The following is a 71,148-nucleotide window of genomic DNA, read 5'->3' as shown; positions in this document are numbered from 1 at the left end:
TAATGTTGTCCTTGATGAGATTCGAACCTGCAACCTTTGGGGTTATACGCCCACCGACTCACCCCGACCAACCACCCTCGTTTTTCCTAAAGGAAACTTCTGTCTTATGTAACTATACCAAATGTAACATATCATACTAATTTGAATGTCCTGGATTTACTTTTACCATGTTACGTCTATTCTATGAGACCAGGCTGGACCCTCTTATACCTATGTTATATCAGCTCTATTTTCCAAAGCATCTGTAGGCTAATTCCTGGTGATTTTATTAATCATTATATTATCCTTAATGTGTCAACAATGTTCTTGGACCGCATGAAGAAGTTGGTAGAGACTAAATTAAAATGTACTGAGCTCTCTAATTTGACTAATGGGACCTACAAAGACAGTGCAGTCTGAGCTTCTCCTTGTGAACTTGACAGGTTACGTGACGTTTACCTGTTCAAGAGCTTCATTTGATCCAACTGATTCGTGGGTGTGTACAGATACTTAATGTCAGGTACTGTACATGATAGATCAAGAGCAGCAAAGGGCTGAGATTCACTCCACCGGGACTGAGCACTGGGGCATCATGCAGAGGATGATCAGCTTCACTGTGCTCCTCATTACTGCTCTGTTCGCATTTTTTTCCAGTCTGGAGAAGGAATACATATATGTGAAACAAGAAATGAACTGGCAACAGGCTCAAAAGTACTGCAAAGAGCACTACACTGACCTGGCCTCCTTCAATAAGCTGTATGATAATGAGCTGAAAACCATAGGGGGCAAATATGGCACCTATACCTGGATTAGCATGTACAGAGATGACTTGACTACAGAGTGGAAGTTGTCTGGAGGGGAAAGCTTACTCTTTAAAATGTAGGCTCCTCAGCAACCAGATGGGAGCAAAAATAACTGTTGTAATGCAAAATTTGAAGGGTTATGTGAGAACTGTGCTGAAATACACCCTTTCTTCTAATATAAGGAGAAGAGTGACAGTGATCTGGTCCTGGTAAAGGAGAAGAAGACGTGGGAGGAGGCTCTGGAGTACTGCAGGCAGCACCACAGTAACCTCTCCAGCCTGCTCTCTAAGACAGAGCATCTCCAAACCCAACAGCAGATCTCAGAGGTCCTGGGGGACTCTGGCCAAAATGGGAGAGCACTGGGGAACCTGGGACTGTGAGGACAGGCTGAACTTCATCTGCTCCACGAAGAAAGAAGAAAAGACAGAGCCTTCTAGGCCTCCTATTGTCTATCATGATGACCAATGTTTCCTCTAAGCTGCACATGGGCACGCAATAGTCCCGAGACTGCCACGCAGCTCCCTCAGGATTGCCGCACAGAAGAAATATCAGCCAAAAGAGGGAGAGAAGCCCGAGATTGAACTTCACTGACATTTCTAGAGTTTTCGTTGTTACACTATCAACGTTTCTCTATACTGTGGCAATTGTGATCGAATCAACCGAATATTAGCCACTTTCAATGCAACATTCTCAAAAGATTCTCTCTACAGGTGGTTAAACCAAGGCCTCATACCTTTTAAAGGGTTAATACATTGTGTTATGATAAACTGTAAGGACTCCTCTCAGGAGACCTCTGTGTGTGTGTTAAAACCAGTTTTTTTAGTGTTGTGCCCTTCAGACACTATCAGAAGGCGGAAACCGCCTACGCTCATACTCCTCCTGTCTGGGCCCCACTATGGCTGTCTGAGGTTCTGAGAATACGACTGGTTTTCTGAGAACACAAGGCTTCCACAGGCCTGATGAAAACAGCCACCTATCAGAAGATGCTTAGATGGCTTGATATGGCAAGATGGCTTGTTATGACCATATACTTGTGATGAAAGGTCAAGTTTCGGGTCAAACCCACTTATGAGCTTTTAATTGCTGACAAGATGGTTGCTGCTGTCAGGGGAAGGTTAGATTTATTAAAATGTTGTTACCAGGGAAAATCACGCAAGGGGAACTGGGGAGGCTATCAGGATATCTTAGACACTTTGCAGAACCTGGGGAGAGCTATCATATACTGTACTCTGTACCAACTTCTGCCTACAATTCTATTACTAAAGGATAATTTTAATACTTAAACAAAGAGTCTGTGTTTCCTTTCTACTAGCAATATATATACGTTTGATAATTATATAGACCTGATCATCTGTTGAAGAAATTGACCAACATTAGCACAGCTGAAAACTGTCGTCCTGATTATTAAAGAATCAATAAAATTGGCCTTCTTTAGGCTAGTTGAGTATCTGGAGCATCAGCATTTGTGGGTTCGATTACAGCCTCAAAATGGCTAGAAACAAAGAACTTTATTCTGAAACTCGTCAGTCTATTCTTGTTCTGAGAAAAAAGGGCTATTCCATGAAAGATATTGCCAAGAAACTGAAGATCTCATATAACGCTGTGTACTACTCCCTTCAAAGAACAGCGCAAACTGTCTCTAACCAGAATAGAAAGAGGGGTGGGAGGCCCCGGTGCAGAACTGAGCTAGAGGACAAGAACATTAGTGTCAAGTTTGAGAAACAGACGCTTCACAGGTCCTCAAATTGTCCTCGAAATTAAATAGTACCCGCAAAACACCAGTCTCAATGTGTCACGACTTCCGCCGAAGTCGGCTCCTCTCCTTGTTCAGGCAGCATTCGGCGGTCGACGTCACCGGCTTTCTAACCATCGCCGCTCCATGTTCTCATTGTTCCATTTGTTTTGTCTTGTTCCCTGCACACCTGGTTTACATTCCCTAATCACACTGCATGTATTTATTCCTCTGTTCCCCCCCATGTCTTTGTGTGAAATTGTTTTGTTACGTGTTTAGTGTGATGAGCCAGACTGGTTTTTCCCCGGGTATCGTATTTTGACCCGTTGTATGTATTTGTCATACATGTGTATATTTGTGAGTGTTTTCGCGCTTATTGACTTTTACCTGTGGCTGGAGGATTTTTGACGCGGTTGCATCTGTCTTTTGTGCTTTTTCCAAATGTGTACCTGTGTGTTGTCCTGAGTTTTCCTCTCATTCCCAGCATAACTCGCTCGTCGATTCAGGCGCGGCTGGGAGTTTTATCGACAGAGCGTTCGCCCTTAGTTTAGGGATCCCCATTATTCCTGTGGTTAGACCTTTCCCGGTACACACCCTGGATAGTCGACCATTAGGGTCTGGGCTAATCAGGGAAGCCACCATCTCCCTGGTCATGGTGATGCAGGGGGGTCATGAGGAGAGAATTAGTCTCTTCCTCATTGACTCTCCTGCATTTCCTGTGGTACTAGGCCTTCCCAGGTTAGCTCATCATGACCCCACCATTTCATGGCAACAGAGGGCTCTCACAGGGTGGTCGCAAGAGTGCTCGGGGAGGTGTGTACGGGTTTCCGTTGGTGCTACCACGGTGGAAAGTCCAGACCGGGTCTCCACCGTGCGCATCCCCCCAGAATATGCCGATTTGGCTCTCACCTTCTGTAAGAAGAAGGCGACTCAATTACCACCCCATCGACGGGGGGATTGTGCGATAGATCTCCTGGTAGACGCTGCACTTACCAGGAGTCACGTGTATCCCCTGTCGCAAGCGGGAGCTGTTGGCTGTGGTTAAAGCGTTGAAAGCGTGGAGACATTGGCTTGAGGGGACGAAACACACTATTCTCATCTGGACTGACCACCGCAACCTGGAGGACAGCCGGGCAGCGAGGAGACTGAATCCTTATCAGGCAAGGTGGGCCATGTTCTTTACCTGTTTTGTGTTTACACTGTCCTACAGACCAGGTTCCCAGAATATGAAGGCAGACGCACTGTCCCGGATGTATGACACAGAGGAGCAGCCCCTGGATCAGACTCCCATACTCCCGGCCTCCTGCCTGGTAGCGCCGGTCGTGTGGGAGCTGGACGTGGACAATGAGCAGGCGTTGCGTACAGAGCCCGCTCCCCTCCAGTGTCCCGTCGAGCGTCTGTACATTCCGTCTGCTGTCCGTGACCATTTGATCTACTGGGCCCACACATCACCCTCCTCTGGTCATCCAGGGATCGGTCGGACGGTGCGCTGTCTGACTGGGAAGTACTGGTGGCCCACCTTGGCTAAGGATGTGAGGGTTTATGTTTCCTCCTGCTCGGTGTGCGCCCAGTGCAAGGCTCCTAGGCACCTGCCCAGAGGTAAACTACAACTCTTACCCGTTCCACAACGGCCGTGGTCGCACCTGTCGGTAGATTTCCTGACTGTTTTTCCTGACTGTTACAGGGTAACACTGCGATCCTGGTCGTTGTGGATCATTTTTCTAAGTCCTGTCATCTCCTCCCTTTGCCCGGTCTCCCTACGGCCCTACTGGCTGCGGAGGCCTTGTTTACACACGTCTTCCGGGACTACAGGGATCGGGGTCCCCAGTTCACATCGAGGCTCTGGAAGGCGTTCATGGAACGTCTGGGGTCTCGGTCAGCCTTACCTTCAGGTTTTCACACCGAGAGTAACGGGCAGGTGGAGAGAGTAAACCAGGATGTGGGTAGGTTTCTGAGGTCCTATTGCCAGGACCGGCCGGGGGAGTGGGCAGCGTTCGTGCCCTGGGCAAAGATGGCCCAGAACTCACTCCGCAACTCCTCCACTAACCTCACCCCCTTCCAGTGTGTATTGGGGTATCAGCGGGTTCTGGCTCCTTGGTATCAGAGTCAGACCGAGGCTCCTGTGGTGGTCGATTGGTACCGGAGTGTGGAGGAATCATTGGACGCCGCCCATGTCCACCTTCAGCGCGCCGTGCTGCGCCAGAAAGTTGGCGCAGACCACCACCGCAGTGAGGTCCCGGTGTTCGCACCGGGGGACCGGGTCTCGACCCGAAACCTGCCCCTCCGCCTGCCCTGCCGGAAGCTGGGCCCACGGTTTATGGGGCCATTCAAAGTCCTGAGGAGAGTAAACGAGGTGTGTTACAGGTTACAGCTTCCCCCCGATTACCGTATTAACCCCTCGTTCCATGTATCCCTCCTCAGGCCGGTGGCGGCTGGTCAGCTCCAGGAATCTGAGGTACGGGAGGTTCCTCCACCCCCTCTGGACATCGAGGGGGACCCGGCATGCTCTGTTCGTTCCACCCTGGATTCGAGGATTTGGGCTGGGGGCCTTCAGTACCTCATGGAGTGGGAGGGGTACGGTCCAGAGGAGAGGTGCTGGGTGCCAGGAGTTCCACCGTCGCCAGCCGGATCACCCTGCGCCTCACCGTCTGGGTCGTCCCCGAGGCCGGTGACGGTTGCTCCGCTGGAGCCGCGCATCAGGGGGGGTGTACTGTCACGACTTCCGCCGAAGTCGGCTGCTCTCCATGTTCGGGCGGCGTTCGGCGGTCGACGTCACCAGCTTTCTAGCCATCGCCGCTTTATGTTCTCATTGTTCCATTTGTTTTGTCTTGTTCCCTGCACACCTGGTGTACATTCCCTAATTATGGCTGTACGTTTTATTGCCAACCTTACTTTGCTACCTGACAACTTTACAGATTTTACTTTTTAATTACCGTTTATATTTTTGGTTTTTCCCTCACTCAACTTTTTTTTCATTCAACTATTTCACTCCGGACGCTTTATCTGGACATGTTTCGTCAGGACCTCCAACAGTCGAAGCTAAGTAGTAACATTAACATGATGCCTTCTAATTGCAGTCGCTGTACTCATAATTTACAGGAGAACGATCGCCTTCCCGCGAGGATAGCTGTGCTGCAAGCCCAGCTTCAGACGCAAGCGTTAGGCAAGGGTAATTTCAGTGTAGGAAAGGATGAAACAGCATCTGTGCCACCAGTAAGTACAGATAGTAACATTAGTATAAATCCCCTTGCACGGTCCCCTCAGCCGGACAACTTTCTCATGGCTTCTGGAGGGAAAGGCTGTAGGAATGCTCGCTCATTCAGCCGACAGAAACTTTCAACCGGTTTTCCCCATTAAGCAGCGAGTCGGAGTCTGAGGCCGAGCCTTCTCTTGTCTCTACTGCTCCCGTTACGGGGTCTGAGACGCTGAAGCTTCCTACCATTAGCTCTGACAAATTGAAAACCCTAGTCATTGGCGACTCCATTACCCGCAGTATTAGACTTAAAACGAATCATCCAGCGATCATACTCTGTTTATCAGGGGGCAGGGCTACCGACGTTAAGGCTAATCTGAAGATGGTGCTGTTTTGTTATCCACGTCGGCACGATGTTAGGATGAAACAGTCAGAGGTAAACAAGCGCAACATAGCTTCAGCGTGTAAATCAGCTAGAAAGATGTGTCTGCATCGAGTAATTATCTCTGGCCCCCTCCCAGTTAGGGGGAGTGATGAGCTCTCTCAGAGTGTCACAGCTCAATCACTGGTTGAAAACTGTTTTCTGCCCCTCCCAAAAGATATAATTTGTAGATAATTGGCCCTCTTTCTGGGACTCACCCACAAACAGGACCAAGCCTGGCCTGCTGTGGAGTGACGGACTCCATCCTAGCTGGAGGGGTGCTCTCATCTTATCTACCAACATAGACAGGGCTCTAACTCCTCTATCTCCACAATGAAATAGGGTGCAGGCCAGGCAGCAGGCTGTTATCCAGCCTGCCAGCTTAGTGAAGTCTGCCACAAGCACAGTGTAGTCAGCTCAGCTATCCCCATTGAGACGGTGTATGTGGCTCGACCAAGGTTGGGCAAAACTAAACATGGCGGTGTTCGCCTTAGCAATCTCACTCGAATAAAGACCTCCTCCATTCCTGCCATTATTGAAAGAGATCGTGATACCTCACATCTCAAAATAGGGCTACTTAATGTTAGTTACCTCACTTCAAAGGCAGTTATAGTCAATGAACTAATCACTGATCATAATCTTGATGTGATTGGCCTGACTGAAACATGGCTTAAGCCTGATGAATTTATTGTGTTAAATGAGGCCTCACCTCCTGGTTACACTAGTGACCATATCCCCCGTGCATCCCGCAAAGGTGGAGGTGTTGCTAACATTTACGATAGCAAATTTCAATTGACCAAAAAAATAGCTTCTAGTCATGAAATCTATGCAGCCTACTCAATCACTTTTTATAGCTACTGTTTACAGGCCTCCTGGGCCATATACAGCGTTCCTCACTGAGTTCCCTGAATTCCTATCGGACCTTGTAGTCATAACAGATAATATTCAAATTTTTTGTGGTTTTAATATTCACATGGAAAAGTCAACAGACCCACTCCAAAAGGCTTTCGGAGCCATCATCGACTCAGTGGGTTTTGTCCAACATATCTCTGGACCTACTCACTGTCACAGTCATACTCTGGACCTAGTTTTGTCCCTTAGAATAAATGTTGTGGATCTTAACGTTTTTCCTCATTATCGGACCACCATTTTATTACGTTTGCAATCACAACAAATAATCTGCTCAGACCCCAACCAAGGAGCATCAAAAGTCGTGCTATAAATTCTTAGACAACCCAAAGATTCCTTGATGCCCTTCCAGACTCCATTTTTTTTATTTTACCTTTATTTAACCAGGCAAGTCAGTTAAGAACAAATTCTTATTTTCAATGACGGCCTAGGAACAGTGGGTTAACTGCCTGTTCAAGGGCAGAACGACAGATTTTGTACCTTGTCAGCTCGGGGATTTGAACTTGCAACCTTTCGGTTACTAGTCCAATGCTCTAACCACTAGGCTACACTGCCTACCCAAGAACGTCAGAGGACAAAATCAGTTAACCACCTAACTGAGGAACTCAATTTTACCTTGCGCAATACCCTAGATGCAGTTACACCCCTAAAAACGAAAAACATTTGTCATAAGAAACTAGCTCCCTGGTATACAGAAAATACCCAAGCTCTGAAGCAAGCTTCCAGAAAATTGGAACGGAAATGGCGCCACATCAAACTGGAAGTCTATCGACTAGCTTGGAAAGACAGTACCGTGCAGTATCGAAGAGCCCTCACTGCTGCTCGATCATCCTATGTTTCCAACTTAATTGAGGAAAATTAGAACAATCCAAAATGTATTTTTGATACTGTCGCAAAGCTAATTAAAAAGCAGCATTCCCCAAGAGAGGATGGCTTTCACTTCAACAGTAATAAATTCATTAATTTCTTTGAGGAGAAAATCATGATCATTACAAAGCAAATTACAGACTCCTCATTAAATCTGCATATTCCTCCAAAGCTCAGTTGTCCTGAGTCTGCACAACTCTGCCAGGACCTAGGATCAAGAGAGACACTCAAGTGTTTTAGTACTATATCTCTTGACACAATAATGAAAATAATCATGGCCTCTAACCCTTCAAGCTACATACTGGACCCTATTCCAACTAAACTACTGAAAGAGCTGCTTCCTGTGCTTGGCCCTCCTATGTTGAACATAATAAATGGCTCTCTATCCACCGGATGTGTGCCAAACTCACTAAAAGTGGCAGTAATAAAACCTCTCTTGAAAAAGCCAAACCTTGACCAAGAAAATATAAAAAACTATTGGCCTATATCGAATCTTCCATTCCTCTCAAAAAAAAAAAAAGCTGTTGCACAGCAACTCACTGCCTTCCTGAAGACAAACAATGTATACGAAATGCTTCAGTCTGGTTTTAGACCCCATCATAGCACTGAGACTGCACTTGTGAAGGTGGTAAATGACCTTTTAATGGCTTCAGACCGAGGCTCTGCATCTGTCCTCGTGCTCCTAGACCTTAGTGCTGCTTTTGATACCATCGATCACCACATTCTTTTGGAGAGATTGGAAACCCAAATTGGTCTACACGGACAAGTTCTGGCCTGGTTGAGATCTTATCTGTCGGAAAGATATCAGTTTGTCTCTGTGAATGGTTTGTCCTCTGACAAATCAACTGTAAATTTCGGTGTTCCTCCAGGTTCCATTTTAGGACCACTATTGTTTTCACCCTATATTTTACCTCTTGGGGATGTCATTCAAAAACATAATGTTAACTTTCACTGCTATGCACATGACACACAGCTGTACATTTCAATGAAACATGGTGAAGCCCCAAAATTGCCCTCGCTAGAGTCCTGTGTTTCAGACATAAGGAAGTGGATGGCTGCAAATGTTCTACTTTTAAACTCTGAAAAACAGAGATGCTTGTTCTAGGTCCCAAGAAACAAAGAGATCTTCTGTTGAATCTGACAATTAATCCTGATGGTTGTACAGTCGTCTCAAAGGACGCTGATCTCTCTTTTGACAAACATATCAAGACTGTTTCAAGGACAGCTTTTTTCCATCTATGTAACATTGTGAAAATCAGAAACTTTCTGTCCAAAAATGATGCAGAAAAATGTATCCATGCTTTTGTTACTTCTAGGTTAGACTACTGCAATGCTCTAAAGCAAAAAATAAACTTCAGTTAGTGCTAAATACGGCAGCTAGAATCCTGACTAGAACCAAAAAGGGCTGATTTCAAGGTTTTACTGCTAACCTACAAAGCATTACATGGGCTTGCTCCTACCTATCTTTCCGATTTGGTCCTGCAGTACATACCTACACGTATGCTACGGTCACAATACGCAGGCCTCCTAATTGTCCCTAGAATTTCTAAGCAAACAGCTGGAGGCAGGGCTTTCTCCTGCAGAGCTCCATTTTTATGGAATGGTCTGCCTACCCATGTGAGAGACGCAGACTCGTTCTCAACCTTTAAGTCTTTACTGAAGACTCATCTCTTCAGTGGGTCATATGTTGAGTGTAGTCTGGCCCAGGAGTGTGAAGGTGAACGGAAAGGCTCTGGAGCAACAAATCGCCCTTGCTGTCTCTGCCTGGCCAGTTCCCCTCTCTCCACTGGGATTCTGTGCCTCTAACCCTATTACAGGGGCTGAGTCACTGGCTTACTGGTGCTCTTCCATGCTGTCCCTAGGAAGGGTGCGTCACTTGAGTGGATTGAGTCACTGACGTGACCTTCCTGTCTGAGTTGGCGCCCCCCCCCCCCCCCCCCCCCCCCTTGGGTTGTGCCGTGGCGGAGATCTTTGCGGGGTATACTCGGGCTTGTCTCAGGATGGTAAGTTGGTGGTTGAAGATATCCCTCTAGTGGTGTGGGGGCTGTGCTTTGGCAAAGTGGGTGGGGTTATGTCCTGCCTGTTTGGCCCTGTCCGGGGGTATCATCGGATTGGGCCACAGTGTCTCCTGACTCCTCCTGTCTCAGCCTCCAGTATTTGTGCAGTAGTTTGTGTGTCGGGGGGGCTAGGGTCAGTCTGTTATAGCTGGAGTACTTCTCCTGTCTTATCCGGTGTCCTGTGTGGATTTAAGTATGCTCTCTAATTCTCTCTTCCTCTCTTTCTTTCTCTCTCTCGGAAGACCTGAGCCCTAGGACCATGCCTCAGGACTACCTGGCATGATGACTCCTTGCTGTCCCCAGTCCACCTGGCCGTGCTGCTGCTCCAGTTTCAACTGTTCTGCCTGCAGCTATGGAATCCTGACCTCTTCACCGGACGTGCTACCTGTCCTAGACCTGCTGTTTTCAACTCTCTAGAGACAGAAGGAGTGGTAGAGATACTCTCAATGATCGGCTATGAAAAGCCAACTGACATTTACTCCTGAGGTGCTGACTTGACTTGCACCCTCAACAACTACTGTGATTATTATTATTTGACCATGCTGGTCATTTATGAACATTTGAACATCGTGGCCATGTTCTGTTATAATCTCCACCCGGCATAGCCAGAAGAGGACTGGCCACCCCTCATAGCCTGATTCCTCTCTAGGTTTCTTCCTAGGTTTTGTCCTTTTTAGGGAGTTTTTCCTAGCCACTGTGCTTCTACACCTGCATTGCTTGCTGTTTGGGGTTTTAGACTGGGTTTCTTTTACAGCACTTTGAGATATCAGCTGATGTAAGAAGGGCTATATAAATACATTTGATTGGAAATTTGATTTGAAATTTGATTAATCACACCACATGTATTTATTCCTCTGTTCCCCCCCATGTCTTTGTGTGAAATTGTTTTGTTACGTGTTTAGTGTGATGCGCCAGACTGGTTTTTCCCCGGGTAACGTATTTTGACCCGTTGTATGTATTTGTCATACATGTGTATATTTGTGAGTGTTTTTGCGCTTATTGACTTTTACCTGTGGCTGGAGGATTTTTGACACGGTTGCATCTGTCTTTTGTGGTTTTGCCAAGTAAAAGTGCGCCTGATCACAACTCACTGCTCTCCTGCACCTGACTTCGTACCAGTAGTGCACAACCTTGACACAATGTCAACAGTGAAGAGGCGACACTGGATGCTGACTTTCTGGACAGAGATGCAAAGAAAAAACATTATCTCACATTGGCTAATAAAAATAAAAGATTAAGAAGGGCTAAAGAATACAGACACTGGACAGTGAAGAAGCATCCTGGAGACGCCTCTTCACTGTTGACATTGGTGTTTTGCGGGTACTATTTAATGAAGCTGCCAGTTTAGGACTTGTGAGGCGTCTGTTTCTAAGTGGCCCAAAATGTTTAATGGTAGTGTACATAAGACAATGCATGGGCATGCATAACTGAGAGTACTTTTAGATGATTTATCCAATTGTTTTACACTACCAAGTTACCAAGAAACATACAATGTTACAAGTAATCCTCAATGTTTTACAAAATAAAATGCATTATTATTCCCATTAAATTATTACAGAGAATCAGGCAAATTATGCTACCCTCTGCCTATTAGCTACTTAGTTAATTCAATACTTGCTTTTCAAATATGTCAGGAAATGTACACATTTTGCGCTGTTTTAGGAAGCAATCACTCCTCTATTGCTGACTACAGATGATCTATTTCTGGGCTAATAACTCACTAACTAGCAAAGGATATGAGCAAAATGTGCACACTTGGCTACATGCAGCTCTCGCTTTGATCTCAAAACAACTCATGACCGCTCATGCTGTAAACACAGTCCAGCTCAAAGTAAATGGCACAGATCCATGTATGGCACTGGTCTATTTGCATTTAGGTCTGCTGCAGCTCTGAATTTCAAAATGGCGCCGGAGGAGATGGCCACCGTTTTATAGTCTCCTAACCAATTGTGCTATTATGCGGGGGGTTTTCGCGTAATTTGTCAATTATTTTGTACATAATGTTTCTGCAACCGTATCTACGGAGGAAAGGAGCTTCTGGATATCAGGACAGCGATCACTCACCTCGGATTAGACAAAGATTTCTTCAACAATAACAACAACAACAGCAGCAAGCAGGACTCACACGATATTCTCCAAACACCCCACAGGGCAGACATCCCAATTATTCGCAAAAGGAAGCGATGCAGAGGAAGTAGAGCCGGATACCTCATCTGGACCCGCAGAAGACAACTAGGAAAGCTGCCGTTACCGTCAATATTACTCGCCAACGTGCAATCATTGGACAGTAAACTAGACGAGGTAAGATCATGAATATCCTACCAACGGGACATCAAAAACTGTAATATCCTAAGCTTCACGGAATCGTGGCTGAATGACGACATGGATATTCAGCTAGCAGGATAAACGCTGCACCGGCAGGATAGAACAGCACACTCTGGTAAGACGGGGGGGGGGGGGGGGGGGGGGGGGGGGGTCGGACAGTGCATATTTGTAAACAACAGCTGGTGCACGAAATCTAAGGAAGTCTCTAGGTTTTGCTCGCCTGAAGTTTAGCATATTGTGATAAACTGCAGGCCCCACTACTTGCCTAGAGAGTTCTCAGCTATACTTTCCGTGGCTGTTTATTTACCACCACAGACAGATGCTGGCACTAAGACCACACTCAGTCAGCACTTGAGAAACAGGTGCGCGAAATGGCGGAGCACATTTACGACTTGAATAATCGAGGACGCAGATGCAATATTTGTGTTGTGGGACTCCCAGAAAATTCTGATGGGACACGTTCAGTAAAATTCTTTGAGGAATGGATCCCTGGCGACCTACAAATGGACACTAAGGCTGGTCGTGTGAAGCTGGAAAGAGCCCATCGCTCTCAAGCACCGATACCCGGTCCCAACCAGCGCCCACGGCCGGTGGTTATAAAGTTCCACAACTTCACCGACAAGCAGCGCGTCATGGATGCGGCTAGAAACATCGGCTCTGACGGTAGTCAACGTAAAGGTCCAAAGGTCTCATTCTTCAATGATTATTCCACAGCGGTTGTACAAAGACGCAAAGCGTTTGATGAGGCGAAGGCTCGACTCAAGAGAATGAAGATGGACTACACACTGCTGTACCCAGCCACATTGAAGATTATGGTCAACGGATCGCCTAAAAAACTCTACACACCTGAAGAGGCTGCTGCGTTTATTGACCCCCTCGGGTAAATAACTTTAAGCTGCACCTCTGCAGCATTGGATAACTTTGTTTATTTCTAGTTGAAACTGATCATGAAACAGTGGTGTGAGTTCTCATGTGCTCCGGTTCAGTAATATTCGTATCTTTATTATTTTCTAAAGTAATAGCCACTATAGCTCAGGCTGAGATATGTGTGAATCCATATTGGTGCCCAGGCTTGGTTTTAGGTGGAAGAGCCTCAATCTTCTTCTATTGATTTTAATTTCCATATACAGTGCATTGCGAAAGTATTCAGCCCCCTTGAACTTTGCGACCTTGCCACATTTCAGGCTTCAAACATAAAGATATAAAACTGTATTTTTTGGTGAAGAATCAACAACAAGTGGGACACAATCATGAAGTGGAACGACATTCATTGGATATTTCAAACTTTTTTAACAAATCTAAAATGGAAAAATTGGGCGTGCAAAATTATTCAGCCCCTTTACTTTCAGTGCAGCAAACTCTGTCCAGAAGTTCAGTGAGGATCTCTGAATGATCCAATGTTGACCTAAATGACTAATGATGATAAATACAATCCACCTGTGTGTAATCATGTCTCCGTATAAATGCACCTGCACTGTGATAGTCTCAGAGGTCCATTAAAAGCGCAGAGAGCATCATGAAGAACAAGAAACACACCAGGCAGGTCCGAGATACTGTTGTGAAGAAGTTTAAAGCCGGATCAGGATACAAAAAGATTTCCCAAGCTTTAAACATCCCAAGGAGCACTGTGCAAGTGATAATATTGAAATGGAAGGAGTATCAGACCACTGCAAATCTACCAAGACCTGGCCGTCCCTCTAAACTTTCAGCTAATACAAGGAGAAGACTGATCAGAGATGCAGCCAAGAGGCCCATGATCACTCTGGATGAACTGCAGAGATCTACAGCTGAGGTGGGAGACTCTGTCCATAGGACAACAATCAGTCGTATATTGCACAAATCTGGCCTTTATGGAAGAGTGGCAAGAAGAAAGCCATTTCTTAAAGATATCCATAAAAAGTGTTGTTTAAAGTTTGCCACAAGCCACCTGGGACACACACCAAACATGTGGAAGAAGGTGCTCTGGTCAGATGAAACCAAAATCGAACTTTTTGGCAACAATGCAAAACGTTATGTTTGGCGTAAAAGCAACACAGCTCATCACCCTGAATACACCATCCCCACTGTCAAACATGGTGGTGGCAGCATCATGGTTTGGGCCTGCTTTTCTTCAGCAGGGACAGGGAAGATGGTTAAAATTGATGGGAAGATGGATGGAGCCAAATACAGGACCATTCTGGAAGAAAACCTGATGGAGTCTGCAAAAGACCTGAGACTGGGACGGAGATTTGTCTTCCAACAAGACAATGATCCAAAACATAAAGCAAAATCTACAATGGAATGGTTCAAAAATAAACATATCCAGGTGTTAGAATGGCCAAGTCAAAGTCCAGACCTGAATCCAATCGAGAATCTGTGGAAAGAACTGAAAACTGCTGTTCACAAATGCTCTCCATCCAACCTCACTGAGCTCGAGCTGTTTTGCAAGGAGGAATGGGAAAAAAATTCAGTCTCTCGATGTGCAAAACTGATAGAGACATACCCCAAGCGACTTACAGCTGTAATCGCAGCAAAAGGTGGCGCTACAAAGTATTAACTTAAGGGGGCTGAATAATATTGCACGCCCAATTTTTCAGTTTTTGATTTGTTAAAAAAGTTTGAAATATCCAATAAATGTCGTTCCACTTCATGATTGTGTCCCACTTGTTGTTGATTCTTCACAAAAAAATACAGTTTTATATCTTTATGTTTGAAGCCTGAAATTTGGCAAAAGGTCGCAAAGTTCAAGGGGGCCGAATACTTTCGCAAGGCACTGTATATAAAGGATGAGGCTATTGACTTAAGAGTCTACATTGGAAAGTTGAAATCCCCTGCATGTTAGCTAGTGGGAAAACCCCCTTTTGGATCTTTACATGTTTAATTTTTGGGTTTAGTACAGTTCGAGTTCAGGGTTCATATCGTTTGTCTATGCTCGGTGAGATAGAAGAGAGTTCAAAACATGGAAAAAGGTACCACCCCACTTTTACAGTAGGATCCAGTCTGGATATTGAATGGTCAAGGCACAATGGCAGGTAACAGACTGCGTGTATGTACATGGAACGTTAGAGGGAGCCATAACCCCATTAAAAGGAAGAAGGTACTGTATTTTGAAAAAATTTAATATTGATATTGCCCTGTTGCAAGAAACTCATTTGAATGATAAGGAGCACCTGAAATTACAACAAGGGGGGTTTGGTCAAGTGTTTTTCTCATCATTTACATCCAGAAGTAGAAGTGTAGCAATTCTGGTGAAAAAGAACTTACCTGAATTGTGTGAAAGATACATTTGGTCGCTTTGTTATAATTAATGGTACTTTACAAGGGCAGAGCATTTCCATAATGAATATTTACTTCCCCCCTGCCCACCCCCCTGATTTTCTCACTAAGGTATTTCTAGACTTTTCAGGATTAAACTCGGACACTGCAGTGGTTGGAGGAGATTTGAATTGCTTGTTGAACCCCCTTATTGAACCCCCTTATTATTTCCCAGCGGTTTAGCTTCACTCTTTCCTCAAGCTAAGTCACTTAAAGCTATTTGTGATGATCTGGGGTATGCGGATGTCTGGAGAACTTTTCATCCCTCCAACAGAGAGTTCACTTTTTTCTCTGCACCTCATAGATGTCAGACTAGAATAGATTACTTTTTTATGCCCAGGATGTCGTTGCAGTCTGTTTTATCCGCTAGGATAGGAAGCATAGTCATATCTGATCATGCGGAGGGAATCCTGGACATAAAACTCAACGGGGCATTCAATCGGTCAAGACACTGGAGGTTGAACACAACCATTCTTAAAGACCATACATTCATATCATATTTTATTACAGAGTTTAAAGCATTTTTCTCTATTAACTCTCAATCAACAGATAACCCCTCACTCCTTTGGGAAACCTGTAAAGCGTACACCAGGGGTCTGATTATGTCATACACAGCCACTAAGAGACCTGTAAAGCGTACACTAGGGGTCTGATTATGTCATACACAGCCACTAAGAGACCTGTAAAGCGTACACTAGGGGTCTGATTATGTCATACACAGCCACTAAGAGACCTGTAAAGCGTACACTAGGGGTCTGATTATGTCATACACAGCCACTAAGAGACCTGTAATGCGTACACTAGGGGTCTGATTATGTCATACACAGCCACTAAGAGACCTGTAAAGCGTACACTAGGGGTCTGATTATGTCATACACAGCCACTAAGAGACAGAAAAAGCGTGAAAAGCAAAAAACATTAGAGGGTGAATTAGGAACTAAATAGAAGGACTACATTAAAGCTCCCACTCCTGCCCTATTAAAGGAAATATCAGTCCTTAGATCAACGTTGGACTCTCTCCTAACACAGGACGCTGAAAAGAAAATTAGATTTGTCAGGCAAAAGCTATATGAACATGGCGATAAGCCAGGAAAGTACTTGGCATACCTAGCTAAAAAGAGAGCTGACTCTCAGTCAATTGCAACTATTACTGATTCTGATGGCAATCATTTATATGAAAATAAATTGATAAATGACTCATTTAAGATATTTTATACAAACCTTTATGCCTCAGAACTGCCAAAGGATGCACCCAAATTAATGGAGAACTTATTTTGTAAGATTGAGCTCCCTACTATCTCCGAAGAACAGAGGTCTCTCCTTAATGCCCCTATTACCGAGGAAGAGATAATGTTCGCAATTAAGAATCTGCAAAATGGTAAGGCCCCAGGACCAGACGGGTTTTGTAGTGAGTTCTATAAAGAGTTCCATGGCCTGATCCTTGAGCCATTGCGTGATATGTTTAACCACTCATTTTCAAATGACCAGCTCCCTCAAACGCTGAGAGAAGCCAACATATCACTTATTCTCAAATAGGGAAAATGTCCAGAGTCTTGTTCCTCGTACAGACCAATTTCCCTTCTGAATGTGGATAGAAAATTGCTTTCTAAAATTCTAGCCACAAGATTAGAGGACTCACTGCCACTAATTGTGAAAGGAGACCAAACTGGCTTCATTAAGGGCCGTAAGTCAATCAACAATGTCAGGCGGCTTCTTAATGTAATTCAAGCCTACCAACAAAGTGCTATGGATGGTCTTGTGCTCTCCCTAGATGCTGAGAAAGCATTTGATCGTGTGGAGTGAACTTACCTATTATTTGCTCTAAATAAATTTGGTCTAGGGGACAACTTTATAAAATGGGTGAAAGTTTTATATGATGATCCTCAGGCTGCTGTCCTTACTAATGGGCTACGGTCAAATAGCTTCTCTATACACAGAGGTACCAGACAGGGCTGTCCTTTGTCCCCTCTCCTCTTTGCACTCGTTATGGAACCACTGGCCGAGGTTCCACCATAAAATAAGCTTGTATGCTGATGATGTCCTGATATTCATCTCTAGTCCCGAGACTTCAATTACATCTCTTATTAATATTATTGAATTATTCAGCGAATTCTCAGGCTACAAGATTAACCCAACTAAGTCAGAGGCTATGCCACTTGGTAGCCTACACTCTGTACCTAATACTTCTCTCCCCTTCCCTTTTAAATGGTCTCCCTCAGGTTTCATGTATCTGGGTATATTTGTAACTCCTAAATTCCAGCAAATGTACAAAGCCAATTTTGTTCCCTTGTTTGATACAATAAGACAGGATCTGGAGCACTGGAACTCTCTCCCGATTTCTTGGTTGGTTAAAATATCCCTCTTGAAAAATAACATTTTACCTAGACTACTTTACCCAATCCAAATGATCCCAGTATTACTCTCCAATAAGGTAATAAAGGATGTAAATGGATGGCTAAGTTCCTTTATATGGAGTAAACGCAAGCCAAGACTTAAGATGGCAATATTGCAGCTGCCAAGTTCTATGGGCGGCTTGGACCTGCCCAATATCAGGTTCTATCAATGGTGTGCCCACCTTTGTTATATTTCTGACTGGTTCACAAATGATGACTCCTCTATTTAATCAAATTAAAATTAATAAATTATAAAGAAATAAAAATACTTAGATGGTTGTTTTGTTTGAGCGTTGTTTTTAGGACATTTCATTCTATTCTCTAGTTTCATTAGAAATGTTTGCATCTTATATGTGTCTGGGTCTGTTTACTGTGTCTCTGTATGGAATGTGGTTTGAAGAATCATGGGTGGGAGAAAATGAAACACAAAAATCACTATCACATTTATAATTTTACATGTTACATGATGTTTACCTGTTGAGGAGGTTCATTTGTTATGCATGAAAAGAGGTCATTTGATTTCGACTGTCCATCACAGGTCACAAAATTGGTTAGCAAAAACTACAAGGCACTCAATGGAGGGTACAGCATTGTTTAATGTGCTGCTTTAGTGATATTGCTTCTCAGTGAAAACTGTCGGTAGTTTACCATCACTGGCTGCTCCTCAGGCGCACTCCTAGGCGGTAGGGTTTTTGCGCCTGTGCAAGGCCAAAAACCTTGCGGAAGTCGGGCGCACCTTCTTGTTCAGGCCAGACAAATTGGAAACGTCGAAGCAAGGTCACCAGTATCAGAAAGAGCTCCGTGCGCGCTAACCCTTCTCCCAGGCATACACGAGAGCCTGGGGAACACAAACACAGTTATTTATGTTGACAACACACTCCTACACATGCTCTAATAAACATGGTGGACACGCCATTTCTACAAAAACAGTGCCTTGGAAAGTATTCAGACCCCTTGACTTTTTCCACATTTTGTTACGTTACAGCCTTATTCTAAAATATATATTTTTTTGTATCAGAAATCTATACACAATACCTAATAGTGACAAAGTGAAAATAGGCTTTTCGAAATGTTTGCTAATTTATTAAACATAAAAAACAGGAATACCTTATTTACTAAGTATTCAGACCCTTTGCTATGAGACTCGAAATTGAGCTCAGGTGCATCCTGTTTCCATTGACCATCCTTGAGATGTTTTTACAACTTGATTCAAGTCCACATGTGGCAAATTCAATTGATTGGACATGATGTGGAAAAGGCACACACCTATCTATTAATCTTAATCTTCCAACAGGACAACGACCCTAAGCACACAGCCAAGACAAAGCAGGAGTGGCTTCCGGACAAGTCTCTGAATGTCCTTGAGTGGCCCAGCCAGAGCCCGGACTTGAACCCAATAGAACATCTCTAGAGAGACCTGAAAATAGCTGTGCAGAAATGCTCCCATCCAAGCTGACAGAGCTTGAGAGGATCTGTGTAACAGTATAACTTTAGACCGTCCCCTCGCCCAAACCCGGGCGCGAACCAGGGACCCTCTGCACACATCAACAACAGTCACCCTCGAAGGATCATTACCCATCGCTCCACAAAAGCAGAGCAAGGGGAACCACTACTTCAAGGTCTCAGAGCAAGTGACGTCACCGATTGAAACGCTATTTAGCGCGCACCACAGCTAACTAAGCTAGCCGTTTCACATCCGTTACATCTGCAGATAGGAATGGGAGAAACTCCCCAAATACAGGTGTGCCAAGCTTGTAGCATCATACCCAAGAAGACCCAAGGCTGTCATCGCTGCCAAAGGTGCTTCGACAAAGAACTGAGTAAAGGGTCTGAATACTTATGTAAATGAATTATTTAAGTTTTTTATTTTTACAACATTTGCAAACATTTCTAAAAACATGTTTTTGCGTGTAGATTGATGAGGTGGAATTTTTTTTAAACACATTTTAGAATAAGGCTATAGCATATACAAATGTGGAAAAAGTCAAGGGGTCTGAATACTTTCCGAATGCACTATACACACTCTTAAATGACTTATATCAACATAATCTCTCTTGTTCAATCTCTATGCATCCTCTCTCTCTATCTCCCTCTAGCTCTACCTCACTCTCTGTACCTGCTGAGAATGGCAGAAAGGCCTCTGGTTTCACAAATTCGCCGTCCTCATTGAGGAAGTTGTCAGGGTTGAACTCCTGAGGGAACTTCCACTGGCCCTCTTCATGGAGCACAGAGGACAAGTTAGGAATCACCATCGTGCCCTGGAACCAAAGAGGAAAGCGTAGTTAGGGTGAGAACTGGAGAAAGAGAGAATTAATCCACAGATAAAAGGGTAAACCGAGTCTAGTAATCGCTCCTCCTTCAGGCTTCTTCTTCTTCTTTGGACTTTATATGGAGGTTGGCAACCAGCTTTAAGGTGCATTATCACCACCAATTGAACTGGAGTGTGGTCCTCAGTTCAACTTTCAATCACCCATGTGGGTATATGCTCCTAAAAAACAATTAGGAGATGGGAGAGGCGGAACTTGCAGCACGTCAAGCGTCACAAATAGAACCAAGTTCTATTTTAGGGCCTGGCTACGCAGACTCTCGTTGACGCGCGCGAGCAGTGTGGGTGCAATGATTGAATAACATGTATGTGTACATTTATTTTGCAACGCACGCGATGTGAGTGGTGTCATCTTTATGTTAGGGTTCTAAGGTTACCAGCAGCATATTGTTATGATATGGGGAGTAGTTTAGTGGTAGTACATAGACACTACACACTACCACTTCCACACTTTGGGGGCAGCAGCAACCTGGTCCTTAAGCACAACAGTGCAGGCATTCAAGGGGATAGTCAATCCGGGAGAGAGGTGTTTACGGAGCTTCTCCGCCTGCTAGTCTTTATTTTTGGACATATTTTGGAGGTTTCTTTTTGCTTATATGTATTTTGGTCACCACTTTGAACAACAACTGATAATACGCTTAGGCTGGCAGACTCAAGAGGTCAAGAAGGAGCTGGCCCTGAACTCGGAACTCGGCTGTCTCCTGGGGCACATGCATTCAACACCTGGTCCGCATACGTTTACTTCTTACAGTAATGCACACATTAAATCAGGTTACAGACCATTTAGCTAGGCCTAGGACACCTAGACAAAACGAGTGTAGCAAAATCAGTATGCTAGTTAAACGGTTACGTAAGAGTATCAGTTGTCATGTCCATGCTCACCTGGGGCAGCTGGTAGCCTTGTAGTTGCGTGTTGCAGGAGGTCATATGGAACACGCTAAGAGGAACAGTGTCAGCCATCCGCTGTGACTCGTGGATCATCGCTTGAACATACGGCATGGCGTGTCGGTCCTCAAACAAGGCGTATGAACGTCCCTCAAGAACGTCCTCAATTTCCCGGTGACAGCGTTCTGGAACACACACACTCTTTGTGTACCATATACAAAATGTGTCCCAGGAAATGTGTTGTATGTGTATTTACTCACCCTGTATGTGTTGGTTGGTCATCAGGTGTAGCATGGCACAGCGGAGGGTGTTGGAAGTGGTGTCTGTCCCAGCAATGAAAAGATCAATTAGTAGAAACACCATCTGAGCGTCATTAAATGTGGAGCCTCCATCACCAGTCTGAGACATACACAAACACAGACACAGACACATTCCTAGGACTTAGAACCCAATGTTTGGTTAGAGCGCCAGCACAACACAACTACTAAGTTTGACCTACTTTGAAAATGTCTCTGTTTACTGAACTTGCATAGTTATATTTCTCTCCTGATTCATTACCATGTCAATCTGGTCAAGGTAGCTGTCAATGAGGTCCCTGGGCTCTCCTGAGACCCTTGAACTTTTGTGGCTGGTCACAGCCTTCTGTGCATGTTCTTTGATTTCATCATAGATGTGGAAGGCTTTCTTGAAGGGCAAGGGTAGGGACCTCAGGGCAGGTATGATATCATAGAGCTACAAGAGATAGATCAGCAGGTCAAAGAGACATAGAGCAATATAGCTACAAATGTTTAGCAAACTAAATTAGTGTCTTGAAGCCTTCTTCTGATCTCAGTCGGATTACAACAAAAGACAATATGTGTCATTCAACAAATAGAGTGTCTTTGGGATAGTGTAATTTTGTAAAAAATTTATTACTTGTGTCATGCACAAAGTAGATGTCCTAATCGACTTGCCAAAACTATAGATTGTTAACAAGAAAATCATGGAGTGGTTGAAAAACAAGTTTTAATGACTCCAACCTAAGTGTATGTAATCTTCCGACTTCCGGGAAGATTACATACAATCTTCTCTTCCGAGTCAATGTGCGGTGGTACAGGTTAGTCAAGATATATTTAGGTAATATGTACATGTAGGTAAGGGTAAAGTGACTATGCATAGATAATAAACAGTGAGTAGCATAAAAAAGGGCTCAATGCAAATAGTCTGGATAGCCATTTGGTTAACTGTTTAGCAGTCTAATGGCTTAGGGGTAGAAGCTGTTAAGGAGCCATTTGGACCTAGACTTGGCACTCCCGTACCGATTGCCGTGTGGTAGCAGAGAGAACAGGTTACGACTAGCTGGAGTCTTAGACAATTTTTAGGGCCTTCATCTGACACCAACTGGTATAGAGGTCCTGAATGGCAGGAAGCTTGGCCCCTGTGATGTACTGGTCCATACGCACTGACCTCTGTAGCGCCTTGCGGTCGGACGCCAAGCAGTTGACATACCAAACAGTGAATATTCCTGAGTGACTGAGTTACAGTTTTGACTTAAATCTACTTGAAGTCTATGACAAGACGTTAAAATGGTTGTCTAGCAATGATAAACAACCAATTTGACAGAGCTTGAATAATTTTTTAATTAATAATGGGCAAAATGCAAATGAATTACTTAAAAATCATACAATGTGATTTTCTGGATTTTTGTTTTAGATTCCATCTCTCACAGTTGAAGTGTAACTATGATAAAAATTACAGACGTCTACATGCTTTGTAAGTAGGAAAACCTGCAAAATCGGCAGTGTATCAAATACTTGTTCTCCCCACTGTATATATGCAATAAATGTATTATTTTTTGTGTTAAAACTGTGGTGTCGCCACCAATATAATCTAAACTGTGCAAAGATAAGTCAGATGTGGGCATTAACAAGCAAGAATTGAAACGGGAAGATAAAGGTGGCGAAAGAGGCCAAGGGGTGTTAATCATTTACATAGAGAGGAGTGATCATGTGTGTTATCTGAAGGTGGAAATCTATAAAACCTGAGGTCTAAAACAAGAGAAATCAGTTGTTCCATGGACCAGCTCGGCTTCTGTTACTTTTGTAATAAAGTCTATTTGAATTTACAAGTTCCGGTATCTGAGAAGTATTTGATTCAATATTTCCTCGACACTATTGGATTGTTTTTTACATGGATTAGTTTAGTTGGAGCATATATGTATGTGATCGAAATGTTCAATTGAGTGTTTCATAAAAATGTACACACATAATGGCTGAGGGACATAAACGGTACTTTATCGGTGGAACGATACTGGTTTTCTATTATGATTTATATATATTATTATTATATTATCATTATTTCAATTAAAAGTAGTGGAGTAGCAGCAGTAGTAGTGATAATAGTGTTCTGTACCATTGCCCAAGGTCCGATAGCAATTTTGGTTAAATCCTGTATCCTACTGATGAGGGCGAGGAAGACTGGGTTGTCGTATTCAAACCTTTCCCCGTAAATCAGTGAGCAGATGATGTTAGATGCTGCTAGATGGAACAGGTGCTGAGGGTCCATCGAACTGCCTGCCAGGACACAGCGACGATCACCGCACCAGGCAATACACACAGACAAGATAAGAGCACCGATCACAGAGCTTCCAAAATTGAACACACTGATAGGATAGATAGAGAAAAAATTACCACATTCTTTACTGTATACCCAATGTTAATACAAAACTGTAAATATTGTAACGCTAATTGGTTGATATTGGGGAACTTTAGTCTGGATACTAAGTATGTGGTGATAATGACATGAATAGGAATGGTGATGACTATGTGGTACGTTGTGTGTGGCTGTACCAGCATTGCGCTCCAGCGCAGAGCAGATGTGGGAGACCTCCTCAAGGATGCGCTCTTCCATGGAGCGTTTGCCCAGACCAAAGTTTCTCAGCGTGGTCAGAGCAAAGCGTCGGTGGTCCCTCCAGCTGGAGCCAAAATCTGCCATGATGACCCCTGATGACACATGAAACAGGGTTGGTTATGTTTCCACTTGCCACTGCAGAAATATGTATTCAATGTTTATGTATTTATATTGATTCGTTCAAGTCAGATGCCAAAAAGGTTTATTGTCATTGGCTATGCTAGCAAATAGGGGAAGATTGTCAATTCTTCCCAGTCTGATGTTGACATGCAAGCAATAGGTCACATTCTGAAATACTATTACAATGTGTAAGAGTTCACTATGTACATTTCCTGACATCGAAATGTACTTGATATATACATGATATATGTATATACAATTCCAGTCAAAAGTTTAGACACACCTACTCATTCAAGGGTTTTTCTTTATTTTTACAATTTCCTACATTCTAGAAAAATAGTGAAGACATGAAAACTATGAAATAACACATATGGAAACATGTAGTAACCAAAAAACTGTTAAACAAATTTAAATATATTTTATATTTGAGATTCTTCAAAGTCACCACCCATTGCCTTAATGACAGCTTTGCACACACTTGGCAATCTCTCAACCAGCTTTATGAGGTAGTCACCTGTAATGCATTTACATTAACAGGTGTCCCTTGTTAAAAGTTAATTTGTAGAATTTCTTTCTATCTTAATGTATTTGAGCTAATCAGTTGTGTTGTGACAAGGTAGGGCGGTATACAGAAGATAGCCCTATTTGGTAAAATACCAAGTTCATATTATGGCAAGAACAGCTCAAATAATCAAAGAGAAATGACAGTCCATCATTACTTTAAGACATGAAGGTCAGTAAATCTGGCAAATTTCAAGAACTTTGAAAGTTTCTTCAAGTGCAGTCGCCAAAACCATCAAGCTCTATGATAAAACTGGCTCTCATAAGGACCGCCACAGGAAAGGAAGACCCAGAGTTTCCTCTGCTGCAGAGGATAAGTTCATTAGAGTTAACTGCGCCTCAGATTGCAGCCAAAATAAATGCTTCACAGAGTTCAAGTAACAGACACATCTCTACATCAACTGTTCAGAGGAGATTGCGTGAATCAGGCCTTCATGGTCGAATTTCTGCAAAGAAACCACTACTTAAGGACACCAATAATAAGAAGAGACTGCTGGTGACACTGTCTGTGATTTATTTAGAATTCAAGGCACACTTAACCAGCATGGCTGAGACAGCATTCTGCAGCAAAACGCCATCCCACCTGGTTTTCACTTTGTGGGACTATGATTTGTTTTTCAACAGAACAATGACCCAACACACCTCCAGGCTGTGTAAGGGCATTTTGACCAAGACAGAGGATGATGGACTGCTTCATCAGATGCCATGGCCTCCACAATCACCCAACCTAAATCCAATTGAGATGGTTTGGGATGAGTTGGACCGCAGAGTGAAGAAAAAGCAGCCAAGAAGTGCTCAGCATATGTAGGAACTCCTTCAAGACTGTTGGAACAGCATTCCAGGTGAAGCTGGTTGAGAGAATGCCAAGAGTGTGCAAAGCTGTCATCAAGGCAAAGGGTGGCTACTTTAAAAAATGTATTTTGATTTGTTTAACACTTTTTTGGTTACTACATGATTCCATATGTGTTATTTCATAGTTTTGATGTCTTCACTTTTGTTCTACAATGTAGAAAATAGTAAAAAATCAAGAAAAACCTTGAATGAAAAACCCTTGAATGAGTAGGTGTGTCCAAACTTTTCACTGGTACTGTGTACAGTACTGTGAACAGTATATTAGATATTGGGGGGCTTCCTGTGATGTGGTTTTGTATGCATGACTGCTCTATTAGTGAGTTAGCTAGCATGCTCTAAATGTAGTGGTCATGTTAGCGCACTGCTAATTCACAGTTTTTTCCATGCTAACAGACAAATCACAAATCTACAGTTGTCAACATACTGCTATCCAGCAGATGTAATGTGCTTCATTTTGTCTATCATCTGGTACTTACATTTATTGTATTTTGTGCTATTTTTTACATTGTTATGATGTTTGATTACAAAATGCCCAGTCTGATATACAGTATATATGCAAGCGAGTAAACACCAATCAACTGGGACCACTGGCTGGGAATTTCTTTAAGAACACAACTCAAGAGAGTTACGAAGTATGATCACTATATGTTAGACACACACACACAGACATACAGTACATACGTACCAGTGGAGGCTGCTGAGGGGAGGACGGCTCATAATAATGGCTGGAATAGAGTCAATAGAATGGTATCAAAGATGTGGTTTCCATGTGGTTGGTACCATTCCATTGACTCCATTCCAGCCATTACTATTAGCCATCCTCCCCTCAGCAGCCTCCACTGATACATATGCAGTTCACACAGTACCGACAAGGCGGTGTGTGTTTGTGCTCTGCATTATCTGTACTGATTTAAGGTCACCTCTACCTACACCAATACAATTATATCACACATCATAAAACTATTCCAGGACCAGCCTAGGGGACACTAGGGGTCAAGAACACAGTACCTTTGCCTTCTGAGATGTCGCTGATCATGAGATGGTTTGGTCGTCCTGAAAATTCCGCTGTGCGTGTTACCAGTGCCTCACGAACTGCCTCAAGGCCATTCAGAACCACGACAGGCTGTGATCCGATGTACAGACTGAACACGTTACCATAGCGCCTCTTCAGCTGAAAACAGAGGTAGAGAGAGGGAGAGAGAGTTCACAAGCTGAACAGTAAGTTGTGTGACAAGTCAGATACATCTGAAGATGAAACTAAACCATAGCAACTACTGACAGTTCCAGCGGAGGACAGCACATAATAATGGCTGGAACGGAGCAAATGGAATGATGTATTTGATACCATGCCACCTATTCCGCTCCAGCCGTTACCACGAGCCCGTCCTCCCCAACTAAGGTGCCACCAACCTCCTGTGAAAAGTTATTGTATTGTATCATTGACACTCCTCACTATCTGGGTTAAATTAATATGGATGAACAAACGTCTGTAACAAAACAAATCAATAACCTTTTTGAGGGTTGTCAATGAAGGACACTGTATCTCTAAACACATAGCGAACTAAGTGGACTTTGTTTCAAAAGCAGAGACACTGTTGATTTTGGCCTGATAAAACCTTTGGAACTTGACCTATTTTGGATCAGTCACAGTTTAGTGGCTGTTGTTGGTCTGACATTAATCACAATAGCATTTTATTTAGTATCTAAGATGCTTTAGTTGAAAGACTTCTAAAAACATTATGTTGTTTGTAAGGACGCTACAAAACCATATATCCTGCACACAGTTTGGGCAACTTCAAACAAAACCAAATTACTGGTAACTATTCAACATAGAGTATATGACACAAACAACATACAGTGACAACACTGACAACATACAGTATATGACACAAAAATAAACCAAATTTTTCCCGGTTTGTGGATTTTTTGTAAAGTTCTCTTACCCTTTCCAGGTCTTTGAGGGGGTTGACATGGTCAAGCTGTAGCAGATTTCCGAGGATGGGCAGGGGACGGGGTCCTGGGGGGAAGTTTTTAGGTCTGCGGACCCTGATGAAGAAGAACAGAAGGAGGAAAACTAGCAACAACACCACCGAACCTATCATGGTGACTGGGCTGCAAGAAATGTGTTCTTCCCCATTTAAAGGTACCAACCCCACCACCCAGGGATATTTTCTGACTCTTAGACGCCACCCACACACATTGGACTGCTTTGAACACTAGCAGTCAGATAGTGTTTATGAGGAGGGATATTTGCTTACTCTGAGTTTACAGCCTATTTAGCCTATAAAGAGATTATGAACATGTGGTTGAACACAGTGTTCACCACTAATAATTGCACTCAAATGGAGTTCATTCAAATTTTTGATTTGAGTTGTTCACGATTTAAAGAGAAGCCATCTACACACATCGTTTGTTTATGCTGCCATTCCATTTTATGATGTATTATAATTTTTCAAATATTATCATAATATTTCTATTTTAATATGCATTATTATATGACCTAGATCAGGCCATAAACCACAGCACTTTAAACAAAGTTATAGTTGGATTTTTCTTTGGTATCTATACCAGTTTGAAGGGAAGTAATTGAAGACTAGGTGCCCAAACCTGACTCCTGTTCAACTCACTGAAGGGAGGAATCTGTAACATGCAGTAACACAGATAGGACAGCAGTCTGCGCCATTATTTGACTGGCCAAGACCCATTTGAAGTCGCCAGCCAGCACTCAGAACAGCCAATTTCCACAGATGGCATATTTTAAGGTACTTCAATAAAATAATTTCTGCATCAGAACGAGGTTGTTGAGGTAATTGATGTATTATGTACATGTGGGTAGGGCTTAAAGTGACTAGGCAATCAGGATAGATAATAAACAGAGTCGCAGCAGGGTATATGAAAAGTGTGAAAGAGTGTGAAAGTTTGTCTGTGTGAGCATGTGTGTGGAGTCAATATGCATGTGTGTGTGTTGGAATGTCAGTGTAGTATGTGTGAATGTGTGGGTAGAGTCTGAATGTGCATAGAGTCAGTGAAAGATAGTCAGTGAAAAAAACAGGGGGTCAATGTAAATCATCTGGGTAGCCATTTGATTAACTGTTCAGCGGTCTCATGGCTTGGGGGTAGGAGCCTTTTCAGGGCCTTCCTCTGACACTGCCTGGTATAGAGGTCCTGGATGGCAGGGAGCTCAGCCCCAGTGATGTACTGGGCCATATACACTACCCTCTGTACCACCACTACGTCATGATTGGCAGGTGGCCAAAAACACTTGTTTAATTTCTTCAATTGTGAAAGTGCTCCGCTACATTAGTTACACTGCTTCAGCCAAGCTCAAATGTCAGTCTGTCACCTTCAGTCAGATAGCCCTAAAGAATTTAGCAAGCAGTCACTTACAACTCTGAGAATTGAGCGGGTCATGAATTAATTGAAAGATTGAACTCCAACAGTTGTGGAAAAACTACCCAATTGTCATTCTTGACTAAAAGTAAAGATACCTTAATAGAAAATGCCTCAAGTAAAAGTGAATCACCCAGTAAAATACTACGAGTAAGTGTAAAAGTATTTCATTTTAAATATACTTAAGTATCAAAAGTAAATGTAATTGCAAAAAATATACTTAAGTATAAAAATTAAAAGTATAAATCATTTAAAATTGCTTATATTAAGGAAACCAGAAGGCACAATATTCTTGGTTTAATTGTTTTTTATTTTTTACAAATAGCCAGGGGCACACTACAACACAGACATCAAGTTGAGTGAGTCCGCCAGATCAGAGGCAGTAGGGATGACCAGGATGGTCTCTTGATAAGTACGTGAATTTGACCATTTTTCTGTCCTGCTAATCACTCACAATGTAACGAGTACTTTTGGGTGTCAGGGAAAATGTATGGACCAAAAGTACATTATTTTCTTTAAGAATGTAGTCAAGTTATAGTTGTCCAAAATTTGTACTATAAATCATTTTTACACCACTGTAAAACTCCAACTTTGTATCCTTGACTCAATCTAAATTGCCTCAGCCTGTGTGAAAGCTACGGACCACTTAACAGCCACATACAGCCATTCCAACCACAACATAATATGCTCCTCATGGTGTCAATTAAGAAGACAAAAGTGTGTCTGTTGTGTGATGCAATAAAAGACTAAATTCCAAAAAGTTTTCATATATTCTTTTTCATTCATACCGGTAATCAGGAGTGACTGCCCATTCTTAAAACTAATATCTTCTGAGCCTCATTTAGCATATATAGAAACATATAGGCAGGTTTACTCAGTAGATGTGGCTTCATGCTGAGTTTGTTTGCACATAGGATAACAAAGACGGGTGTGTGTGTCAATCTGCAACTTATACAGTGCAGAATTGAAAGAGATAAGGGATGTACAAATTGTAACCACCTATAATATAGAAAAATTAACACATGTATAGAACCAATATATCACCTGTAGAATAGTTTAGCATCTTTATTTAAATTTCTCTCACAATAATTTTGCATATTTGCTGCCGTCCCATTTCACAGACACTGAACAAAAATATACGGCACCGAACAGATAGGCCGGGGTGACAAAAATTCCCAGGACTGATTTCTGGTTCCTGTTCGCCCCGATGTGATCTCATGAATTTACTCATCAGAACATGAGCAGGTTACAAACAGAAAAATGCAATACAACCAAACTATACAAATGATACAGCAGATTTTACACTAAAAAATATTAACTTCTGAACTTCCTTGAACGAACACATATCATCATAGTTGAATCTGGATTCGGATGTAAAATAACAGAGACAAAAGAAATGTATGTACTGTACTGTTCCTTGACAGTGTCAGTTCACTAAAAAAATACACCAAAAATAAAGAGCATTTTATAATAGAAATCAGTGTTGAGACGTGAAAATTACAACAACAAAAATGTGCTCCACATGGACAGACTTTGAGGGAGAAACAGACAAGATATAAAATGCACCAGCAACTGAAGAGAACTGTAAGCCTCATCAATAGTATCACTAGATTAGGACTGGTAAAGGCTTTTAATGGATTTACATGTTGTCAGTGTATTGTGGCTGGTCTTGTGTGCCTGACTCATAGGAGAGACTAGGTTGCGGCAGGTGAGGGAGCTGATCTTCTCTTCCCGCTGTGACTCTAAGACCACTATGTGGGCAATGGAGTAGCTGCACTCCTCACATGCACAGCTCATTGACCGTAGACAAACAATGAAGCTCCTCACAGCACCGATCCCTACCTACCCTTAGTCACCATGTAGATCTGAAAGGATCAAATAGGTCTGCAATATGGCAATAACTCTACCTTGCCATCTAAAAGACTAGCTAGAATTGTCTTATTGCTTACTATCCAACAGTTTCAGATGTACATAAGTGCCTAGGTGTCGTATATGATTTTGCCTTGAGCATCCCATTCATTTCCTATCCTTCCCGCAACCCAAGCCATTTTTACTCACTCCAAATGGAGCACAACTCAACTTTTAAAACACATCCACTGCCACTTCAGCAGCACAAATCAAAAAATATATTCCATGAGATCATTAAAGCTTATAAGCCAGTAGGGGATGGCTGCTCTCCCTGTTCAGACATCAACGAAGGGGACGTTACAAAAATAAAGAGTATGAAAATGATCAAAAACGGTTTGTTTATCAATTCAGCTTATATTACAAGACTCCAAAAATAGACCACTTCATCGGTTTGTTAGTACTCAAAGAATTGTTTAAAAACTGTTCTTGTCTTTCAAAAAAGAAAAAAAGCCACTTCATGCGAGCCTTCTGGCAAGGTTCATAGGTCAAAGGTTGAGGACGGGGATGTCAAAGAGGTCGCAGAGGCCCTCGCTCTCATCCAGGTTATAGATGTAGTCATGGTCACCCGGGGGTGGGGAGAGGCGGAGGAGTGGAGAAAACACTGGTAGAGAGGAATAAAAACATAACTGGAATCATCAAGTCAAAGTAAAGGGGTTTATAAAACAATCCGTATTAGACTCTTACCTTCTGAAGCCATAAGTTCCTCTAGTAGATCTGCACTCACCATCTCTACACACACACAAAGATGTGAGAGAGTGTCTGCTATACACAAAGTCACAATATATCATTAACTTAATTTCCTGAAATGCAACGCAAGTGTCTGTTTGGATACATTTAAATCAAGTTTAAGACATGATACACATGCACACACAGAGTCACACACAGTACCTTTAGCGGGGTCAAACATGTCAGAAAAGTATTTGGGGAAATGCAGCACTGAAAAACACAAGGCACAATAGACACCATACAAGTCATTACAGGTTGTTTTTATAAGGTAGAGCCAATTTACACTGTTTTCCTGTGTACGTTCATTAAACAACCTAAAATAAAAACAGCTTGCGCACACACACATTTCTATATCGTTTGTTGCCACACAGATGCTTCCTGTGTTACAGTGCATTGGGCATAACCAAGGTTTTAATGAAAAAAAAACAACAACTGTGGTCGGAAGTGTGTGCTTACTAAAACAGATAAACAACGCACGTACAGTATAGAGGTCGACCGATTGTGATTTTTCAACGCCGATACCGATTATTGGAGGACCAAAAAAAGCAGATACTGATTAATCAGACGATGTTTAAAATGCTTTTGTAATAATGACAATTACAACACTACTGAATGAACACTTATTTTAACTTAATATAATAGATCAATAAAATAAATTTAGCCTCAAATAAATAAAACATGTTCAATTTGGTTTAAAGTGTTTAAAGAACATGAGAACATATGAAAGCTGGTGGTTCCTTTTAACATGAGTCTTCAATATTCCCAGGTAAGAAGTTTTAGGTTATTATAGGACTCTCTCTCTCTATACCATTTGTATTTAATTTGTATTTCATATACCTTTGACCACAGTATAGCTTCCATACCTCTCCTCGCTCCTACCTGGGCTCGAACCAGGAACACAACAGCCACCCTCGAAGCATTGTTACCCATGCAGAGCAAGGGGAACAACTACTCCAAGTCTCAGAGCGAGTGACGTTTGAAACCCTATTAGCGCGCACCCCGCTAACTAGCTAGCCATTTCACATCACATCGTTACACCAGCCTAATCTCGGGAGTTGATAGGCTTGAAGTCAAACAGTAGAGCTGCTGGCAAAACGCACGAAAGTGCTGTTTGAATGAATGCTTATGAGCCTGCTGGTGCCTACCATCGCTCAGTCAGACTGCTCTATCAAATCATAGCCTTAATTATAACATAACACACAGAAATGCGAGCCTTAGGTCATTAATATGGTCGAATCCGGAAACTATCATCTCGAAAACAAGACGTTTATTCTTTCAGTGAAATATGGAAGCGTTACGTATTTTATCTAACGGGTGGCATCCATCAGTCTAAATATTCCTGTTACATTGCACAACCTTCAATGTTGTCATAATTACGTACAATTCTGGCAAATTAGTTCACAATGAGCCAGGCGGCCCAAACTGTTGCATATACCCTGACTCTGCGTGCAATGAACGCAAGAGAAGTTACAATTTCACCTGGTTAATATTGCCTGCTAACCTGGATTTATTTTAGCTAAATATGCAGGTTTAAAAATATATACTTCTGTGTATTGATTTTAAGAAAGGCATTGGTGTTTATGGTTAGGTACACGTTGGAGCAACGACAGTCCTTTTTCGCAAATGCGCACTGCATCGATTATATGCAACGCGGGACATGCTAGATAAACTAGTAATATCATCAACCATGTGTAGTTATAACTAGTGATTATGATTGATTAAGTTTAATGCTAGCTAGCAACTTACCTTGGCTTCTTACTGCATTCGTGTAACAGGCGGGCTCCTCGTGAGGCAGATGGTTAGAGCGTTGGACTAGTTAACCGTAAGGTTGCAAGATTGAGTCGCTGAGCTAACAAGGTAAAAATCTGTCGTTCTGCCCCTGAACAAGGCAGTTAAACCCACCGTTCCTAGGCCGTCATTGAAAATAAGAATGTGTTAACTGACTTGCCTAGTTAAATAAGGATTAATTAAAAGGTGTAAAAAAAAAAAAATGTAAAAAAATATTGAATAATCGGCGTCCAAAATAATCGATTTACGATTGTTATGAAAACTTAAAAGATCGGCCCTAATTAAAAATCGGCCATTCCGATGTACAGTACCAGTCAAAAGTTTGGACACACCTACTCATTAATTATTATTATTTTGACTATTTTCTACATTGTAGACTAGTGAAAACAAACTATGAAATGACACATATGGAATCATGTAGTAACCAAAAAAGTTAAATCAAAATATATTATTTTAGATTCTTCAAAGTAGCCACCCTTTGCCTTGATGACAGCATTGCACAGTCTTGGCATTCTCTCAATCAGATTCACCTGGAATGCTGTCCCAACAGTCTTGAAGGAGTTGCCACATATGCTGAGCACTTGTTGGCCGCTTTTTTTTTTTTCACTCTGCGGTCCAACTCATACCAAAACAGGTCATCTGAAGCAGCACTCCATCACTCTCCTTCTTGGTCAAATAGCCCTTACACAGCCTGGAGGTGTGTTGGGTCATTTCCCTGTTGAAAAACAAGTAAAAAGTCCCACGAAGGGAAAAACAGATGGGATGGCGTATCGCTGCAGAATCCTGTGGTAGCCATGCTGGTTAAGTTTGGCTTGAATTCTAAATAAATCACAGACACTGTCACCAGCAAAGCACCCCCACACCATCACACAACCTCGTCCATGCTTCAGGAACCACACATGCGGAGATCATCCGTTCATCTACTCTGCGTCTCATCAAGAAACGGCGGCAGGAATCTACAAATCTCACATTTGGACTTACCAGACCAAAGGACAGATTTCCACAGGTCTAACTCTACTCGTGTTTCTTTGCCCAAAGTAAGTTTCTTCTTATTGGCGTCCTTTAGTGGTTTCTTTGCAGCAATTCTACCAAGAAGGCTTGAGTCTCCTCTGAACAGTTGATGTAGAGCTGTGTCGGTTACTTGAACTCTGAAGCATTTATTTGGGACGAAATCTGAGGTGCAGTTAACTCTAATGACCTTGTCTTTTATTTGATTTAATTAAGCAATTTAGTTAAGGGCAAATTCTTATTTACAATGACGGCCTACACCGGCCAAACCCGGACGACGCTGGGCCAATTGTGCGCCGCCCTGTGGGACTCCCAATCACGACTGGTTGTGATACAGCCTGGATTCGAACCAGGGTGTCTGTAGAGACACCTCTAGCACTGAGATGCAGTGCTTTAGACCGCTGCGCCACTCGGAAGCCCATCTTGCAGCAGAGGTAACTCTGGGTCTTCTTTTCCTGTGGCGGTCCTCATGAGAGCCAGTTTCTTCATAGCGCTTGATGTTTTGGCGACTGCACTTGAATAAACTTTCAAAGTTCTTGACATTTTCCAGATTGATTGACCTTCATGTCTTAAAGTAATGGACTGTCATTTCTCTTTGCTTATTTGAGCTGTTCTTGCTATAATATGGACTTGGTATTTTACCAAATAGGGCTATCTTCTGTATGCCCCCCTACCTTGTCACAACACAACTGATTGGCTCAGACGCATTAAGGAAAGAAATTCCACAAATTTACTTTTAACAAGGCACACCTGTTAATTGAAACACATTTCAGATGACTGCCTCATGAAGCTGATTGAGAGAATGCCAAGTGTGTGCAAAGCTGTCAAGGCAAAGTGTGGCTCCTTTGAAGAATCTCAAATATATTTTGATTTGTTTAACAGTTTTTTGGTTATTACATGATTCCATGTGTTATTTCATAGTTTTGAGGTCTTCACTAGAAAATAGTAAAAATAAAGAAAAACACTTGAATGAAGAGGTGTGTCCAAATTTTGACTGGTACTTTACACATGTGTGTGTAAGAGAGACCATTGGAATACTAGCCCAGTGCCAACGTTTATCTGCCTCCATCACATTGCTGCTAATGGTTGGGCGGTCAACCTTTGCCCTATTGTGATTAAGTACCCATAAAACATTGTAATGTACGATGATATCGCCCCTATTGGCCAACCCCACAATTGTATTATTTTTTTTTACGGTTAAAAAAAAAATCATTTAAATAAAAGACTGCTAAAAAAGGACCACGAGCGAGAGGAATCATGACAAAATATATCTTGGAGCCAACTCTTTTTTCGTAGTGTATTCCTCTCGGTTGGAGCTGTGGCACGAAAGAGGTCTGTGCCGCTATTTAGTCTGGGCAACACGGCCTAAAAATTCTCTCTCGATTCTTTCAAACCTATGGGCAATTCACAATATATATCTGGAAAAAAAATATATGTTTTCACTAAATAAGGTTTTTGTAGAATTAAAGAGCAAATACACTGTATTTCAACCAGTCAGCAATAATCAAATGGATTCAGGTCTTGTGAAATTATACCAAGACTAAAAAAAAAAATATATACACCTTCCACAACCATAAAACCCAATATTAACTTACTCTAAATAATTAAAACTGCTTTTTTTGCAATAATCACTGATCTGGCTTTCAAGTCAGTCTATGAAAATGGCCTTTTTGTTACAAATTTTACCAGGACCATGCATAATGTACATTCAGTAAATGACTAACTTCTTGTAGCAGGCATTAAAGAACATTTACACAGGTCTCAAACAAATTAGACCGCTAGCAGAACAATCTTTGACTAAAATGCTGCTAGCTGTACGTGGTACCACAATGCGTGCGTGACAAACTGAACATTCATTTTCCAGAACCAATGTTCATTGATATTCCTGTTTTAGTAGTGTCCGCTCTGCGAGCAACTTGAGTTGACAGAAAAAGGGAATCGTTAGAAAGGTTGACTTCCTCTAATACAGTAAAATAATGTCTCAATGTGTTTCAGTGTCCATATGACCCATTCTGTTGGACCAAAATTCAAATAACGAGTTGAAACCTGTTTGTCAGAGAGGAAGAAGTGATCTCTCATCTTTGTTAATCTGAGTGGCAGGGGGAGGGGCTTGGTGTGTATGTGTAAAAAGAGAGGAAGAGGCGGAGTGAGAGGTTTGACAAATGTTTCCCCAAATGTTTCTCTCGCAGAAATCTGTCCAAAATAAGCCCAATGTGTTTCTATTAGAGGTCGACCGATTAATTAGGGCCGATTTCAAGTTTTCAAAACAATCGGAAATCGGTATTTTTAGACACCGATTTGGTCAAAAAAAATTGGGGTTGTGGACAGGTGTCATTTATACTGATAAAAAGTTCAAACAGGTGCCATTAATACAGGTAACGAGTGAAGGACAGAGGAGCCTCTTAAAGAAGAAGTTACAGGTCTGTGAGAGCCAGAAATCTTGCTTGTTTGTAGGTGACCAAATACTTATTTTCCACCATAATTTGCAAATAAATTCATAAAAAAATCCTACAATGTGATTTTCTGGATTTTTTCCCCCTCTTTTTGTCTGTCATAGTTGAAGTGTACCTATGATGAAAATTACAGGCCTCATCTTTTTAAGTGGGAGACCTTGCACAATTGGTGGCTGACACATACTGTATGTATGTGTGTATGTACACAGGACAGAAGTAGCAGGGATCAAAAAGACAAGCGCACATAAACACTCATAAATAAATTATTCCGCAATACAGGCATTTGGAATATCGCAAAAACATCAATTCTAAGTTAATTAATTTTATAATCATCCAATTCCGTGGTATCCAATTATTTAGTAGCTATATAATAAATAAAATGGGCGTTTGGCTTTATACAGCATCTTTCACATTACAATATCATCACCATCGACGCTGGCTGTCAATAATCTTCGATATCCGATACTCTCGTAATATCGCCCAACCCTTCGCCCAACCCTATTGATGCTACCACACAACATGCACACACACAGATAAATTGAATTCTAACTCACAGTCAGATGAATCGGATTTGATTGGTTCAAAGACAGTGAAGTTGTTGTCTAACGAAGCAGAAGACTGGAGGGACCGGGAGTCCAATGATGGTGGTTGCGGAGCAGATTTTTCAGTTCTGGAGTTGTCTGGTAGGTAGAGGTAGAGAGAGAGAGCGAAAGATATGGACACAGAGGTAGACATGGGACATTTCAATGATATTGTATTGAGAGTTTAGCAGACAAAACATTTTCATAGACCATAAGAGATATAACAGTAAGGTCACCTGATGGCTTAGCTGCTGTATGTGCTTTAGGCTTGCCAGTGGCCAGACTCCCGGTGGTCTTGACAAATGTGTGAGTGGTTGTGTCTGCAGAGGCTGCAGCAGACTTGGCTTTCTGCAGCATTTCCTCAGGGGGCGGGACTGGCAGCACCACAGGTGTTGAGTTAACTGGGTCCTTGTTGATGAGCAGAACATCAATGGGCCCAGCAGCGCTCATCAGATGGATCTGATACTTCCTCTGACCGTTTTGAACCTAAAAGTGGAGACAAACATACACACTTACTTTTCACCCTGAGAAGACTGACAGACTGACTAGGGGGGGGGGGGGAAGAAACAAATCGAACTTACAGCTTCAGGTATGGGCACCTCCAGCTGCGTACCAGAGGGAGCACGCACCGCCAAGAGGGTATCACCTTTGAAGCAGCTGCAGATGTCCTCATGATTAACATAGGCTAGAGTTGGTCAGAGTTAAGGTCAGACACACAGCTTAACAGAGTATTATAACATTGTTAATCCTGGCAAGTGCATCCTCTGCTAATGTACAGACATGACGGTACTGCAGCTCTTTTCTATACATTTCTACTGGTGTGGACTGACATGGATACCTACATACGGTTAGGTTGGGGGTAACAATTTAGATGTTGGTGTAGGTATGAGTATGTGAGTACATAGTAAGGATATGGACTATTGTGTGTGTCCTCGGTCACATTCTTGATGCTTTGTTGGACCCACACCCTCTGCTGGTCCAGCTCACTTTCCCTCATATCCAGATCTTCAAGCTCCGACTTCAGGTCAACCAGCCTGTCACCAATCTCCCTTGTGTTACAGCCTGGCCCAACTCCCCTTAGACAGATAGCGCAATGAAATGTAAGCACATACTGTGTGCATACCTACAAACATACAAGTATGTGAACACACACTCACTTCCACTGAATACTGTTCTTTGACTTCTTCTCGATCAGGCCAATGCCCTCCAGTACATTGGTGATGTCATAGATGCGCCTCTTCTGTCTGACGGCCAGGGTGTCTGCTGCCTACAAGAGCAGGAAAAACGACATTACTCACAACACAACTGTCAAAGGTCACCCTCTCTGATCAGAAGCAAAATAACTTAATGAATGATTTTAAAATGCAAGCACCCAAATGTCCCTACCAAGGTTTTTTTCCTTAGGGGGATGCATATCTATTGTGGGGTTAATAGCAAATCACAAAGGTCAGATCCTGTGAGACAGGGGCCTGTCAACCAATCACTGGATGGATCATAGCCCTGGTAGCCAATAATAGGAGAGGTCACAACCCTATGAGCCTATCGGAGGGGGGACTAAACAATGCAGACAATAATGACAGACCGTGACACAGCCACCCACTGAATGATGAGACACGGATTGTCTCTTTTACACACACACTCTTTCTGTGTTTTACCCTCTTTTATTCTTTGAACTCCTTACTGACAGTAACCTAGATAACAGTTTTACAATTAGTTTTTAGAGTATAAATCATCACGATCACAGTGCATGTGTAATTGCTGGATTTTGGCAGATAAAAAAATGAAAATCAGATTAAATTGTTGCTGGTCAAATGGACTGGGAGAAAAAAATTATCCCATTACAAATAATAATTTTTATTCATTGATGGAAATATCAGTTGATGAAAATACATTTGACTGTCATGCTTATCAGTCTATAGGCTAAAGCTGCAATATGTAACTTTTGGAACAGACCAAATTCACATAGAAATGTAAGCTACAGATCTGTCATTATCAAAAGCAAGTTTAATAAGAAGCGGTAACTATGTGCGCTATTTCTATGCTTCCTGTTCTTAAGTTTCATTTTTGCTTCTTTTACTTTCAGTTTTGTACACCAGCTTCAAACAGCTGAAAATACAATAATTTTGATTATGGAAAACATATATCATAGCGGTTTAGATGGTAAAATGATTCTCCACCAGATACTTGCTTGTTTTGTAACATAAATTTAAATAAGGCAAACCATTTGAATTTTTGCAACCAGGAAATGGGGGGGGATGATTTCTGCATAGTACAGCTTCAATGTACAACATTTTGTGGAATTAAATTGGGATGTGTGTATTTTCGTTAGTCGTCAAGCATCTTGTTAATTACACGTGCACAGCATACAGAGACCTTTATTTTTTTTTTTTTTACAGAATACCACTTGTCAGAGTGGTAGACCTAATGCTGCAGAGCCACAGCTCGTTGCTTCTGGAGTGCCATTGCGCAACAATTCTAAATGCAATCACATGTTAAAAACAGTTTTGATTAAAAATAGCTACTATTGCTTTATTTCTCAACTGGTAATTGAAGCATGCCATGCATTAACCAGCCCTTTATCTACTTCCCCAGAGTCTGATGAACTCGTGGATACAATTTTAATGTATCTGCTTGCAGTTTGAAGGAAGTTGATAACTAGTGCTAGCACATTTGCTAACTAGCGTTACCATAAACACTGGAAGTATATTGTGTCTGCTAGCACATAGACTTCCAGTCATTGCGCTAACACTAGTTAACGTTAGCATTGGCTCGCAAAACTACCTCCAACTTCCTTCATACTGGACACAGAGACATAAAAATGTTATCCACGAGTTCATCTGACTCTGGGGAAGTAGATAATGGGTCTCAGTGTCAAAATCCCGAAGTATCACTCTAAGCATTACATTGTTAGTCTACACCTATTTGATGTCTTCCCGGACACATTTTTCTAACGGAAACCCTGGTGTGGTTGTCTGTATGCATTTCATATTTCACATGCATCTCCTCCGAGTATGTTGCACATATGTTACAACACAATGCAGCAATATCAACCAAATCAGGCAGTGCTTAGACTTATATGGATGATTGGGGACTTTGCGATGATACAAAAAAAATAAACAAACCATAGCTAAAAATTCTTACAGTCAGACAGTCAAAAGGGATCCAGCCCATCACTCACTACTTTGAGATCGAGCACCCCGTCCTTCGCTTCCTGCAGCAAAGTAACGAACTTCGTGGTGAGAAGTCCGAGGCTCCTCTCGTGTCTCTGAGACTGGGGAGCGTCGGAACCTTCCAGCTCCGTTCGGCTCACCTCCAGCTCCATAACCTGTCTGAATCGGTTGGATGATATAGTGAATGGGAGGTTTCCCTAAATGCTGTAAAGCACCGGGCCTATGCCCTCGACCGTCCTACTCCAGTGCAACCGCGGGGATAGTTGCAACCCTGGGAAGGATGTGCCAACTACGGGGTCAGTGTGGTCAGTACAGTTCGTCTCCCCGTGAGCCAGAACACAGTAAGCAGCCACCAAGCAATGCGCTCGAGCCGTTGGAAGCGGGCTGAAAGCTGGGATGGTTTCAAGCGTAGGGAGCGTCTGTAAAGTGAGGACACCACGGGAAAGTGAAACGAAAAATACATAACTACTCACTGTACCATAACCTGCCGTAAGCATTGCATACGGAGACAAAGCTACAGTAGGGTGGCTAGCTATATCTCTTCAGAGTTCCTACTCCAATTCGATTTGATCAGATTGTGTACGAGTGCAAAATACCAAGTTAGCAGTAAATGCAAGCCGTTTTCGATTAGACCTCTGCCACTGGATTGGCTTGGCAACTTTGGCCAACCAACCATAGTTACGTTAGCTAGCTATAACAGTATAACGTTAGTTAGCACAACAAGGTCGCTAGCTAAGTAATGTACATTAGATACAAGTACATTAGGTACATGCATATAACCAAAACAACGATGGCTAGTAGCTTACTGGCTCTCGTTAACTAAAGTTTAGGTGGCACGATAACTAGCTAGCCAACTAGTTAGTTAACTCATCCGACTATCAGCAGACTAGCTAACGTTAGCTAGCTACAGTACACGTAAAGTACCTAGCAATCTCCTGTCACGAGCGTCCTGATGAATGGTCGGATGTACTTACCAATGAGTTCGTGAGTTGTCCTCAAAGCAACATTCCAACACTGGAATGCTATTCAAGTTGAGTTTGTTTCATCGATATATTATTCGAAGCAAGCTATCACTCAGGGCATTTACTTAACTAATATTCGAAAGGCAGTTTAAAAACTCCCTCCTACTACATCTTTCATCCAACAGAACCAATGCATTTTTCTTCCTGTTAACTAATGTCTCGCGTATAGCGAACTTAACACCGAACGAAGCATGGAGCGGCGCATCAGATTTTCATCTTAGCCAATGAAATCACGTTAGTGCTAGGGAGCGTCACACATAATAGAGTGTCGTGATACTGTTCAAAATGAAACGATATTGTAATGTACACTGAGTGTACAAAACATGAAGGACACCTGCTCTTTCCATGACATAGACTGACCAGGTGAATCCAGGGGAACGCTATGATCCCTTATTGATGTCACTTGTTAAATTCACTTCAATCAGTGTAGATGAAGTGAAGGAGACTGGACTGGTCGTTTTTTAAAAGCCTGGAGACAATTGAGACATGGATTGTGTATGTGAGCCATTCAGAGGGTGAATGGGCAAGACAAAAGATTTAAGTGCCTTTGAACAGGTTATGGTAGTAGGTGCCAGACACACCGGTTTGTGTCAAAAACGGCAACCTTGCTGGGTTTTTCACGCTCAACAGTTTCCTGTGTGTATCAAGAATTGTCCACCACCCAAAAACACATACAGCCAACTTGACACAACTGTGGTAAGCATTGGCGTCAACATGGGCCAGCATCCTTGTGGAACGCTTTTGACACCTGGCAGGGGGGTGGGGGGGGGGGGTTGTACACTCAGTGTATATTGACCCAGTGTCTTGAATAAAATATGGTATAAGAATGTCTTTCAGAGCTATGTCAAGGTGACATTCACATTTTTTGAACAATGTAGAGAATTAACAATAAACCATACACCCACAGACAAGTTTTAAAGCAGAAATAATTTTGACAAGTCAATGACTCTTTTCCACAACTTTGCAAAGCCCCTACCCTCAATGAGTCACCCATGTATAAGGAGATTAGCCTAAAAACATGTAACTTCAATACAGACACAACTTTTCCGTAACAGGTTAGGAGAATTAACGTAGCAGTTTAGGATAATTAGGTTAAGGTTAGGAAAAGGGTTAGGGTTAGCAAAAATGCTCTCCTAACATTCTACAAAAAGTCACTTGTACTGAAGTGCCGTGTTTTTAGAGAGTATCCATGTGTATGATTGAAATGACCAGAAATCATGGTTACCAGAAATCTCCAAAAGTCCCCACAAGGACAGTAAAACAAGGAAAATTCTCAAAGCCTATTTTAGGCATAGAGGTTAGCTTTAGGATTGGGGTTACAATTAGGGTTAGGATCAGAATTAGGTGTGTGTGTGTGTGTGTGGCAGTCTTGGCCTCGTACTTTAATTGACAGTGTGGCCTTTGGATTGCAATGTTTTTTGTGGATTCAAATAAAGTATTTCAAATGTGTGTGTTTTTGTGTGTATATGTGTGTGTGAGTGTGCATGTGTGTGCTATACCTCTGCATTCTACCACTGGATCAGAGGCTAGAGGTGTGATGGTCAAACACAAAGGGGCACAGGGTGGGGAAGGGCCAAGAGGGCATCTCCCTTCCAAAATGACAACCTGACCTATTTCTGTCTACCGTGGTTACGAACCCACAAAGAAGCCTTCCCAGGCGGCCCAGCCCAGACAGAGAAGACTGGAGTGGGACAGCCAATTGGGGTAGCATCCCCCTCACCCAAATTCAGCATGGAGGCCAGAATGTGGAAATGCTTCAAGATGCAGGGGCAGCACAATAAAATACTATAGTACTATTTAGTTCAGTTTAATATATACCACTTAACAGATTATTTTTTATCCAGAGCGACATGTATGACAGAGTGCATAATTTATGTATTTTTCATATGTGTTCTTTGTGGGAATTGAACCCAAGTTGTTCACATAATATAAACCAGTTATGGTCAGAGTATTGGATCAAGCCAAGGTCAAATTTATTTAAACCCTGGTCTGAGGGTCACATTGGAGAGACAACCCCTGATGCATTGGTTTTGTGTGTGGAAACGGGTGCATTGAGGGTCAGGGACAGCCATAGTCTATGAATGCACAATGAACAACATGAAAGCCCAGACTGCTGTGTTGTCCCTGCACTGTTGGGAGGGGGGGGGGCATTGTTTGACAGACAAAAGGCTAACGGTGCCCAGGACACCCCACAGTACATTTGGCCCCCATGGGACAGAGGATGAGAGTCTAGGGGGGAACAAGGGTATATGGAGAGTACACCCAACCAGATGCCCCCCCCCCATCTCCTTCCAAAACCAAAACTAGAATTTCTCACCTCACATCCCCATCCTAAAGAGACAACAGCACAATGAGAGGGCCTCTTCCTCACAATAAAATAAGAATGTGAGTATGAGGGAGTGGGGTAAAGGACTGAATGTGATTTATATGATCTTGTAGGAGCTGATGGTGGGTGACTAATATTCCAAGACAGAAGAACACAACACACCAATTGTCATACTAAATATGTCACACCCTCTCCCCAAGTCTGTTTAGATTTTTCCCAAATTGAGTTTCTCTGGGGGGGGGTTTCCTGGTTTCAGATTCAGTTATTTACTCTCAAACTTCCAATTATTTATAGAAAAACATCAACATTGAATGTTCTGAGTCCATGTCAATGCATCAATCAAATCAAAGAAAGAAAGTAACAAATGTAGATTTTTTTTGTGTAGATTCCTTTAACTCTTGTTACAAAAGGAATAAGCTACTAGCGAACACTGTGACAACCAACCCCATTCTGTGTGACATTCAACCCTGATAATAACCCCATGTTTGAATAGGGAGGATAAAAATGGTCCCCATTTCAACCCAGGACCTCAGTCTTTCTATTTATGTTGAAAAGATTATTGTAAGAGATATTGGTGCTTGAAAATACACACAAGAGTAAAAAGCGTGACAACCGAAATCCCGGTCCCGGTCTCCCCTACAGCCTTGATAGTCTATACTGATTTGTGTTTGAACAAAACTTTTTGAGTGGAAAAGTTTCCCAAGCAACAAATTGTGATAACTGTGCAAGGAGGTGAATCAGGGTGGCACTTTACCAGACTATCAGGTAGGTCCCGACATTAATACAGAATTCAACAACGTTCAAAATGTGTTGATTTTAGAAGATTTAATTCAATGAATTGAACTTTTTAGAAAATCTATTGATCTACACAAGTTTTTCACAAGATGTGAAAATAATGCATCAGTGATTGGTATTTCTAGAGACTTTTTGATGAAGCAACAGCATGTGATTGCCTGTCTGTGTCCATCACTTTGTATAGCCAGTTAGCCAGTTTGCTCGACCCTATTCATGGTTTCCTCATGCATAAAGGTAGTGGAATTATGAGGGAAATAAGTCAAGGTCAGAATTGGGCGTATCCGTAGACACCCCGCTCCGTCACAACTTAATTTCTTAGATCTCCACCTTGAAAGAAAAGTGGGGTGAATAGCATGCTATTTTCATGTTTAAATTCAAGGTCAGAATATGTATCGAGAGAAAAGTGCATAAAAATAAATAACATTCAATTTATGGATTAACTCAGGTCAGAATCAGGCCTTAGGTGTGCAATTAGTTAAGGATCAGATCACCTCCACCTTATCCGACACCCTAGGCCCACTACAATTTGCATAGAGCCCCAACAGATCCACAGACGACGCCTTTGCCATTGCACTGCACACACCCCTCACAATACACTTAATTTGAACTAGCTAAATCATGTGTAACAACTAATAATTACATTGTACTTAGGCAAACATTACATTTGAAATAGTGTGTTTCTCCTCATCTCCTCATCTGGGATGACCAAGTTAACCCAGAAGGTACACTTTATTTTGGTGGCAAGTGCTAGCAATAACATTGAGTGGAGATTTATTTTCAACAGTGCACATTCATGGGTAAATATACTGAACAAAAATATAAACGCAACATGCAACAATTTCAAAGATTTTACTGAGTTACAGTTCATATAAGGAAATCAGTCACTTTAAATAAATCCATTAGGCCCTAATCTATGGATTTCACATGACTGGGTGGGCCTTGGAGGGCATAGGCCCACCCACTGGGGAGCCAGGCCCAGTCAATCAGAATGATATTTTCCCACAAAAGGGCTTTATTACAGACAGAAATACTCCTTGGATGGTGCATCAATATACCCAGTCACTACAAAGATTCCTAACTCAGTCGCTGGAGAGGAAGGAAACTGCTCAGGGATTTCACCAAGAGGCCAATGGTGATTTTAAAACAGTTACAGAGTTGAATGGCTGTGACAGGAGAAAACTGAGGATGGATCAACAACATTGTAGTTATTCCACAATACTAACATAAATTAAAGAATACAAATATTCCAAAACAAGCATTCTACTTTTTGGGGTTACTGTATTGTTTGTAGATTTTACTGCACTGTTGGAGCTAGAAACATAAGTATTTCACTGCACCTGCGATAACATCTGCAAATCTGTGTTCACAACCTATAAACTTTGATTTGATTTTGCCTTTCCTAACCACTGTTCTTCTGCACCTGGATTGTTTGCTCTGTTGGGTTTTAGGCTGGGTTTCTGTAAAGCAGTTTGTGCTGGCCTGAGGATGGAGTTGTCCCAGATTTCAGCCTCTTCTTTGGCAGGACAGTCTCAAAAGCCATACCACTTGGCATTTGGCATGAGGAGCGAGTGAGGGTGAACTACCCATAGTCTCCACAAGGGAGCACTAGTTCTGCCAGAGCTAGGGAGATCTTATTCTGTAATTCATTCACCTTCAGCAGTTACTAGGTCATGAAAAATATAACTACAGCAGTAGTTTAACAATGTTTTACCCACCATTTAATGCCTTATCATCTGTGTTACCTTCTGTAAAGAGCAGATATGGGAATGATCATTCAAGAAGTAGATGATTCAGTATGCTTTACCATGTATTTTGTCTTTATGTCCTTCAATGTGATGTGATGAATGATCTCCAACATTGATTTCAGGGGACAGTCTTGGGCCTTCCAGGTGAAGAATTTGTCGCAGGTCAGATCTATTGTTGATGCTTTGTAATTCCATTTTTAAAATCATTAAATTGGTATTTATATCACAGATAAATCATTCTATATTATTTCAAAGTGTTTGTAAGGAAAATAACAATGGTTAAAAACAGATTTTTTGAAATGTGACCATTGATTTTATTTCCTCGGATCCCTTAGCATCTATAACTCTTGTTTGAGGAAAGGAGTCCCTGCACCAGACAAAACATGTATATAAACCTCCATATGAGTTTACTCAAAAGTCTTGCAGACTGATAGGGTGCACATGCAAAAAAATCCAAGTTTGTTCTTACTTAGTATCTACATTTATTACATTCAATATATTTCTGGCCTCTATTTAACAAATAGAGAAACATCAGATGCAGACACAGGTGGAATTCAAACATTTAAGAGAATGGATTGAAAGGCAATTTACCAAGAAACTCATAAACATCTCCACTAAAACTTTATGTGTGTCCTTATCAGAGAAGAGTGACTTGTCCTCTGACATAAGCAGCAGTAATCATGTCTGGATCTTTTCTGGATTTCAGTCCAAGCCAGCAAGAAAGGCTAACCACAAGGGGTAATGAAAGCTAGAGGAGGCCCTGTCTAAGCAGCTGGCTAGGAGGCATCAGTTGGCTTTTCCTCTTCTGACTGTGATGATTTTACTATTATTAAAGGGTGTGTAGAAAAGGACTGTGAAATCCTAGTGCCAAAGACACACCCTTGCCCTTTGTATCAATGAGACACTGATCAGAGTCACCTGAGAGGGAAAAGAGAGAGATGCAGGGCACTATTCAATCACATATAAGTACATTATCTGTGTTACAGATACATACTCAAACATTGACACAGTAACACAGAGGGAAGATGGTGGGATGGGGGTCAGTAATGGTCACTGTGTCTCAGTTCTCCGCAGGCTACAGAACAAGCACAGCCTGGGAGAGAGAGAGATTCTGTAGCACTACAGCGTAACCCCAGAGGTCACACACAGACCCAGGGGCGTAATAATAGTGCACACACTCACTTTAATAAGACCAGAAAACACAGATGTATAACATTCTATTTATTTAACTAGGCAAGTCAGTTATGAACATATTCTTATTTTGAATGACAGCCTAGGAACAGTGGGTTAACTGCCTGTTCAGGGGAAAAATGACAGATTTGTACCTTGTCAACGCTCTAACCACTAGGCTACCCTGCCACCTCAATAGTGAATGGACCATATTTAAACTTGTTCAATTTGGCCCAAGGGCTTAGGCTATGTATTGTTAGTGCTTGACTTGGACTGAAATAGGTGCTGGTAATCATTTTGGGTACCGGTACTGTTTATATTTAGGTGCAAGAGCTCCACAATACTTTTGAGCAAATATTCTATAAGATATTCTAAAATATTCTATTTCGGGGCAGCAGGTAGCCTAGTGGTTAGAGCGGTAACCCGAAAGGTTGCTGGATCAAATTCCTGAGCTGACAAGGTAAAAATCTCTAGTTCTACCCCTGAACAAGGCAATTAACCCACTGTTTCCCGGTAGGCTGTCATTGTAAATAAGAATTTGTTCTTAACTAACTTGCCAGGTTAAATAAAATAAGAGGTGCAGAAGCTCAAGCAGTGAAACGTTGAGGTGCCAGTACTCAGCTCCAGTGAGCTCCTGCCCAAGTCAAGCACTGTGTATTCAAATCAAATCAAATTTTATTTGACACATGTGCAGAATACAACAGGTTTCACCTTACAGTGAAACGCTTACTTACAAGCCCTTAACCAACAATGCTGTTAATAAGAAAATACAAAAAAAAGTAAGAGATAAGAAAAACAAATGATTAAAGAGCAGCAGTAAATAACAATAGCGGGGATATATACAGGGGGTACCGGTACAGAGTCAATGTGCGAGGGCACCGGTGTCGAGGTAATTGAGGTAATATGTACTAATATGTAGGTGGAGTTATTAAAGTGACTATGCATAGATAACTGACTGTATTGTTTAACTGTTGATGTAAAAGGTATAGCATTCAATCGTCAATGGGCCAATACATAGCCTTGGGCCTAGCCTATGTATTGTCTAACTGTTGATAGCCTACCATGCATACATATGCATAGTGTACATGCATAGCGTCACCTTAATCATGTATTTTCAGGGGTCTTTTGCCAGAGACCCTTATAAAAACGCATGACCGATACTCACTTGTCTTTTTTGTTTTTACCCTTTTACTTACTGGCCTATTCAAAACTTAGGTCGACTACAGGCTACCATTTTCTTTGACACTCATCCACCTAATGCACATTGCCACTTAATTATACCACCCTCACATTCTTCACTGTCATGTTACGTCAAACGTTGATATGTTAAATGTTACGCCACGATGGAACAATGTTGGCAAATGTAGCCAATTCTTGGTAGACCTAGTCATATTTTCAGCGTTATACTTTTCTCGATGATTCAGAGCTCGCCATAGTTGTTTTGCTGCCCGCTGGCATTTCGATTGATTAACATATTGAGTAATTAATACATCGAAATGCCGTTCATTGATATAACCGAGACACCGGCAGTAATTATTAATGCACAAATGTAGCCTATCAAATGAAACGCAAACCGATGATGAACGTCAAAACAAAAGATCGACCACGTGACCAGAGAGCTCAGTTAGCGGCAATTGTTGTGCTCACAAGACTTCGAGTCAAGCGTTTGTGGCTAACATTGTTGGCGTATTAGGCTAGTTTCGTCCTCGACATGACTAGCATGTATTTTGTTAGTTTAGTGGTGTATTTCCTTGCTGTTTCGTGTCTTACATGGGCTGACTATGCCCCTGACTAGGTAACCGAACTACCGGGAATGTCGTTTAAACCAAACTACCGGCAATGGTCGGGCTATTTGAAAGCCAGCCCTGGAAAGTTTCTCCATTACTGGTGAGTATCAGTGATGCCATACGTCGCTACCTTGACTAACTAACAACTTAGTGTTTGTTCTGGTTGGGGATCTTTTCAGAAACTCCAGCTCGTGCACAACATTAGTTTACTACAATATGTATCGGTGGGAATCGGTTTACTCCAAATCGGTTAAATAATAAATTAATCAACGCATGGCATACATAACCGTATTATCTTTTTAAGAAGTCATTAAATAAACTTACAAGAGTGGCTATTGCTCAATAGTAAATTAATACATAGTAGTTATTACAGAGACAACTGAAGCATGTTTAAACAATAGACAACTTCAAATAGAAAGTCACAGGACTAGATGGTTGTTTATACTTGCTCTTTTGCTACTTCCTCCAGCATTGGTCATGCATGGTGCTGTAGCATGTACCTTTCATTGAGAAGTTTAAGAGCTAGAACATCCTTTACAATAAGCTAAGAAGTTCATGTTTGACAAAATAACACATAACAAACTTTTATAGTGTTCTATAGGCCACATGTATGCACACACACAAACATAGTCAGCAGACACTTGTACCTGGGGTCTAAAATTAAGTGTGGAGTGCACAGTGTACCAAGTGTGTCTTTGGGTGCTCTCTATCTCCTGTTAACCTGGCCCTCTACCTCCCTGCTTCCCCAGGTTTGTGACCTCACAGAGGGACCCACTAAAGGACCCTGTTGTGCTGTGGCTGAATGGAGGGCCAGGCTGCAGCTCGCTGGATGGCTTTCTGTCAGAGAACGGCCCCTTCCATGTGAGTTCTCCCACATGTTACCTTTTCATTATGAACTTAGCAGGACCTGTGATTTCATTGTGCCTGTGTGTCTCAGTGTAACCTTATTTTATGCAGTGATTCCCACAGAATAACAACATAATTGTGTCTCCTTCAGGTGAAGGATGATGGGGCCACTCTGTATGAGAATAAGTTCAGCTGGAACAGGATCGCCAACGTTCTGTACCTAGAGTCCCCTGCAGGTGTGGGATACTCCTACTCTGACGACCAGAAGTACAAAACCGACGAGGTGAGATCATCATGGTCTCATTCAGGAGAGTGAAATGCATTGAATAAATCAGACACAATTATTGACCTCTTGTCATAGGCATGTCTGTTATACACACTGTATTCCTATCTGAACATTCCCCTGACAGTGGCTCAGAAATCATGCCGTTTACTCTTCCCTACTGAATACTAAAGTAATAGTAACTGATTTATCTCCCCCTTACTATTAGGTGGCTGATGACAACTACCTAGCTCTGCAGAGTTTCTTTGCCAAGTTTCCAAACTTCACACAGAATGAGTTCTTCATCATCGGTGAGAGTTATGGTGGGATCTATGCCCCGACACTCAGCCAGCGTGTGGCCACAGGGACCGCAAAGATTTAACTTCAAGGTGAGTTGATTCTCACACTGACTTAATTGTTTTGAGTGGATTCCACACTTACCCTCTCTGAAAATCTAAAGACTAAGCATAAGTTAAAAGCAATGTAATGGAATTCCAGCCTATCCAACCACCTGTCAATGATTATGTAGAAAAGGCAAGGAGCGGATGATGTGAATCCAATATGAATGACTGTTATAAAGAACTCCTTTAATGTGTTTCTCAGGCCTTTGCAGTGGGTAATGGCCTCAGTAGCTATGCCCTGAATGACCAGTCTCTGATTTACTTTGGTTACTACCACGGCCTCTTCGGAGAACAGTAAGAACGCGCAACACATTCACTCATGTGGGCCCAGACTGTTTTGTTATGTTTGCATGACTAGGGATAACTCCTTTCGAAAGCCCCACAACGTATGTATAGGCCCACAATATGAATTCAAGCTTGTCTGATGCTTCTGTTACAAGACATTGCAATGTGTTTAAGTAAACTATCCTCTTGCAGACTGTGGACAGATCTGAACACAAACTGCTGCGATAAGGGAACATGTAACTTCTTCAACAACAGCAAGGAGGCCTGCAAGACACTGGTACACATGGAAACACTTTTACATTCGGATAAGTAATTATGCATCAAATACAAAAATTGGGCTATGATATGAACAGGTTTAACATAGAAATGTGTACTTGTACGTTTTGTTTCTCCCTCTCATTCATTCTTGCCCTCAGTTGAGCCAGGCCTTTAGTATTGTGTATGATTCTGGGCTGAATGAGTATGCTCTTTACATGGACTGTGAGGGTGGAGTCAGGGCCAGAGCCTATGAGCGGAGCATGAGCCAGCTCTTCAGGAACTACAGAAAGCACTGGGACACCTTCCAGGTAAGTGCCCTTCCTATGGAGGAAAACAGTGTTCAAGTCCATCCTGGCATTAGATATTGGTAGTCTTGTGTTCTGAAGGGTTGTTCTGGTTATTCTCAAATTGTTTGAAGTGGTTATGATGGAAGAAATTGGTGTGTTATGTAAGTACTTTGTCTCGCTGAAGGTGCCATCTGTCACTGGCCAAACTCCTTCTGTGGGTGAGGTCCCTCCCTGCATTAACAGCACAGCTCAGATGAACTGGCTCAACCGGGGTGATGTGAGGAAAGTCCTACACATCCCTGATACACTTCCACCCTGGGACATCTGCAGGTATTACACTAGTACCCACATATCCCTAATAGTCAGTAAGTCTAAATTCAGCAAAGGGACATCTAAAACATGACAACAGTAAACTACCTACAAAAGGACATCTTTACCATAACTTTCTATGTAGTGATGTGGGAGGACAGTACACCAACATCTACCCGACAGTGAAGGATGTATATCTGAAGCTGCTGTCTCTGGGTGTCCGGGTGCTAGTCTATAACGGAGACACTGACATGGCCTGCAACTTCCTGGGAGACAAGTGGTTTGTGGAGCAGCTCAACCAGAAGGTAAAGCTCTTGAAGACTGGTATTTGAGTCAGGTGACATAGAGATTTGAAAGCTGGGTTGCAGGGTATTTGGCATGTTTGTAACTCACAGGGCATGCAATGTGAAGACTTTTATCTTTCATTTCCAGACAACCACCAAGTACCAGAGCTGGATATCTGATGATCAGATTGCCGGCTTCTACGAGCAGTATGGAAACCTCACCCTCCTGACTGTGAAGGTAAGCACTACTTACTTAGTTAGCACATTGGCATTGATTCACTGTCTTCAGACTAATTAGCACACTAGACATGTTCATAAAGATTAGTGGATGCAACGGGGGTGAGGCTGCTGCGTTCTAATCCCATCCTCTGTTTCAGGGCGCTGGTCACATGGTGCCGCAGTGGGCTCCAGGCCCCGCCTTAGACATGTTCCAGTCCTTCCTGTCAAACAAACCCTACTGAGCATGCTCCTGGGGCTGCTTCCAGTGTCTGTAATGGAACTTGTTAGTGGGCAAGGATGATGGCCCGTTTTTCTCAGGGAGAGTTGGATGGAAAAGGGGAAACAAATGTTTTGTTTTTGTATTGTGATCAAATTAAATGTTTCTGTTGCACTCCAAGTAAGCTCAGTAGATCAAAGTTCAACTCTGGAGGAACGCAAGTGTGCACACTTATCAGTGTTGGGGTGACGGGAGTGTAATTGGACTATGCCATTTCTTAATTTCAGTAACTGTATAATTGAACTTTTCTTGAAGCAAACTACATATCAATAGCCTTAGAGAAATGTTTTGACATGTGATGCACCTAAACAATCTTCCTTTAGTGATGCTGTGCAATCGCTCTGGTTGGCTTTCTAACTGATTAGCAGCTTATTAGTTGCATCAGAACTGACATTTGCCTTTTGAATTTCCTCAGTTTCTGAATCAGGGAGTTTCAATTGTCACCACTTGGGGGAGCTGAAATGCCATGGAACTCAAATGGCCAAAAGGCCAATCAGCACTTTAAAAGAATCTAACATTCTTTGTCTTTCTAATAAATGCTTTTTATGAAACCATTTATATCTCAATTCATTTTAATAGCATGTTTTATTGAACATGATTGATTAATAACAGAATGTGTTCAAACATCCAAGTAATCTTAAGTGACTGTTCCATAAACATGTCAATTCCAGGGATGGTGATTGAGCACCAGAAATCTCCTTCTCAGCCACCATGCTGAAGATTCAGTACACAGGCCAATCAGTGTAGCAGTTTAACTGGACAGGACTAGTGATTCCTGTGTTAATGGAAATTAAGCTATTTTTAGTTGCTTCAAGATATGCAGGTAGGACTTGTTGCAAAAGGTATTATACATCAATGTCACTAGTCCTTCCTAAATCTGCATTGTTTTGAGCTGAGTTTCAGTATAGCACTTTGTGACATCTGCTGATTATAAATACATTTGACTAGTCTAGGCGTTTTCCAACGTGGGTACTGCAGGGGTCGGCAATAAATGTAAAAAAATTGGAGAGGAAAAATATTTTGTATTTTAAATATAGATTTCATGCCATGTTTGAGAACTAACAAAAGCCAGACAAAAAAAAACAGGCATTCGGCAACATACTTATTGATTTGTTTGAGCAGAGGAGCATAGCATTAGTCATGGCAAAATTGTCTCACTGTAGAATTGCTGGGAATTAGCTTCAAAACTGCTACATTTTCTCTGAGCTCAATGGAAAAATGTGTAGAATTGCAAAATTATTTTACATTTTCTCTCCACCACCAGTGGTGACTTGTCATTTGTGCCCCACATTTTTTGCAAAAAAATATAGAGTTAATAAAGCCACATACAAACATGGTATCTTTTTTTGTTTTCTTGAGTAAGGCAGCTCCAAAATGCAGGTGTTTCAGCCTAGCTCAGTGCTTTCTGTGGTGGAGGGGCAAGCCAGCAGAAAATACGTAGTGTTGCGCCGTGATTGGCTCAGTGTTCTGTCACTCATGGGGACACTACGTCGCCACCAAGTCTTAAGGGTAGACCCTGAAAATTCTAGCCCCTTCGGTGCTGCCATAGAGTTCCATAAGTGCCAATCCAAGAAGGCTCAAGGTCATTGGCCACAGATAAAAATGACGTCAAATCACATATTTACAGTAGCTTTGATTGGACTGATCATGAATCAAGTCGACAATCTACTGGCAAATCCTTGTAATATGAAAATAAATAATGAAGAGAAATTATTAGATAAAATGTATCAGTGCTCATCAGCCATTGGACATAAACATTACACAAGTTGGAAATCGCAAATTCAACAATGAGTGGTTTGAAAGGAATCAGTGACAGTGGCTGTGTGGTCCCACTTCTGGGATTAAGGGGCTCTTTTCCAAGTTAAAAATGATAAACATTCAACATTGGCAATGCTGTCAATGACACATGATTTGTGCCACGCTCAAAACAACCATTAACTCGGGAACTGCAAAAACTTGACTTCCGTGAGCTCAAGACAACTGGGAAGTTGGGAATAAAACGAGCTCAGATTGGGAAAGTCTGTTTTGAATGGTTGTCTAACTCGGAATTGTATATCCGGCCTCTTTCTCGAGCTGTGAGGACATTACGATTGGACCTTTTTCCAAATTCCCAGTTGTTTCGAAAGCACCATAAATTGAGAGAATGCCAGACTTTGATGACAAAATTTTCCCACAAAGGACTGCCACGCCACCTTCCTGTTCAAGTGAACACAGCACAAGGTGAGTCCAAAAATGTATTGCTGCAGCATAAATGATGTAATATGCCAGGGAGATATGTGTACTGTAGCTAAGAAAGTAGTACTAAGTGTATGTTATGAAGATGTTAGTAGCCCATGTGCTTCACCCTAATAATTTGGTCTATTTACCCCTTAATTTCACCTACTGTTCTAACTTTGTGGTGCACATGTAGCCTATAACCTGTTATAGAGAAATGTAATCATTGAATATTGTAAGAGCTTTCATTGTCTGCTTTATTTATCCTACGGTTCTGACTTGGTGTACAGGGAGAACACTAAGAACGGCCCATGTTCTGAATTCTGTCGCTGTACATTTCAAAAGTGCTAAACAAATAGTTATGACTGTTACATCCGTCCTAGCTCGCTCATGTCTTATTCGAAATTATGGATTGCCTATTATCCGCTTGTCGTCCCCTTATGACATAGTTTGTTCATCTCAATTGTCATTAGAAACCACATTTGTTTAAGCAAGTCAGTCACATTAGCTAATCTTTTTTTAAAGGCAGTTAATGAGGCTAAATTAACTGTTTCGCTGTCGAACAAGGCTCCGCTGTTAGCCAGGTGTAGCAGTGGTAAGAATGTTGGGACAGCTTTATGTAGGCCCTAACAGTGTGTGTGTGGCACCGTTTGTCACCATTATAGTGCAATTAATGTATTGTTTAGTGTTGTGGATTTGCTGGCGCTCATCCCACAATTTTTTAAATTTTTGCCCCACCAAGATTTACCTGCAAAAATCACCACTGTACACCAAGATACCTTTCTAGCTAATAGACTGTTAAGAGTTTACACTTTCTCTTCCAATGAGCTGTGTGTGTCTACCAAATCTATTCATTTTTAAATGTTGATTATTTTTACCTGCCATAGTCATTCACCTGATAAGATGTTTTCATTAACATGAGGGTATAGGACAAAACTACGACAATCTGAATTCAATGACAAAACCGGCATGTTTATTAAATTGTAGATTAAATTGTAGAGGATAATTCATGACAATATAAGACTGCATATTGTTAAACCTGATTACTCAATTGGTTCAGTTCAGAAGAACGATTTCCCTTGGCTCCAATTATGGAATAAAACAATAAAAAGTCATTGAATTTCAAGCATTTCCAATCTCATTCAAGTCATTGTAAAACAGTAATTGCTGCCCTGAGGAACAATCCCTTTGAACATGATAGATTTTTGTCCCTTACCTCTCTGTCTGTAGTCTATAGCTAATCTCTCTATCAGTAAAGCACATTTAAAATATCTGTCTGTTTAAAGCTAGGCCATATACAATCATTTAACCACAGGAATCAGCCTGAGACCCCAGACTTCTGAAATCTCAAAGGCGCTTAAAATTATAATACACTTGCCACATTACATAGATTTCAGAACTGCAGTTGCAGGACACGTCTTCAAACCACTTGATCATTAGAATTGTAAAATTACTATAAAAATGGATGGAAATGTTTGGCCACATTCTTAAAACAGTATGTTCATTACTCATCAGTAACAACACCAATTAGAGAGAGGTACCCTCTCCCACTGCCCAGTTTGTTGAAGGATGGGATGCCACCTGTAGTGTAGTGGTGCATGCTGGGCCAGCAGGAAAAGGCATAGGGAGTGGTTGAGAATGTCAAGACGGATTTTGTACTGCAGCCCACAACGGGGTGAAAATAAATTAAAATCAAAAACATAACATTTGCATAATCTTTTTGAAAAGGTAGGTCCCTTGTCAGAGGTTGCTCTCAGGACTCTCATCCAATCCTAGAGCATCGCTCCATAGGTGACACGAGTCCTTGCTATGGAGCGGTTTCATCATCAGGGAGACAACGAGATGTGCAGGAGAGGTCACAAGAGAGAGTGTGTTTGCATGTATATGTTGGATCCTCGACATCCTGATACAAGTCAATAAAGTTCAGAATAGCAGCATAGACCTGCATCCTCCTCCAGCAAAGAGTCTTCCTGGTCAGAATGCTATTGGCTGTCCGAATAGTGGATGGCGTCTTGATAGATGGCATTGGTGGTGGTCTGGCCAAAGATGAAAGTGCCGATGGTTACCATGATGACACCGTAGACCACCATCCCATGCCAGCTATGGAGAGAGAAGATCAGCGTTCAGTAAACAGTCACTTGAGGAGATTACGTACAGGTAGTGAGTCTAGTCTTACCTAGCAGATCGAACCTCTGTTTCTGAGAGCTTTGCCTGAATCAGACACAGACCTGCAGGGAAGAGCAGACATTATATACAGGCATTATGCTTATTGCTGATATAAACACATTGTAAACACACACACAGAATCAGACACACTGGTCGTACCTGGGAAGACAAAGATGAAGCAGGCTGCCAGTCCTCCAATGAGGGAGATGACTCGGCCAATGTCGGGGATGAAGAGTGCTAGGACGAGTGTGACCGTGAACCACACAAGCGTCTGCAACACTCTGCGTCTCCGCTCACGCCTCACACACAATTCCACCTGATCGCCGTGGAAACGGAGCCATAGCCCCTCCAGCACCGCCCTGAAGAAACAAGTTACACAACACAACAATGTAGTACTGAAATGGCATGGGTGGCACACAGTACTTTGAAGGTTAGTGTCTCACCGGCCACAGAAGTGTAGAATGGGATAGGAGGTGATAACACAGATGACGACGAAGGCCCTTGCGATCGCCACGGCGATGTCATTAGGAGGATATGACATCAGCACATCCTGACTGACGTTAGACCCAAATGACAGAAAGCCACAGACACCTGAGACATGGGGTATGCACCATTACGCATCAACGAATCACACAAGAAATGGGCCATGTCATAAAAAAAACTGATGCTTTCAAAACTGACTATAGAGCCACACAGTGGACAAACACACACCTGTGCCAGTGTAGACAAAGAGGCAGATGATCATGCCGACGGTGACCACACCTCCCCAGGGCTTGAGTTCACTCCTTCTCATGCTGTTAAACACTGGCACACTGCTCACATGACACTGAGAGATAGAGAAAGTGAGAAAGAGAGAGATTGTGTGAGGATGTAAATAACTTCAAGCATTTTCAATCAAGGATTAGAAATAGCCATATGCACACCCCTGCACATTCATACACACACAAACACAGACAGATACCTGGAAGCTAAAGCATATGGTGGGCATGGCGTTCAACACTGCACTCCAGGAGGACGGGCTGTAACAGACACACTGGCTGATCAACACAAACAAAGCATGATGGGAACTGTAATTTGATGTAGACTGTGCTTTAATGAAAGGCGAGTGGGCTGAAATGCCGTTTCGGGACTCTCTCTCCCATCTGGCCCCATGGGTGCTTGTAAACTCTTGGCATTCACTCAACCAGCTTCATGAGGAATGCTTTTCCAACAGTCTTGAAGGAGTTCCCACATATGCTGTACACTTGTTGGCTGCTTTTTCTTCACTCTGCGGTCCAACTCATCCCAAACCATCTCAATTGGGTTTAGGTTGGGTGATTGTGGAGGACAGGTCATCTGCTGCAGCACTCCATCACTCTCCTTGGTCAAATAACCCTTACACAGCCTGGATGTGTGTTTTGGGTCATTGCCCTGTTGAAAAACAAAATTATAGTCCCACTAAGCGCAAACCAAATGGAATGGCGTATCGCTGCAGAATGCTGTGGTAGCCATGCTGGGTAAGTGTGCCTTGAATTCTAAATAAATCACAGACAGTGTCACCAGCAAAGCTCCCCACACCACCTCCTCCATGCTTCACGGTGGGAACCACACATGCGGATATCATCCGTTCACCTACTCTGCATATCAAAGACATTGTGCTTGGAACCAAAAATCTCAAATTTGGACTCATCAGACCAAAGGATAGATTTCCACAGGTCTAATGTCCTTTGCTCGTGTTTCTTTCTTGCCCAAGCAAGTCTCTTCTTCTTATTGATGTCCTTATGTACTGGTTTCTTTGCAGCAATTCGACCATGAAGGCCTGATTCACACAGTCTCCTCTGAACAGTTGATGTTGAGATGCGTCTGTTACTTGAACTCTGAAGCATTTATTTGGGCTGCAATCTGAGGTACAGTTAACTCTAATGAACTTATCCTCTGCAGCAGAAGCAACTCTGGGTCTTCCTTTTCTGTGGCGGTCCTCATAAGAGTCAGTTTCATCATAGCGCTTGATGGTTTTTACATCTGCACTTGAAGAAACGTTCAACGTTCTTGAAATGTTCTGGTTTGACTGACCTTCATGTCTTAAAGTAATGATGGACTGTCATTTCTCTGTTTTTTTTGTTTAGCTGTTCTTGCCATAATATGGATATGGTCTTTTACCAAATAGGGATACCTTCTGTTTACCAACCCTACCTTGTCAAAACAAAATGGATTAGCTCAAACGCATTTAAGGAAAGAAATTCCACAAATTAACCTTTAACAAGGCACACCTGTTAATTGAAATGCATTCGAGGTGACTACCTCATGAAGCTGGTTGAGAGAATGGCAAAAGTGTGCAAAGCTGTCAAGGCAAAGGGTGGCTATTTGAAGAATCTCAAATATAAAATATATGTTGATTTGTTTAACACTTTTCTGGTTACTACATGATGCCATATGTGTTATTTCATAGTTTTGATGTCTTCACTATTATTCTACAATGTAGAAAAAAAAGAAAAAAAACTGGAATGAGTAGATGTGTCCAAACTTTTGACGGGTACAGTAGTTCAATTAGCTTACCTGGTTGGAATGTAGCCAGGGGTCATCTCTTTATCAGGCCAGATGTATTTCAGTATTATCACAATGGTGACATACCAGGTGCCAACAACACTCAGCGCACTACAAACAGGAGAACAGCCTTATCAGATGGACCTGTGTTCCTGTAGCCTAGTGATACAAAGCAGGCTTCAAATTCTAATTCAATCATCAGTTGTAGACTAAAGGTTGGTGTGGAAAGATATACTTGGTCAATGTGTAAAGTGTATTCATTGGATGCAGGAAGGCATACCTGGCGTATTTCTGGAAGCCAATCTCTTTGGGGATGGAGAGAGGTAGAATGACCAGGACGGCGGTCACACAAATGGTGAACTTACGGTCAATGTACCAGTGACCACCGACCACACCGTCTGGCAAATTAGCTATTGCAGCTATCACTACAGAAAGACAAAGATAGTAAAATAGATAAAGGCAGCAGAGCAAACAAAACATTCCATTGACTAACGTCTTATTTAAAGTGGAATTGTTGTAGTGCTGGCCATCTGATAGCAGGCTCATAGTCCATCTGAGGCTGACCGAAGGTGGCTTTCCAACTGGTCAGCACTCAAAGGCCATTTCAGCATACATCTAAATAGCTGAGCTAGAGAGAATCTCATCACAGACTCCCTTGGCTCTTATCCACAGTGATAACAACTCTTAATTTACTGACGACCCTAATACAACACATCAAATAACACATATCTAGTGTGATGGTGCAATAACAGCTGAGGATGACCTTTTTTGAAGGTACAAAGGAAATGGAAAACTGGTGAAAAAGGCTAGCCAATGCTACAATCTGCAACTTTGAGTGAAATGACCTTCTGTTTCGTCAACTGTGTGTGTGTGTAACCTAGTACCCTGCAAACTATGATCTGTATTGTATTTTACACAAGTCAAACGTAATGGAGTCTGTGGCACGTTGTTAATGGTTGTGTTCATACAAGGACTTATACATAGCTAGACATGACCGCCTCATTGACCCGATAGCTAGTGATGTGAGACAGACAGTAACACCATTCACAAACAGTCTCTTGTCAGAGGAGGCTGGTTTGACGTTGATGTGTTTTCTTGTATACAGAATATGCCAGATATTGTTGTTGTGGGGAGCTCATTTTAGAAGTGGGTTGCTCTTTTGACTCCTACATATGGAGCAGACCTTTGCTGATAGGTTGCTGAAATACCAGCCCCTTGTGTGTCAGCTGTCATGGGCAGCTTAGTGGTTTGGAGAAGAAGGTGGGCAATTCTATGGTAACAAGAGTGATGTGGAGACCTCGATTTTTCACTTTAAAATGTATGTCAAACAAAAAATAATGATTGCAAAGTTAAACCACCCAGACAACTCTATGCACAATGACTACTTTTAAATATGACCAAAAACACATCACCTGAAGAACAGCGCAGATGCAAAGTTTAGTAACCGAGTGCCGTCAAACTTTACATCTGCACTGTCTTCAAGTAAATGCATCCATAAGTGCCCAGATATCCATGTCCTTTTGAATTGCTTGAATTCTTCTCGACTGTAATGTGATTTGTGGATTAAAATAAAGTATTTAAAAAGGTGTGCACACGTTCATTATCTGTGTGAGAGAAACACTCACAGCGGTCCAGCTGGTCTCCAATGACGATAAAGAAGGCGATGCAGGTGCCGAAGGTGTAGACAGCGATGGCCACCTCACAGATTACCCCGGTGACTTTCCCACACAACGCCCGCACCACCTCCTGGTAGGTGCTCTCATTACTGACCTAGACAAGCAGCACAGGGTCACCAGGATGAGTACTGCTGGATAAGAATGTCTTAAATTGTAGGGGGGGGGGGGGTGTATTAACTTACTAACCTGGGAGCAGTATGCCAGGATCACCAGACCACTGATGATGAAACTCAGCATGGACTACAACACACAAAAACAGGAAGTTTTACCAAATACATCCTGGTATATATATGCAGTATTTATCCCTTCTGCTCCTGGAGTGCCACCGTGTGCAGGATTCGGTCTCAAAAGTGTGTGTAGCTCTCACCATCTGTAGCGCCACCCCTGCAATCACGCCTCCGGCCATGTCGAAGGCGGCGGGGAAGTTGAGTAGTCCTGCCCCCAGAGCAGCGTTCACCACAATGAAGACAGCGGCTGTGGCAGACACTCCTCCCCTCTTCTCCCTGTCTGACGAAGGGGGGTGAACGGACTCCACACTGGGGCTCTGCAGTAGCCACGCCCTCTCACCAGCATCTTCACTCCCAGCCTTGGCCCAGTCCCCCGCCTCACTGTTTATCGCCATGGGACACAACCCGGCTGGCACAGTCCCAAAAACACGATATAAAACACCCTCAAATTCACCCTACTCTGTTCGATGCAGACTTCAACACTAAAGAGCTGAGTTGCGGGTATTCAGAGTTTGGGTTGAGGGGTAAGTCTGAAGGTTGAAAGTTTGTTATGGCTCTTGTGACATTTAGGACACAGATGACTGCTTGTCAGTTTATCCTCAAAGTGGATGTAGTGTCACCCAGCAGTCAACCCTTTCATCAATCTGCAACAAGACAAACACACATTACATCTTTGGCCTTCTCGACACCTTATCTCAGCGCTCTCTATGTGCTTACTACCTAGTAAAGCCACAACCTGCTTTCCCCAGTAGCCTACACGTTCTTGTCAGTGCGTTCTCCCCCCAGTCCCATGCCTTGTGCTGTCGGCTGACCTTGCTTTACTCACCAACACCAGGATATGACCAAAAATAAAAAATCTTAAATAAATAAAAAGACTAATCACCAGGAACTCACCTAAAAATGAGTTTAATTTAAGAAATCTGTTCCCAAACTATTCCCACAAATAAAATAAAAAGATACATGATCGTTTCTCAAAGTAATCAAGGTATGAAATTGTTATTTTCAAATAGAATCTCTTTTTGGGCCTAGTTGTGGTCAATTTCAGTGTTCAAAATTATTATAATTATGTTCCGGCACCCACGACCATTCGCCCCTGCTTTACAGCATCCCTCTGAAACACATTCTAAAAAGACATGTAATCATTAGTTTTAGATCATCTCTTGGGATCAGACCTTTCACTTCATATCCCTGAGAAGGATCACAGTAAAGTGGACTTCAGTGATCAGGGTCACTGTTCTCATGATGACACAGTAGATATCTGTTGTAAACCTCACTGTCAGGCATGTGACCTACAGACTAATTATTGTGCTTGTCAGGGGCTGATTTTAAGTCATAAATGAGAATAGGCTATATTGAAATACAAGGTGGATAACAACTTCATCTCACTTAATTTAGTCAAAGGGAAATGGACTACATACTTCTCTTACCTCAATTATTTTGTCATTTTGTTTGTGTTCACAAGCTGCTAGGCAGAGATTGTAAGGGGCCTGTCAATAGACCATAAACACAAAATAAAAAGATGACACGTGTCTGCAACTAGTCATCCTCAACCACCTTTAGATTTTTCTTTAAATTGAGGTGACTTGGAGAAATGAATTATCATACCATTAACATTTTCAAATCCCCTGAATGGGAAATATATTCCCTGCAGGACATCAAGACCTATTTTAAAAAAGGTTAGTTTACCTACATTTATTATAATTTTTTACCAAATTCTTAAAAAGGTGCAATATGCAGAAATCGCTCCGCCATTTCCTTTTCGCAAAAATTCAAAATAGTTCGCCTAACTTCAGTTTATGTGTCAAAACAAGCCCTCAGTGTAGAGAATCACTCTACCATCTAAACCACTGTGAAATACACTACCGGTCTTAGAAGGTTTAGAACACCTACTCATTCAAGGGTTTCTTTATTTTGACTATTTTCTACATTATAGAATAACACCGAAGACATTAAAAACGATAACACACATTAATAACACACACAATGTCATCAAATCATAGAAACGCCACTGGAGCTACCTAAACAATAACGACTAGAAACATTCATAAAATACTGACATTTTGTAGTTTTACTAATAGGCAACTTTGCATATAAAGCAGCTGAATCTTAGATTCAGATATAGCTACAGGTCTAGAAAAACACAAATCACGACAATTAACATAATTGCTGATGTCTTTACAGCAAACTGGACACCGCATCATAGTCAGCTGTTGCTAGCTGGCTGATAGTCTTCGAAAGCTACCGACCTCTTCATCTACATATCATTGAACCTATTCAGTTGAAAATATGAAAATGCATATAAAATACTCAATAAATACCTCTCTATTGTCTCTCCGATGCTTGTGTTTTTCTGCAACAACCGCACGTGGAATGAAATTCCTTCTGAACAAGCAACAGTGGCATGTGACTTGGTTGGGATGTGATCATGTGACAATGTAAAATTACGTCTTTAAAAACAAAGTGCATGGTGGGAATTGTAGTTTACTGCCACTAGAACACAAAATCATACCAGAAAGGGTTTAATCAGGGTAGATACTGCAGCACAGGAGGATGCTAAGGGGAGGACAATTCATAATAATGTCCGGAACAGCGCGACTAGACTGGCTTTAAACATATGGAAACCATACAGTTGAAGTCGGAAGTTTAGATACACCTTAGCCAAATACATTTAAACACAGTTTCACAATTCCTAACATTTAATCATAGTAAAAATGCATTGTCTTAGGTCAGTTAGGATCACCACTTTATTTTAAGAATGTAAAATGTCAGAATAATAGTAGAGAGAATTATTTATTTCAGCTTTTATTTCTGCATCACATTCCCAGTGGGTCAGAAGTTTACATACAATCAATTAGTATTTGGTAGCATTGCCTTTAAATTGTTTAACTTGGGTCAAACGTTTCAGGTAGCCTTCCACAAGCTTCCCACAATAAGTTGGGTGAATTTTGGCCCATTCCTCCTGTCAGAGCTGGTGTACTGAGTCAGATTTGTCTTTTTTTTTTTTGCCTCCTTGCTCGCACAAGCTTTTTCAGTTCTGCCCACAAATTTTCTATAGGATTGCCTCATGATGCCATCTATTTTGTGAAGTGCACCAGTCCCTGCAGCAAAGCACCCCCATAACATGATGCTGCCACCCCCGTGCTTCACGGTTGGGATGGTGTTCTTCGGCTTGCAAGCCTCACCCTTTTTCCTCCAAACATAATGATGGTCATTATGGCCAAACAGTTCGACTTTTGTTTCATCAGACCAGAGGACATTTTTCCAAAAAGTACAATCTTTGTTCCCATGTGCAGTTGCAAACCGTAGTCTGTCTTTTTTATGGTGGTTTTGGAGCAGTGGCTTCTTCCTTACTGAGCGGCCATTCAGGTTATGTCAATATAGGACTTGTTTTACTGTGGATATAGATACTTCTGTACCTGTTTCCTCCAGCATCTTCACAAGTTCCTTTGTTGTTGTTCTGGGATTGATTTGCACTTTTCGCACCAAAGTACGTTCATCTCTAGGAGACAGAATGCGTCTTCTTTTGAGCTGTATGATGGCTGAGTGGTCCCATGGTGTTTATACTTGCGTACTATTGTTTGTACAGATGAACGTGGTACCTTCAAGCATTTGGAAATTACTACAATTGTTTTTCTGAGGTCTTGGCTGATTTATTTTGATTTTCCCATGATGTCAAGCAAAGAGCCACGCACGGGGTTTGAAGGTAGGCCTTGAAATACATCCACAAGTACACCTCCAATTGATTCAAATGATGTCAATTAGCCTATCAGAAGCTTCTAAAGCCATGACATCATTTTCTGGACTTTTCCAAGCTGTTTAAAGGCACAGTCAACTTTGTGTATGTAAACTTCTGACCCACTGGAGTTGTGAATTATAAGTGATATAATCTGTCTGTAAACAATTGTTGGAACAATTACTTGTGTCATGCACAAAGTAGATGTCCTAACTGACTTGCCAAAACTATAGTTTGTTAACAAGAAATTTGTGGAGTGGTTGAAAAACAAGTTTTAATGACTCCAATCTAAGTGTATGTAAACTTCCAACTTCAACTGTATGTTTGATGTATTTGATACCATTCCACCTATTCCGCTCCAGCCATTATCACGAGCCTGTCCTCCCCAAGTAATTTGCCACCAACCTCCGGTGTACTGCAGATACATCTTCATAAAAGGAGAGTATTTTGTGTCTAATAAAACCAATGATTTATGTAGTAAAATCATGTCCTACACTGGTCCCAACCAGGGGTACTAGGACCATTGCCATAGTCCAACGGTATCAGTTTCTTACATGTGGTTTGACAATATTCTTGTTAGAAAGAAATACAAAATAAACCCAGTTATTTCAATGATAGATATTTAATTGTTCAGAGAAAGACTTGACCGATGCTCCATGTTTGATTATTTTTGCGCTAACCCGAAAATGGTGACAGCGCAGCTTAATCTTCATGAGTAGACAGCAGAAAGGTGAATTTCCTTGCACAATCTGTCTTGTTACAATCAAGAAGACACACACAGAGAAAATGTTCAAAGGCTGATCATTGGAGCAAAACACTGTCTATACAACTTTCTATATATATATATATATATATATTTTAATAGAAGTCCTATAACCTCTTGGTTCTGAAACGGTGGGGATAGGAGTCGCCCAGTGATCTAAATAACACCTGTAAAATGCATTTTCTTGTGGAAATACAAGAGCACCATCATAGGACAATCTATACTTTTAAAGCTGCAATTTAACTTTTTGGACCAAATTCAAATGGAATTGTTTAGTTAGATCAGACATTGTAAGCAAGTCTAACAAGCAGTAGATCTGTTCTGTGCGCTCTCTGCTTACCATTAACTTTCATTTTTTTGCATCTTACTTTCAGTTTTGTACACCAACAGCTGAAAATACAACACTTTCGGTTATTGAAGATATATTCCACAGCGGTTTAGATGGTACAATGATTCTACACATTACTCGTCAAACTGAGATTAGGCAAACTATTAGAATTTTAGCAACCAGGAAATGGCAGAGCGACTTCTATATATTGCACATTTAAAACCTCATAAACCATTGCTTGGGGGGGGGGTGAGGAACATTCAGTGGGCATTTAAGACTGGCTGGCTGACTGCTCACTCATCAACACTTAGAAGAAACACAGTAGACACTGCTCTTAGCGCAAAAAGCACAAAACGTTTACAGTAATATAATTATTTATAGTGAGTATCGAAGACAAGATAATGCAAGTGGAAATGCAAGAGAGGCTGAGTGAAAGGACTGAATGATCATACATTATTGTCAATTTCTAAAGCATATTAAAATATCAATGACTATCTCATCTAAAGATTGTCTGGCACTATCTTATAACTAATTGTTTTCTGCTACTCTACTGGTGTTGAGGAAACGTTGAACTTTCACATCCTACAGCTACAGAAATATGCAATGACAGACAAGAGTTCACAATTCTCACACAACAGAGCCTAAGTGTCAGTAAACTCATCTGTAGCCTTACAGTAATTTGGACCACAGCAGGTAGAGTAGGTTTAAAATATAATGTTAACCTGTCATTATTAAGCCATTTATTAAGTTAATTAATATTAACCTTTGACATACAATAAATAAGCATAGAAGAGAGACATCAGCTCATTAGTCAAATGTAGGGCAGATCATTGGACTATCACTAAACAACCTTTGACATGGTGGCCTCATTGGGGAGGTCACAGGGAACTAACCATTTAAACAACATCCCTACCGCGAGGAGGGTTGAGGTCAAAGTTGAACAATTGACAGTCTGGGTGGAGAGGGCAGGGAGAGTAAAATGACACAAAATGCTCTTTTTCAGTTATTTTAATTTGGATTGTGTCCAGCACCACCGTGCCCCGCTGTTTCTCCCAGCATTCTCCTTTTTACTTAGTGACGGCATGGATTCCATGCGCTAGGTATCCCACGTTGCTGGAAGTGACGCCTGCCATGGAGATTCTACCATCCTTGGTCATGTACACTGAAAACTCCTTAGTCAGACGCTCAACCTGGGTTAGACACACACAAAACACCTGGAGTCAACGTAATTTATCATTATACTAGAACTTAATTCCAACTGATGAATATGACCAATATGAATATAATAATGTCTTATAAGGTTGTAAGGTACAGGTGTGGATATAAAGAGTGGGTGTGGTCGTTTGTCTGTACCTGTTCAGGCTTGAGGCCTGTGAAGCAGAACATGCCGATTTGGTCGATGACATGCTGCCAGTCGAGAGTGGAGCCCTCGTTTTTCAGGTTGGCCGCCAGCTGCTCCCTCATCTTGATGATGCGGTTGGCCATGCCGTGGACCTCCTCCAACCTGTGTAGAGAGAGGTTAATCAGGGGGGGGGGGGGGGTGATGAGGAAACAGAATGGAAGTCGTGTGTAGAGACAGGAGACCACTCCAAAGAGAACTCCGATACCTTCCTAGGCAGTCAGCTAGATTATGAAATCACAGCATCAGTGAAATGGGCAAACAACATTTTCAGGTGTGTGTGTGTATGTACACTTACCATATTTTATAAAGGTCTGGTGTGTTGAGAATAGTGGCAGCGATTCTGGCTCCATTCATTGGAGGGTTGGAGTACATTGGCCGGATCAGAATCTTCAGCTGAGACTCCACCCTCTTAGCTTCCTCTGCATCGTTACACACCACAGTGAACCCTCCCACTCGCTCACCTGTCAACACACAGACAGGTAAGATACCACACCGGTGGGAGTTTCTACCATTCTCCTATGTCAATACCATAGTTTGTGAGTGAGATTTTGTGTGTGTGTGCGTGTGTGTATAATGAGACCGACCGTAGAGGCCCATGTTCTTAGCGAAGGACTGAGACAGGACAATTTTGTGGCCCTGCTCGATGAAGTGACGAACAGCCCAGGCATCACGATCAATATCTCCACTGGCAAAACCCTGGTAGGCCATGTCAAAGAACACCAACAGGTCCCTTTTCTGAAGGAACAGCAGAACAGGGGAGGAGTTATTATTAGGACCGTGTGTGTAAATAGTTGTCTGGCACAGTAAAGATGTCAGTCTTCACACAAAACACCTGTAGGCACTGGGCAGTAAAGCTCTTCAGCAATAGAGTCCCAATAGTGACAGAGACTTTAGCTAGTTAGGGCATTTACAGAGAAATCACCATTGAGGTATTTCATATCTATGGTAAGCACACTCACCTTCACCAGGTCAGCGATCTCTTTCCACTGCTCAGGCTTGGGGTCCACACCGGTGGGGTTATGGGCACAGGCATGCAGCATGATCACACTCTTCTCTGGCATTTTCTGTATCAGAGGGAAAATAGTGTTACACTAACATTCAAATCAGATTCTCATGACGGAAATAGACCCCCACACCTTAACCTTATAAAAAGTCAACATAACAATATAAAAACAGATCACAAGATGTGGTAATGGTCCTCCATGTCAGTGTGGAATCATACAACCCCCCCTTTCCCATCCCTCTCTCACAGAGATGTCATCGAGCGCCCCGTTGAAGTCGAAGCCGCAGGTGGAGGGGTCGTAGTAGCGGTAGGCTTTCAGCTGCATGCCAGCATCTCTGAAGATGGGTGTGTGGTTCCCCCAGGAGGGCTTGGGCAGGTACACGTCACGGGACGCACTGTGGAAACGAGACTAGAGAAAAATATAATGAATTAACTGACACCATACACAATCCGCAGTACTACCGGTATGAAGATATTGTTTTATATAGAACACAATCATTTGTAATGCATATATATTATAGAGAAGGCAGTCATTTCAGCCATGTATAGGCTGGTGCACTGTTCTAGGGGGCCATGGGCCCAAATGGAACCATGGTAGTGTAGGTGCATTCATTCTCTTCCTGTTTAGCTGTTAAGAGGCAGGTCTTTACCAGGAAGTTGGCTCCAATGCACAAAGAGCCGGTTCCTGAGATGGTCTGGACAGTGATGTTCTGAAGAGAGGAGAGAGATGTTAATAGCATTTCTATCATTCACTTAACACACCGAGAGCAAATGTGCTTCCAAGCTACCACCCACGCATCCACTCACCCTGCCACTCTTGAGGACCTCACTGTCAGCCCCCAAGGCTAGCTGAGCGCAGGACTTGGTGAAGTCCCCCAGACCACCGATGGCCAGATACTCTTTATCCAACTGCTTGGAAGCAATCAGAGCCTCTGCCTAGAGAGAGAGAGAGAGAGAGCGAGAGAGAGTCGGGGAGGATGGTAGAGAAATAGTGAGTGTGAGGGGAAGTAAAAAGGTTTTTAATGACATTTTCTCAGCATCCACTTCTTGACTGATCCAAAGCCCTGCCAAATCAAAGAAAATAGTGTAACACACACAGCTGGGGTTTAGCAGGGCTGTATGAGCTACAGTAAGCTCAGAACGACTATGCAGAAATAGTGTAAATGTCTAAACCATGGGTCTGCTGGAGCCTGCACCTCAAACTTGCATACATAAAAGTATGCAAACACACATCCACACAGTAAAAGGTTCCATATTAGAGGTCGACCGATTATGATTTTTCAACGCTGATACCGATTATTCGGGCTATTTTTCAAATGTATTTGAAATAATGACAATTACAACAATACTGAGTGAACACTTATTTTAACTTAATATAATAAATCAATAAAATCAATTTAGCCTCAAATAAATAAACATGTTCAATTTTATTTAAATAATGCAAAAACAAAGTGTTGGAGAAGAAAAAGTGCAATATGTGCCATGTAAGAAAGCTAACGTTTAAGTTCCTTGCTCAGAACATGAGAACATATGAAAGCTGGTGGTTCCTTTTAACATGAGTCTTCAATATTCCCAGGTAAGAAGTTTTAGGTTATTATAGGACTCTCTCTCTCTATACCATTTGTATTTCATATACCTTTGACCATTGGATGTTCTTATAGGCACTTTAGTATTGCCAGTGTAACAGTATAGCTTCCGTACCTCTCCTCTCTCCTACCTGGGCTCGAACCAGGAACACAACAGCCACCCTCGAAGCATTGTTACCCATGCAGAGCAAGGGGAACAACTACTCCAAGTCTCAGAGCGAGTGACGTTTGAAACCCTATTAGCGCGCACCCCGCTAACTAGCTAGCCATTTCACATCACATCGTTACACCAGCCTAATCTCGGGAGTTGATAGGCTTGAAGTCATAAACAGTAGAGCTGCTGGCAAAACGCACGAAAGTGCTGTTTGAATGAATGCTTATGAGCCTGCTGGTGCCTACCATCGCCCAGTCATGATTTGATAGAGCAGTCTAGACTTAATTATAACATAATAACACACAGAAATGCGAGCCTTAGGTCATTAATATGGTCGAATCCGGAAACTATCATCTCGAAAACAAGAAGTTTATTCTTTCAGTGAAATACGGAACCAGTCTAAATATTCCTGTTACATTGCACAACCTTCAATGTTGTCATAATTACGTAAAATTCTGGCAAATTAGTTC

At 42.1% G+C, this 71,148-nt stretch overlaps 4 protein-coding genes and 1 pseudogene across 9 annotated transcripts in view; 1 reads left to right on the top strand and 4 right to left on the bottom strand.

Annotated features, from left to right (window-relative positions):
* Positions 1-18,551: 18,551 nt before the first annotated feature.
* LOC109888392 (vitamin D(3) 25-hydroxylase) lies at positions 18,552-27,819 on the bottom strand. Its single transcript, XM_020479552.2, has 9 exons — positions 27,550-27,819; positions 26,615-26,777; positions 24,013-24,165; positions 23,576-23,736; positions 21,743-21,916; positions 21,445-21,583; positions 21,182-21,369; positions 20,090-20,231; positions 18,552-18,811 (listed from the first exon to the last, which is right to left on the bottom strand). The coding sequence occupies exons 1-9, from the start codon at positions 27,706-27,708 to the stop codon at positions 18,624-18,626; spliced, it is 1,467 nt and encodes a 488-aa protein (XP_020335141.1). The 5' UTR covers positions 27,709-27,819; the 3' UTR covers positions 18,552-18,623.
* Positions 27,820-30,036: 2,217 nt separating this feature from the next.
* On the bottom strand, positions 30,037-41,847 carry LOC109888389 (transcription factor E2F4). 5 transcript variants are annotated; one of them, XM_031812138.1, is made up of 10 exons: positions 41,605-41,847; positions 40,639-41,049; positions 38,618-38,727; positions 38,375-38,536; positions 38,042-38,150; positions 37,697-37,946; positions 37,434-37,559; positions 31,793-31,840; positions 31,589-31,666; positions 30,037-31,505 (listed from the first exon to the last, which is right to left on the bottom strand). In XM_031812138.1, exons 2-10 carry the CDS (start codon positions 40,780-40,782, stop codon positions 31,390-31,392), a joined length of 1,143 nt encoding a protein of 380 aa, XP_031667998.1. In that variant the 5' UTR covers positions 40,783-41,049; positions 41,605-41,847; the 3' UTR covers positions 30,037-31,389. The 5 variants fall into 5 exon arrangements, with proteins under 5 accessions (XP_031667998.1, XP_020335136.1, XP_031668006.1 ...); XM_020479547.2 differs by having other exon boundaries at positions 31,589-31,663; XM_031812146.1 differs by having other exon boundaries at positions 40,639-40,789.
* A 7,552-nt stretch (positions 41,848-49,399) lies between these two features.
* Positions 49,400-53,458, top strand: LOC109874698 (lysosomal protective protein-like; annotated as a pseudogene).
* A 2,606-nt stretch (positions 53,459-56,064) lies between these two features.
* LOC109888377 (putative sodium-coupled neutral amino acid transporter 7) lies at positions 56,065-64,154 on the bottom strand. Of its 2 annotated transcripts, none has more exons than XM_020479540.2 (12): positions 64,028-64,154; positions 61,850-62,353; positions 61,669-61,722; positions 61,432-61,576; positions 60,087-60,231; positions 59,819-59,917; positions 58,245-58,302; positions 57,995-58,109; positions 57,727-57,874; positions 57,443-57,642; positions 57,294-57,345; positions 56,065-57,217 (listed from the first exon to the last, which is right to left on the bottom strand). In XM_020479540.2, exons 2-12 carry the CDS (start codon positions 62,102-62,104, stop codon positions 57,100-57,102), a joined length of 1,389 nt encoding a protein of 462 aa, XP_020335129.1. In that variant the 5' UTR covers positions 62,105-62,353; positions 64,028-64,154; the 3' UTR covers positions 56,065-57,099. The 2 variants fall into 2 exon arrangements, with proteins under 2 accessions (XP_020335129.1, XP_031667990.1); XM_031812130.1 differs by lacking the exon at positions 64,028-64,154 and adding an exon at positions 63,137-63,191.
* Positions 64,155-66,045: 1,891 nt separating this feature from the next.
* Positions 66,046-71,148, bottom strand: part of LOC109888368 (aspartate aminotransferase, mitochondrial-like) — a 10,170-nt gene continuing 5,067 nt past the window's right edge. Inside the window, exons 3-10 of the mRNA XM_020479535.2 lie at positions 69,746-69,874; positions 69,589-69,648; positions 69,186-69,347; positions 68,895-68,999; positions 68,520-68,670; positions 68,231-68,396; positions 67,887-68,037; positions 66,046-67,723 (exon numbers count right to left, since the gene is read on the bottom strand). Coding sequence (XP_020335124.1) covers positions 67,601-67,723; positions 67,887-68,037; positions 68,231-68,396; positions 68,520-68,670; positions 68,895-68,999; positions 69,186-69,347; positions 69,589-69,648; positions 69,746-69,874 — 1,047 coding nt within the window. The 3' untranslated portion in view covers positions 66,046-67,600. The remainder of the gene's footprint in view (positions 67,724-67,886; positions 68,038-68,230; positions 68,397-68,519; positions 68,671-68,894; positions 69,000-69,185; positions 69,348-69,588; positions 69,649-69,745; positions 69,875-71,148) is intronic.

The sequence above is a fragment of the Oncorhynchus kisutch genome, linkage group LG3 (assembly GCF_002021735.2).
Source record: "Oncorhynchus kisutch isolate 150728-3 linkage group LG3, Okis_V2, whole genome shotgun sequence".
Classification (NCBI taxonomy): Eukaryota; Metazoa; Chordata; class Actinopteri; order Salmoniformes; family Salmonidae; genus Oncorhynchus; species Oncorhynchus kisutch.
The sequence above is the reverse complement of the archived record's forward strand: the minus strand, read 5'-3'. Positions and strand labels throughout refer to the sequence as shown.

Excerpts from the sequence above, each read along its gene's own strand:
- LOC109888377 (XM_020479540.2), bottom strand. The coding sequence starts at position 62,104 with ATGGCGATAAACAGTGAGGCGGGGGACTGGGCCAAGGCTGGGAGTGAA. Across the intron at positions 61,723-61,849 it reads CAGGGGTGGCGCTACAGATG|TCCATGCTGAGTTTCATCAT; the intron begins GTGAGAGCTACA and ends TGTGTGTTGTAG. Across the intron at positions 57,218-57,293 it reads ACAGAGGTTCGATCTGCTAG|CTGGCATGGGATGGTGGTCT; the intron begins GTAAGACTAGAC and ends CTCTCTCCATAG.
- LOC109888389 (XM_031812138.1), bottom strand. The coding sequence starts at position 40,782 with ATGGAGCTGGAGGTGAGCCGAACGGAGCTGGAAGGTTCCGACGCTCCC. Across the intron at positions 38,537-38,617 it reads AAGAACAGTATTCAGTGGAA|GGGAGTTGGGCCAGGCTGTA; the intron begins GTGAGTGTGTGT and ends TATCTGTCTAAG. Across the intron at positions 38,151-38,374 it reads GAGGACACACACAATAGTCC|TCTAGCCTATGTTAATCATG; the intron begins ATATCCTTACTA and ends ACTCTGACCAAC.
- LOC109888392 (XM_020479552.2), bottom strand. The coding sequence starts at position 27,708 with ATGATAGGTTCGGTGGTGTTGTTGCTAGTTTTCCTCCTTCTGTTCTTC. Across the intron at positions 21,370-21,444 it reads GACCAACCAACACATACAGG|AACGCTGTCACCGGGAAATT; the intron begins GTGAGTAAATAC and ends TGTGTGTTCCAG. Across the intron at positions 18,812-20,089 it reads CTTTCTGCCATTCTCAGCAG|GCTCTCGTGTATGCCTGGGA; the intron begins GTACAGAGAGTG and ends TGTGTTCCCCAG.